The 69512-nt window shown below is 56.5% G+C and overlaps 2 pseudogenes across 2 annotated transcripts; both read left to right on the top strand.

Annotated features, from left to right (window-relative positions):
- Nucleotides 1-20494: 20494 nt before the first annotated feature.
- Nucleotides 20495-27755, top strand: LOC309585607 (olfactory receptor 14J1-like; annotated as a pseudogene). The gene is made up of 3 exons: nucleotides 20495-20896; nucleotides 21086-21179; nucleotides 26774-27755. The product of its transcript is annotated as an olfactory receptor 14J1-like (transcript).
- A 25380-nt stretch (nucleotides 27756-53135) lies between these two features.
- Nucleotides 53136-55100, top strand: LOC309585606 (olfactory receptor 14J1-like; annotated as a pseudogene). Its single transcript has 2 exons — nucleotides 53136-53157; nucleotides 54119-55100. The product of its transcript is annotated as an olfactory receptor 14J1-like (transcript).
- Nucleotides 55101-69512: the final 14412 nt, after the last annotated feature.

Raw genomic sequence — 69512 nt, 5'->3', positions numbered from 1 at the left:
AGTGACCAAAGGACAACGCTTCCCCCTTCACCTCTCCACACCAGCTCTAGGGAGGCTCTGTCCATTGCAAGATCTCCTTTGTGTCTGCATAGACAAGAGCTGGCTGCAGGAGGGGTTTGCATTGGAACTCTCCCCAGACTGGGGAAAAAAAAAGAAGTGATTCCAGAGAAAAGAAAATGTGATTCCCTTTGGGAAGACACCGGCATGAGTTCACTCCAGCTGCAGGCCATTAATCCCTTGCGGAAAGCACCATCCGTCCATGGCGCAGCACTTCAGCTTTGATGACAATGCTGACAAAATTGCTGCCCCTTCCTGCTGCTGCTGCTGCTGCTGCTGCTGCTGACCCCAAATCATGAGAAATGTGCCAAATCTGCCAACAACAGGCAGAGATGGCGAGAACACAACAGCGGGTCTGCTGAAAAGGAGGCAAAACCAATGTTTTCTAATCTCCCTTTTTCATCCTTTCTTTAGCCAACACAGAGCAATGTCCTTTCCCTCTGGCACCGATGCTGACCCAGGCACGGCATGCAGCGTGGGGACACAGCCCGCCGCTGCTCCCAGAGCCCTCGCCAGGGGCTTCCCGTGTCATGCCATGCCGGTCCATGCCGTGCCGGTCCATGCCGTGCCGGTCCGTGCCGTGCCGGTCCGTGCCAGTCTGTGCTGGTCCATGCCGTGCCGGTCTGTGCTGGTCCATGCCGTGCCGGTCCGTGCCGTGCCAGTCCGTGCCATGCCGGTCTGTGCCATGCCGTGCCGGTCCGTGCCGTGCCATGCCAGTCCGTGCCGTGCTGTGCCGGTCCATGCCGTGCCATGCCGGTTCGTGCCGTGCCTTGCCGGTCCGTGCCGTGCCTTGCCGGTTCGTGCCGTGCCTTGCCGGTCCGTGCCGGTCCATGCCGGTCCGTGCCGTGCCGGTCCGTGCCGTGCCGGTCCATGCCGGTCCGTGCCATGCCGGTCCGTGCCATGCCGGTCCATGCCGGTCCATGCCGTGCCGGTCCGTGCCGTGCCGGTCCATGCCGGTCCGTGCCATGCCGGTCCATGCCGGTCCATGCCGGTCCGTGCCGGTCCGTGCCGGTCCGTGCCGGTCCGTGCCATGCCGGTCCGTGCCGGTCCGTGCCGGTCCATGCCATGCCGGTCCGTGCCGGTCCATGCCATGCCGGTCCGTGCCGGTCCATGCCGGTCCGTGCCGGTCCGGTCCATGCCGGTCCGTGCCGGTCCGTGCCGGTCCATGCCGGTCCGTGCCGGTCCGTGCCGGTCCGTGCCGGTCCGGTCCGTGCCGGGCAGCGCCCCGGGACGCCCCGCCCGCGCTGTGCCCGCAGCCCCGGCTTTGTGCCGCTCGTTCCCGCGCGGGGCCGAGCGCAGCGCCCCCCTCAGGCCGCGCGCCGCCGCTGCAGCTGCGGCCGTTGCGCTGCGGCCGTTGCGGCGCCAGTGGGCGACAGGCGCGATGGCCGAGCTGCCGCTGCCCGCCGGGCTCGACGCCCGCACCTTCCCCGCCAAGCTGTGGCGCCTGGCCAACAGCCCCCGCGTCCGCTCCGTGCGCTGGGACACCCAGGGCCGGGGGCTGCTCATCGACCGCGCCCTCTTTGAGCAGGAGCTGCTCAGCCCGGCCGGCATCCAGGGGCCGGCCCCGCGCACCTTCAGAGCCACGCAGTTCCGCAGCGTCGTGCGCCAGCTGAACCGCTACGGCTTCTCCAAGGTGCCGGGCCGGGCTGGCGCGGCTGTGCCGGGCGGTGCCGGAGCCTGGCTCCACTACCGCAACCCCTGCTTTCGCCGCGACCGCCCCCACCTCCTGCTGCGCATCAGGCGCCGGAGCACGGCCAACAAGCACCGCCTGGTGCCCGGGGCGGAGCGGCGCAGGCGCTCGCCCTGCGGCTCCCAGCAGCGCCCCCGGCAGCGGCCGCGGCCGGCGGGGCCGGAGGGGCGCGGGCGGTTCCGGCCGCTGCCTCGGGAGCGGCCGCCGCTGCCGGCGGGGCGGCCGCCCAGCGGCTTCTTGCTCCTGCACAGGGAGCGGACGCTGCCGGACGGGCGGGAGCTGCGCAGCCGGCGGCCCAGCCGCTTCCAGCAGCCCCCCAGGGAGCGGCCGCTCCTGGCCCGGCGCCCGCCCTGTGGCTTCCACCTCCTCCACAGGGACCGGCCGCAGCCGGCCCGGCGGGACGGGCCCAGCCGCTTCCAGGAGCTGTACGGGGAGCGGCCGCTGCCTGCCGAGCGGGAGGTGCCCAGGATCCCGCCCTGCGAGCTCCTCGGGCTCTACGGGGAGCCGCTGCTGCCGGTCAGGCGGGAGGGGCCCAGCCGCCTCCAGGAGCTGTACGGGCTGCAGCCGCCGCCGGCCGGGCTCCCGCCCTGGGCTTTCCAGCAGCCCCACACGGAGCGGCCGCCTCCGGCCGGGCGGGAGCTGCTCAGGATCCCGCCGTGCAGCTTCCAGCAGCTCCAAACGGAGCAGCAGTCCCCAGCCTGCAAGCCATCAGGTAGGAAAAGTGTTCTCCCTTTGCTTTTCCAAAAGGTCGTGAAAAGTGACCGTTTGAAGTATTTCCCCACAATGCTCTGTCATTCTCAGACAGAAATTGTCAAACCTACTAGGAAGGGGGACCTGGAAAGCCAGAAGAATCTCTGTCTGGTTTTCCTGTGTGCTTCCTGTGATGTTTGCTGCAAGGCAGCAGTAGAGCTCTGTGTCCCAAAGCCACATTCTGGAGCCTGACCAATGTGTTTGGATTCTTGCAGCCACACCGGGCAGTTCAGCCTCCAGTGCTCCTCCTGGCAGTGCTGCTTGTGCAGCATGGAAGGCCTCCAGCAAGACACGGAGTGCACCTGGGCAAGAGGAATTGCCTTCAGTGGATCTGGGCCTTCAGGTCGAGGCAATGATTCGGGAGATCAGGAGATCCATGGCTGAAAGGTCTCCCTTTGCTCAGGTAACCCCACTGGATGGGAATGAAGGGGCTGGGCTGAGAGCTTTTGAACGTTGCTGCAAAGGCTTCTTTAGTTGATTTCATGATTATTTAGTGATTGAATTCTTGTTGATCAAGCAAGATTTCTAAAAGAAGAGGGATGACAAAGTCTCCCCCCTTAGTGAGGATGAGAGGTGTGATCCTGTGCTGGCCACGTTTGGGTGCTCCTTTTGCTGGGAAGAATCCCTGGTGCAGGGGCCTTTGTGGTGATGCTGTGTAGGTTCTAAGAGGCTTTGTTTGATGGGAAAGAAGAGAAGAGTGTGGGGAGAATTGCCACTGAAGGCAAAGTGTCCCCTGCAGGGAGGGGCATGCGAGAGGTGCCTCTATTAGAGCAGCAGACGTGGGCTCTGCCTGTTTTGGCTGGGAAGGCCAAGGCAAAGCAAGGGCTGGGCTGCAGCTGCTGCTGCTGCTGCTGTGTGAGCCGTGCCGAGCGTGCAGGCGCTGCCAGAGCCGTGCTTGGGGATGGGCTGGAGCTGCAGCTTTCTGCTCCTTTTGTTTGACAGATGCAGTCTTGGGATTAGGAATCCCATTTCTCTTAACTCTTGCCTCTTCCCAGACTTGCCTGGAGTGTCTGTGTTGGCACAGGCCTTTTTGCAGGTTGTTCTACATGTTGGCCAGAGAATGTCTCTTTCTAGTCATGTGCAGCCCCACTGCCTGCAGTAGATTTCTGGTTGAGGAAGGGCAGACTCAAGGTGGGGAGTGGGGCTTTTTGGATTTACCAATATGTTATTCTCAAGTGTGATGTCTTCTGTCTTCTGTAAACTCCCACACAGCAGTTTTCAAAGGCATTTTATTCCCTAATAAAAGGAAACATTGCAGGCTCTGAACCATCTTTAGAATCTTTAAGATTCTGATGGACAGGCTGTTGCAGAGGAGATGAATATTCTGCAAGTGGTCATAGTGAGAATATCTTTCTGTCTAAAGGTAACTTGCAGGTGGTTAATCTTGGGCATTTCCTTCCTCCGTGGAATTAGGAAACACAACTTGGTCGTCTGGCTTTTCTTGTCTTTTGGGTTGGTTTTTTTTGTACCCTCCAGATTTACAGACTTTTGGCACTGGAAAATTTGATGCTGGAAATACCCTAGGTCCATAAATGTTTGCCCGGATCATCCATATGGGACAGCAGCAGAGGGCTCCAAAAAGCACCGCCTTGTGGTTGATGGTCTGAGCGGCTGGGTGGGGGTGGTGAGAGTGCCAGGCAGAAATGTGTGCTTTGTGTGCAGGTTGGCAGCACCCAGCCCTGGGCAGTGCTGGCAGCGAGCTCTGCCCCTGCCGACGGCCGTGTTGGGAAGCAGGAGGGCCCCTGGCTTCCTGCTGGCTGATTTCTTACAGCTGGTGGGAGAAGCCAGGCTCAGGGTGTGAGGGCACGTCCCCTCCCTTGGTGTCTCCTGGTTTTCTGAGTTCATGGTTTGCCTCCAAGGTCATTTTGTAAGAGCTTCAGTTGCACCTTGGTCACACGAATCCTGAGTTTCAAACAATTGTCACGTGAATGGTTTGGGCAGCGTTCCCCTGCTGTTGGGAGTGGAGAAGAGCTGTTGTATCCCCGATGTGATTCCAAGAAAATATGGAGTGATCTTTGGGTTTCTTTCTTTCTGGTTCTCTTTCAAGGGGAATGCTAATGTTGCGGCCGAGTCTTCAGGAGGAGAGGCTGGGAACAGGGCTGCAGCAGAGGGAGCTTCACCTGGCACCGAGAGCTGCAGGAACAGTTCCCCAGAGCCCGAGGAGCCTGGTAAGGAGAGAGCCCACACTGCTTTAGAGAGCTCTGAGGCGGCTGCTCTGAGCCTGCCTCTGGCAGGAAGGGAGATGAGAAGAGGTGAGTTCTTGTCTGCAGGGTTGGTGCTCCCTGGTGCCTTTAGGTCAAATCCTGCCCTGGCACAGCCTCGCCGAGCCCTGCCCTCCACGCTTCTCCAGAGGCACTGACACCGAGTGCTGTGGCCAGAGAGCAGTGAATAAACCCAACCTGTGGGAGTTGTGTCACCAACCTGGCTGTCCCAATTCTGTCCTGAAGTCCGTGGATGAGTTTGCTGCAGGGTGACAGCACTCTGGAAGCAACACTGAGGGACTCTTGAATCAAGAGAGCAAAACCTCAGCAAGAAGTCAGTGTAGAAGTCTGAGCTTTTTGTCTCAGAGCATTAAATCAATGTAGTACCAGTCTGCTGATGGCTCTAGTGAGACACATTAAAAATACAAGCAGCAGAGGCCAAACAAATAATAAATCACAAGTATTTATGATTTGGAAAGGAAAAACTTAAATTACCCCAGATTAGCGAGAACTAATAGGAGAGAGGGAGCACCTTGGATCTGCATTCTTGAGCAAAGCTGGTGCTGCCTGCAGGCCTCACAGGGAGCTCTTTCCCTCCCAGCTCTTCCTGCCAGAGCTGATGGTTGTGTTGGAGGAGCTGTTGCTCACTGCAGAGGGCAGTTTGTAGATGGCAGGGAACGGTGCTGGTTCGTAACTCAGCTCACAGCACCCGTCAGCTTCAGCCATTTCAGTGAGGACTGAGGTGTCTCTGTCAGCACAGAGAAAGAGCAAGGCTGGGCTTCTGTGTGGGAGTTGGGACTGTCTGTGCTTCAAGCTCTCGTGGGTGCCATTTGCACTGCGGGTGCTGAGACTCTATTGGGATACTTCAAACCTTTGGAGGTTTTGAAAACTTGAAAGGATCCCTGTTCTTTAAAGAGCAACCTTCAAATTCCCAAGTGAATTCCCAAGTGATGGCCCTTTCAGGCCGTCTTTTACAGTCCTTGATAGAAGGACAATTGCTGCCCAAGGGAAACGTGCATGAGGGCCGATATTGACTCAGTGTTCCCTTTGCTTCCCAGATTCCATCTGATCGACCTCTCCAAGAGGGCTGTCCTGCATGGGAGAAAGAGACAGAGGGAGAGCTTGTGACCATCCGGCAGATGCAATCCCTCTGTCTCTAGTTGCATTTGTAGGTATGTAGTTATATTTATAGATTTATGTAGTTGTATTTAAATGTCTAGATAGTTGTAGTTACAGATCTGAGTAGTTAAATATATATTTGTAGTTGTAGATGTATATAGGTTTTTTTATATGTAGTTGTATTTATAGATGTACAGTTGCATTTAAAGATGTGCAGTTACATTTATATATGTATATCGTTATAAATGGGCGTAATTATATTTATATAGCTATAGGTATATGGAGCTTTAGATAGGTTGATATTTGAATAAATATAGGCTGCTTTTTAAGCTCTTTCCCTGCTCTGCTTCCTCTCTCACCTCTTGCTTTTGCCCCTGTGCCCCCTCTGTCCCCTCTTCCTGTGCTGGCTCCGAGCTGGCGGCCGGGCCGGGCGGAGCAGCAGCTGCAGCCCCGGTGTCCCTGGAGCGGTGGGAGCTGCCGGTGGCCGCAGGCACGGTGCCCTGAGGAGCTGCTGGAGGACGGTGAGCCAGAGGGGCTGGGGAGAGGTGACACTGAAGGGACGGTGATGCTGAGGTGCTGGTGGGGCTGAGGGGATGGTGGGGGAGCAGAGGGGAATGGTGGGGGCTGCGGTGACAGAGAAGTGGCACAGGCTAAGGAGGGTGGTGGGAATGAGGGAACTGGGAGAGCTGAGGGGGATGGTGGAGCTGAGGGGTGTGGGTGTGCTGAGGTGACAGGGAAGTGGCACAGGCTGAGGAGGACGGCAGGTCTAAGGGCACTCAGTGGGTCTGAAGGGACTGACAGGGGTGAGAGGACTTTGAGGGGCTGAAGGAACTGGGGGTGCTGTGGGTTTGCCAAGGGGATGGCGGGGCTGAGGGGCTGGAGGGGGCCAGCAGGGAGCACAGTGGGGTCCGGCCCTGTGGCTCTGCCAGCCCTTGGAACCAATTCCAGAGCCTCCACTTTTGCCACAGCTGCCCTGAAGTCCTTGAGAAGACCCAGGACTGACGAGAACCAGCAGGAAGAAGCTGAAGGCCGCCGGCAAGAGCAGCGAACGGGGACCCGGTGCTGCCGCCCGAGACCCTGGGTGAGGCCCCACGGCTGCTGAGGCAGGGTGGGCATGAGGCTGGCGTGGGCTTTGGCCGCGGGCACTGGCCGGCCGGGCAGGAGCGGGCACTGGCCGGCTGGGGCCGCTCAGCGCGGCTGCCCCGGGCGGCACAGGGGCTGTCCTTGGGCACGGCAGCTGTGCCGGCAGGGCCCGGCAGCGGTGCCGGCTGTGCCGCGCTGCCGGGGCTGCGGGACGGTCCCGCCGGGGCTGCGCTCGCCACAGCCTGGCCCACTGGGCCTGGTTTTTCTTTCTAACCCTCCTGGGGAGGCTCTGAGATTTCCTCTTCCCTGATGGAAGCGCAGGTGCTGCCAAGGGAAACGTCCCGATCCGGACTCAGTGTTCCCTTTGCTTGCCAGGTGTCCCATCTGCTGTCCCCGTCCAGGAGAGCTGCTCTGCACGGGAGGAAGCGACCGAGGGAGAGGCTTTGAAGATGGGGCGGCTGGAATCCCTCTGCTTGTAGTTCTGCTTATAGATGTATGGAGTTGCACATAGAGAGTGATAATTGTATGGATATTTACATACATACATATTTTTATAGGTATAATTCTATATGTGTATGATTATATTTATGGATGTACTATGTATAGATGTATGTACAGATATATACATACGTGTTTGTAGTTCCATATTTCTATATATATGTCTTTAGCTTTGTATGTATGTTGTTATATCTGTGTTTAGTTCTATTTCCATATGTATACAGTTTTCTAAGTATCTATTTCTCTTGATGTAGTTGTAGACATATGGCTCTTTAAATAGGTATAGTGCTATTTGTATAGGTATATTATGTCTATTTTTATAGTTTTGTATGTATCTCATTCTATTTCTGTATCTAACTGTATTTACATGTGTCGAGATGTATAGGTGTGTATTTGTATTGATGCAGTTGTATGGATATTTAGATTGGTACAGTTGTCTATTTACAGATAGGTTTGTTTGATGTATCTATTTTTATATGTATTGTATGTAATATGTCATATTTAATCTATATTTACATCTGTATATTGTGGTGTTTAGATATGTATTCATTTCTATTTAAATATGTATGTGGTTGTATAATTCTGTTGATTGAGTTCTTGGCATAGGACTATTTAGAGAGCGATATGATATTTTAGTATTTATATATGGGTGTACAGTTGTAGTATGATGCAATAAATTAAGTTGTTAAACACCTAATTGATCTTTGTATATAGTACGTTGTAGAGGTTTGCAATAAATTAATTTTTGTTAAAGAAGTTGATATTTGATTGTTGTAATAATCAAATAAATTAGTTTTTTTAACTTGAGATTTGTATCATTTTATATTGTCAGCGCAGGTGTAGCAACCGGCAATAAATGACATTTGTCAACTGAGATGAGTGTTCTGTGATTTGTGCTCTCCAAAGCAATGGGCAGATGTAGACGTGAGGACGCTGGAGGATTTTGGCCATGAAAATCCCCAGCCATGCCCAGCAGATCCCCCAGCTGCAGCCAGGCTGGGCAAGGGAACGGCACCTTGGGCATGGCAGCAGAGCCACACGTTGGCTACAGACTCGCTGCAGAGGCCTGCTGAGAAAACGGGACTCCCCTGAGCGTAGAACTGCAGCCAGGAGCCACCCGGCGAGGAGAAATCCACCCCCCTCCCACCGGGAGCTCTTTAGGGAGCGCTCCAAGTGCCCCTCTGAAAGTCATCCTGGAGAGCAGCAGCAACCAGGGATCCTGAGCCAGCTGCGCTGCCTTTGGCAGCACTTTGGCAAAGGGTCTGGAGCAAGGGCGAGGGAACAGTGAGTGTAACTGCTGCAGGGCAGGGATGAGGGAAGGGCCATTGACCCAAGTGCTGAAATGCTCCAAAATCCAGAAGGATGCTGCAGAACTGGGAAGCAACAAGTTCTCACAAGTGCTAAAGTGATGGAAGCCCTTTGAGTGAAGTGCCCTGAAGGAACTCCCAGGGCAGTTGCTGCTGGGATCAGCAGTACCAGGAGACAGCAGGATCTGCTCGTTTTGCTGGATCTGTTTCCAGGACACGGGCTGTGATCGCCCTGCTCACACAAACCCCGTGCCCGTGGAGCCTGCAGGGTAACAGCAATGCCGTTCCAAAGAGAGGCTTTGCAGCTGAAGTCCACTGCCCTCGTGTTTAGGGAATGAATGCCTCCCGTGCCAAAGCACTGGCAGGTCACCAGGGCTCCGTGAGGCAGAGCCTTTAGAGGGAAAGAGAGATGAGGCACTCACACGCCAGAAACTCCTTCAGCTCTCTTGTGGAATGAGAAATAAGAAAGCTGAGGAGAGGGAAATGCAGTCCTCTCAGAAAACATTGGGACAAACAAGTCTTGTGGGAAAAGAGAAGTAGGTAAGAACTTTGCCTTGTTTTCATGGGCTGTGTCTTTGCAGAGGAGACAATGGGATGTACAGCTACCAGGAACAGGAGGCACTGCAGGGAACTGTGCACGTGCTCAGCAACTCAACCCTACTGGTGCACTTTGATGCGCCAAAACTAGGCCAGAAAACAGTACTCCATAGTATAAGGCCTGCAGAGCAGGTATTTGTTTATTCAACGGCGGGAGTGAGGGGGATAACTCCACCACAAACTCACTCGTCCTCACTGGTTCCCATAGTAGTAGCTTTTATACTTTTTTCCTTAATGTGCACATTCTACTTTCCTATCCTTCCTATTGCAACACATTTTCTAATGACATGGTTATGCAAGCCCTTGCAGCACATGCGTGGTTTCTGCATGAGGTGGTCATCAGCCTCCTGGTGGTTGTTTCTGATGAAGGCTCCTAAGTCTTCCTCGGGCTTGAACTTCTCACCCCTGTTCCCTGTGCATGCTCTCTAAGATTGTCTGCTCAAATAGCCAGTGGTTAGCTTTTGCAGTTAGCCTGTTCTGCTGAATGTGCTGATTACTACAAGTGCTTCATGCACATACCCTGTTACAGACCAACTACTTCTTTCTGCATAGCTACAGCTTGTTGCAGAGCTCAAGCAGTATCTTGTTGCCTTGTCTTCAGCTTTGTAAGGACACAGGCTGCAATTGGATCTGTGTATCCACACATTAATCAAGTATTGTTAGCAATAGGATCTACGTATCCGCTCCTTGGGGAAACAGGTATTACCTTTGGCATTTAGAATCCGGACAAGGCCACACCTGGGCCTGTCTGGGGGTGTAGGATCCAAGACAACTCCTTTGCTTCCTCCTTGAGGCCTGGGCAGGCTTGGGGAGAAAACCAAGAGGAGAATGAAATCAGGTGTCCCTGCACTAGAAGTTCTGTCAGATGCTCCTGCAGCACTGTCCAAGCCGGGCTACTCTCACAGCGCCCTCGCAAGCCTCGTGGCCGGCAAAGGTGGAGGCACCGCAGGATGTCCCCGTTCCCAGCCGTGGCTCTGCAGGGCTTTGCTGGGACAGCTTCCCCCAGCTGATGTGCAGATCTGGATGAAGGGGAAAGGATTAGAGTATCTGGTGATGTATCCCTCTTAATCACTAGAGGCAACCTTTTGTAGTAATGATTAGGTCTAGTGCTTAACTTATCCTTTTTGGATCATGTTTTGGCAGTGCTGCATTAGAGTAAATTGCACTATTCCATGCTGGGGTCCGTGCTGGCAGCGGGGCCGGGCCGAGCAGCGCTTTCAGCCCCAGGTCCCGGCTGGCCGCAGCTGACGGGAGCGGCGGGAACCGGCGGTGGCACCGGGCACCGTCCCCCTCAGGGGCCGCGGGGCTCCAGGCACCGGGGAGCCGCTGAAGGGCCGGGAAGGCTGAGGGCACCGGGGCTGCCGCAGGGACAGCGCCGCCCAAGGCCCCGCGCTGCTGAGCTGCTGCTGGTGCCTACGGCACGGAGAGGGTGGGGAGGCGGTGGGGGCTGAGGGGAAGCAGCGGAGCTCTGCGGGAGCTGAGGGCGATGGCGGGGGCTGAGAGGACAGGGAAAAGGCACGGGCTGAGAGGGCTGGCGGGGCTCAGGGCACCCCGGACACTGAGGGCGATGGCAGCACTGGGGGGCCGATGGGCTTGGAGGGTCTGAAGGGACTGGGGGGGCCGCGGGTGTGCTGAGGCTGTGGCGGGGCTGAGGGCACGCTGCAAGTGACTCAGCATTCCCTTTGCTTCCCAGATCTGCGTCTGCTCTGCGTTTCCAGAAGGGCCGCTCTGTGCAGGACAAAGCCACCCCGGGGAGAAATGGGGGCCGGGGGGAAACAGAGCGGGCACGTTCTCTTTGTAGCTTGTCCTACCCCTCTGCTTTCATCCTCCTCTTGGCTTCCTCCTAAGCCTGGCCAGGGCTCAAGGAGGAGCCAAGGCAGCTGACTTTGACCATACAGCCCCAAACAAGGGCTGCCATCCTCTAGGGCACATGAACACCCTGCAGCCAAGGCTCACGGAAGAGCTCTTCCAAGGGCGGCCTGGCCAAGGGCTGCATGGACAAGCACCTCTTCAGAACATCCTGGCACTCTGGGCACAGAAAGCAGAAGCCACCAGGCAGCTGCAGAAGGATCCCGCCCGCTTTGCCCCCCGTTCCCGTGCCCAGGCCATGCTGGCTGTGCCCAGAGCTGTGCCTAAACTTGCCCATGCATTCTGTGCTTTGGAGGGCAGCAGGAGAGCAGGACATGTGCCACCTGCTCAGAGCTGCCACAGCGGGATGCTCCTGAGCCCGCTGCTGCCTCCCAGCACTGCTATTCCCCCCGTGCCACAGAGATGAGGGATCCACACAAAAGGAACCACACCAGGAGCCCACACTTTCAGTGCCTGCCAGAAATGGGTCTCATTTTGCTCTGCATTCCTTTCCTAGCAGGTGTTATCTATTAAAAACAAGAGAAAAAAGAAAAGAACCTGAAGAAGTAGGAGAGATAAAAACAAAAGCCAAATGTGGAGTGAAAAGTCTTCTGCAACTTTGGATTCAGAGGGAATTGATATTTTTTAAAAGAGAACTCAGTTATTTACCTTTGTTTTTTTGGTTTCATTCAGTAATTACATTCTTTTCACTCCTTCCTTCCTTCCTTCCTTCCTTCCTTCCTTCCTTCCTTCCTTCCTTCCTTCCTTCCTTCCTTACTTCCTTCCTTCCGAATTCCTTCCGAATTCCTTCCGAATTCCTTCCGAATTCCTTCCTTCCTTCCGAATTCCTTCCTTCCGCATTCCTTCCTTCCTTCCTTCCCCGATTCTCACCAGCAAAGGGGGAACCTTTGGTGCCCGGCCAGGCCGTGCCATGCCCAGCTCTGGCAGCATCCCCCTGGCTCTGGACTCACCTGCACACTGGCCGTGGAGCGTGTCTTTGGAGAAGGTGCCACAATCAAAGGCCATCATCTTCAGCTGCCGCTGGCCAGCTCCAGGAAGAGGTTGTCGGCCTTGAGCTTGTCCTTGGTGGCTCCAGCAGCAGCAGCCCCACCTGCTACAGCTTCTCCAGGGGCTCCTTCTCCTTCCCTGGGGCCACACCAGGCTCTCAGCGTTCTGCCCAGGGCCCCACAGCCATCAGTGAACCAGACAAGCAAAACCAGGGGGGACGGTGGCCACCAGGGCTTGCCAGAGCAGACCCCAAAACTGCCTCAGGACCGGGACATACCCTGACATCCCTTCAGGAATGTGGGATACCCCAGAACCCACTGAGGAACGGGGTCCCCCCGGCCTCATCATGCGCAGCCTTCAGCTGTCTCAGGCAGAGCCCATCCCGCCCTCAGCAGCCCCAGCCCAGCCCAGCCCAGCCCTCCTGGGCAGGAAGCCCCAATGGCCGAGCCGGCCTGGGACACTTGCAGGGATGCGGGGGCAGCCGCAGCTTCTGGGGCCAGCCTGGGCCAGGCCCTGAGCGCCCTGCCAGGGAACCATTGCTGCCCCACATCCCATCTCAGCCTGCCCTCGGGCAGCGGGAAGCCGTTCCCTGGGGCCCGGCCCCGCAGGCCCTTGGCAAGAGTCTCTCTCAGCCAGCAATTGCTGCTCCTCCCTGCTGCGGGGCCCAAGCTGCAAGTTGATTTTCTGCCGCTGGCCCCGGCCCAGCCCCGAGCCAGGGCCAGGACCTTGCCCTGGAGCTCTGCGGGCGCTGCCTTTGTGCGGCCGCAGCGCAGCGGCCGCAGCTCGGAGCTGCCCTTTGTGTCCCCGCCGGCAGCTGCCAGAGCTGGCGGGGCCGGGCCAGGGCCGGGCCAGCCCCGGCCTTCCCGGCTCTGGGACACAGCGGCGGCAGCCCCAGCCTTCCAGCCCTGCACACGCTCCCACACAAGCCTCCAGAGCCGCGGCCACGCAACGCAACTGACCGGCCGCTGACCCCCCAGCCTGGCCTGATGGCCATTCCTCTGCCCACACCTCGGCCAAGCTCCCCTTGGCCACCTCCTGAGCCACAGTGCCACACACAAGTGGCACATACAGCTACACAGCTCTACCCAGAGCTGGCAGGGAACGTTCCTTCAACAGAAAAACCACCAAGAAAAAGAGAACTGCCCCCAGCAGAGCTGTTCCCTCCTGCAGTAGTTACACCTGCACACCCACAGCGCCTGAGACTGCAAGCAATGAGCATTCCCTGGGCACATGTGCAGCCCAAGCAGCTCGAGGACAGCCTTGCAGCAGGACTGCTCTCAGCTGAGCCAAAAAGGCCCCTCTGGCAGCTGCAGGGCCATTGCAAAGGGCAAGGGCCAGAGCCTGGGCCCACGGCGGAGGAAAGGGCTCACAATTCCCCTGCCCTGGCACCTCAACCCTGTTCCCAGGCTGCTTCCCACACAGGATTGCTCTGCAGGACTACGGAAAGCTGAGAGGCAGCTCTGGCTTCTCCACTTCTCCTGTGCTAAAGCTGCCTGGCAGAAGAAATGGAGGGACAGCTGTGGTGGCACAATCCCTCCCGGCCCAGGGCCCAGCGCTGGGAAGGTCTTTCCGTGCCGAGGCTTTGCTGCGGCCAAGGAAAGCTCCTGGCTCAGGGTCACCTTTCCTGCTGGGCCAGAGCCCCCGAGTGGCCCAGCAGCAGCAGAGAATTCCAGCACAGCCCCGGCATGGGCAGGGCAGCCCTGGGCGGGCTGCGGGAGCCAGCAGCGCCTGAGCTCAGAGCAGCTGAGCCCGGGGGCTCTTGGCCAAGGCCGAGGCCCAGCGAGCATTTCTCAGCTCGCAGGGTGGCCTGGAAAGGTGCTGGGGGGGATCATTCACCCCCCAGGGCGGTCCCAGTGGCTCCCAGGATTTCCATGTCCGTGCTCCCAGCGCTGCTCCCAGCCCTGATCCGTGGGGATGGCAATGTCCCGCTCCCTTCCCGGGGCAGGCTCACACCTGAGCCAGGTGTGCAGGGCAGGACCTTGCCCTGAGCCCAAGCCCTGTCCCCCCTGCAGGATCTGCTTCCCATCGGCCTCTTCCTCCTGCGGCCCCAAGCCCAGCTCGGTGCTGAACGAAGGGCGCTGGGCCGGGGTCATCCCCCGGCGGGGGCTGCGCACCCCCTCTGCCCCCTCCCCAAATTCCCTCCTGGGGCAGCAGGGGCTGGCTCAGGAGCCCTGTGGGCAGGGAAAAGGGGGTGACACCGGGATGGGGGAGGTCACACACGCTCTGGGGGGACACACACGGCCCCTGGGGACCCCCCCTCACCTTCTCCTGCAGCAGCAGGAGGATGAACCGCAACATGGAGCCCCCGACTCCTGGCAGCATCTTGGGGGTGGGGTCTGGGGGCGAGTTTGGCTATCTGGGGAGGAGGTCACATCTGCCCTAAAACCCCCTCCCAGCCCCACAGCCACTCCCAGACCCCTCAAACCACCCCACAGCTCCCAGCCACGACTCCCCCAACCACTCCCTGCAATAGCAATGGCCCCAAAAGCCACAGAATTCCCAACCCATCTCCCCCAACACCCACCCAAATTCTCTCCAAGCCACACAGCCCTGCCAACACCCCAAAACTCCCACACAGACTGCCCCAAAAGCCCCCAAACCCTGTCTCAGCACCTCAAACCGCTCCAAGGGCCATAAAAGCCCATCCCAGTCCCCCAAGGCGCCCCCAGACCCCCTCCCACACCCCATGGCACTGACCAGAACAGGCTGGGGGACAGGAACATCCACAGCCAGGAGCAGCTCGGCACTTCAGCAGCGATTTGGGCACTTTGGAGGCCACACCCCAAAGGGGGAGACTCAGGGCAGGGACTCAGACAGACAACTGGAATTCCTGGAGAACAGATGGGCTCAGGTGGACACGTTCTGCCAGCACAACTGTGAGACTGTGGTCCCAGTCTGCCTGGCTTCGTGGCTCCACAACACTCAGATCCTCCCGAATATTCCCCTGAACCCCAAATTCACCCCCAAATTCCAGTAAAATTAAGCAGCTGTCGACCTCTTTGCTTAATTTCTTTATTTTTACTCCACTTTTGGTTGTTTCAGTGGGATTAACACAGAAATTACTTAGGCTGCAGAAGATCTCCAAGAGGTTTTGAGGGGCTGTGAAGGGCTGTGAGGTGCCTTGAGGGTTTGTTAGGGGCTGTGAAGGGTCATGAGGAGTCGTGAGGGCCCATGAGGGGCCCTGAGGTGCTGTGAGGGGCCATGAGAGATTGTTGGGGGCTGTGAAGGGTCATGAGTGGCCATGAACTGTGAGGGGCTGTGAGGGACTGTGAGCTGCCATGAGGGGCCATGGGGAACTGTGAGGGGCAATGAGGGGTCATGAGGGGCTGTGAGGGGCCTTGAGGGGCCATAAGGGTCTCTTAGAGGCTGTTGGAGGCCAGGCACCTGATGGAACCAAGGGTCAGTTATGACACTGTGCAAGCAAGGAGATCATGGTTGACAGTACAGAACTTCATGGAAGCACAGGCCCATTGTCACACAGCAGGGCCGCAGAACCAAGGAGATCCTTGTGACACTCCACAACCTCATGGAGTCAAGGCGTCCATGTTACGCTACGGAACCTCATGGAGCCAAGGGTCCATTGTGACACTGCAGACCCAAGGAGACTGTTGCTGACAGTACCAAAGTTCATGGAACCAAAAGTCCATTGGGACATTGTGGCGCCTCATGGAACTGTGGAGAGCATTATGACACTTTGTTACTATCTGATTTACACCCAGAAGGGCAAAGAAAACAAAATCTTTGAGTATAAAAGGAAAGAACTTTGAAGGTTCAAAATATTCCCAAAGACCAGATTAAAACCAAACGAGATTAAATGTTGGTGCCAAAAAAATGGGTATCTGTTTATCTAATGGTAAGAGAGGCAAAGAGAAAGAAGGAGAAAAGTAGAGAAAAGTTAGAAAAAGCCAAGGTTACTCTAAAAAGCATAGGATAAGTCAGCACCACACTGTGCTACCTTTGTTGCTGCTGAGACAGGGTGGGGGAAGTGGAGAGGTTTTTGCCTTTTTTTTTCTGCTGTTTGAAGGGTCTTATCTGCCTCTTCTGATGTCTGGAGCAGTTTGGCTGGAAAGCGGCGGCCCATCCTCCGAGATGCAGGCTCGATGCTTGCAGCTGAACCTGGGTCCGCCTGGGACGAAGGAGCAGGGCTAGGGGTTGCACAACTCCCTCGGGATTTCAGTGCAGGGGTGAAGGATTGGGGGGTGCTCCCCAGGCGGGCGGCGTCGGCTCCCGGAGGCCTCAGGGTGTCTGGCAGCAGGCGATGATGGTGGTGGGGGGAAAGGCAAAGGGCGGGGATTCTACCTTTTGCTTTCGCCTCCACATTTTGCACCAGTTTTGCCTTCCTTTTTATGGGCCTCCAGGCGGGCTATGCACGGCCCATACGGCACGTAGTTTCCAGGCGTTCAAAAGTGATTATGATAAGCAGCCATCATGACGAAGCACTTTTGAAGCCTTTCAGGTTTGCGCAGTGATAATGACGAAGTGTTTTTTGGAGCCTTTCTCTTAGTATTCGGCTCTTGCACACTTCAGAACCAAGGGGCCATTGTGACACTGCAGGGCCTTGTATAACCAAGGGGTCATTGTAGCACGGCAGGGCCTGGTGGAATCAAGGGGATCGTAGTGACACTGTGGGGCTCCAGGAGGCCCCGGGGCCATTCTGACTGTGTGGAAGCAAGGATACCATTGTTACGCTACGGGGCACCATGGAACCAAGGAGGCCATTGTGAAGCAGCGGGGGAACCCGCTGAGACTATTATGGCACTCCAAGGCCTTGTGAGACCAAAGGGCCATTGTGGAACTGCAGGGCCTCGTGGAACCAATGAGACCATTGTGACATCACAGGGCCTCATGGGAGCCAGGGGCCATTGTGACACAGCCGGGCCTCAGAGAACCAAGGGGCTGTTGTGACACTGCGTGGCACCATGGAGCCAAGGAGACCACTGTGACACTACAGGGCGTCACGGAACTAAGAACTATGTAACAGTAAGAGGCCCAATGGAATCAAGGGGCCATTGTGACATCACAGGGCCTGATAGAACCAAGGAAACCATTGTGACACTGCAAGGTCTCACGGAAGCAAAGGGCCGGTGTGACACAGCCAGGCCTTGTGGAACCAAGGGGCCATTGTGATCCTGGGAAGCCCAATAGAACCAAGGAGCCACTGTGACGCTGCAGGACCTTATGGAATCATGGAGACCGCTGTGACACTCTGTGACCTCATGGAACCAGTGGGCCATTGTGTTATTTTGCAGCCCCATGGAACCAAGGAAACCGTTTTGACACAGCAAGGCCTTATGGAAGCAAGGGGCCTTTGTGCCGCTGTAGAGCCAAGGAGACCACTGTGATATTGCTGGGCCTCAGGGGAACAAAATTGTGATGCTGCAGGGCCCCAAGGCTGCAAAGAGCGTGGAACAGGTCTGGTTGGCCTGGCTCCTGGGGGCCACCTGCCTGGTCCAGCTGACCTTGGCATGTTGAGGGTTGCTTCTCCTCTGCCCCTGAAACGCTGGAGTTCCGTGCTTTCCTTTCTGTGGGAAAGAGCTGTCCTCCTCCAGGGACCCATGGCTGAAATTAGGATTCTACCTCCAAATTGGATTCTATCCGAGGATTGTTCCCATGTGAAACCTGCCAGGACAGACAGCTCAGGCTGGCCTTGGCCTCTTAGGGGCCACCTCACATCTGCCTTCAAAACACAGGGGGGCTGTGCTTTTCTTCCCATGGAAAAAAACATCTTTCAAGTCCAGCCATCCATGGCCAAAATTGGGAATCCACCTCTGAAATTCCATCTATCCAAGGAATAGCTCCCAGACAAAAGCTGCCAGGAATGTCCCAGCTTCCCTTGGCTTCCTGAGGGCCAGCTCTCATCTGCCTTTTGTAGGAGCAGGGGGGGTGCTCGGTCGGGGACGCTCGGTCGGATGGGTGGTGACGGATGGAGACGGGTGGGTACGGTGAATGGAGACGGGTGACGACGAGAGATCTCTGAAGTCCGGGGGTCTTGGAACATGCGGTTTATTGCGAAGGGCGTGGGTACAGGGGCACTGCTTAGAGCTGCAGCTGGCAGCTCTGAGCAGGCCCAAGAGAGCAAGAGAGTACGCGGGTAAGCAAAGAGAGAATAGTAAGAGTCTACAGTAAGAGTGTATAGTAAGAGTGTAGTAAAAAGAAGTGTAGTAAAAAGTGTGTGAAGTCCTGGTTACAATACAATAAATCATCTTCTGTACTGAATATTCTAATTGTCACTAACCAATCTAATACAAGATACAAATCCTATAGCATTTACATACAGCCTATAAGAGTTCTTATATTACCATAGAGTGTTACATCTTAACTTCTAAAACTACTCTTTGGACCCCTTCTGCTGAGCTAGTAGGGTCTGCTCTGACCCTTGGACCTGCCTGCAAGCAGAGGGTATTGTTCAATCAAGAGGGGATTACATTCAGTCGGCCATACCATTGTTTTCCAGTTGTTCAGTAACTAAGACTTGGTATCTCAAAGGTGGCTTTCATTTCGATGTCGCTTATAGTTTTCATATTCCCAAAATCTTTTGTCAGGCAATCATATTTATAAGGCCTTCCTGTTTCGTCTTTCCCAACATCTCCCCCGTTCCGATGAACAACTAAGATATTAGACACAGTCCTACTCGTCATTTTTTGCACACACTGAAGTATACAAGATACTGCTACTAGAACTATAATTATTACTACTAGAATAATCAAGCCTATTTTACAGAGTTCCCTTAGCCAAGGTGCAAAGCTCCAACCATTAAACAAACTGTCTAGCCAAGACAGGTTATCTGTTGTAATTTGGTTAGCTAGGTCCCTTAGGTTTTGTAACTGTACGAAAACCTTCTGGGAAAGGCACTCTATAAGTTGAGAAAGGTTTGTCAGGGCTTGTGTCAGACAGACAGATGGTATCGGAGCCTGCAGATTTGGCTAAAGCAACCCAGACATTTGTCTTTGGTTGATTTACAGGTAAAGCTTCACTGCAAAAACAAAAACAAAAGGTTAAAAATAACATGCATCTACACAAATAATACTAGAACTCCATTCTTTTCTTGAGCCGTTTCTGGCAGATGATCTTCTCTCAGTGGTTCTGCCTAGTTCACATTTGGGTGACGGCTTCTCGGCTTCCACTCGCAGGGTCACTGGCTGAAGTGGAACCGACAGCAGGCTTTGATGCATGGTACAGCTTCACCTTCTTTGCTGGAATCCACTTGGTTCCTTCACCTGTGGAGAGACATGCAAATCCCTTTCCCCACATTATGAGATTGTATGGTCTTTCTATTTTTCCTGATTCTAGAATCTTAATTAAAACTGGGGGGTGTTTTTTCAGTTTTGCTTTTTTATTGTTCAAGAAATATCTGAAAATGGGGGGATCAGGCTCTTCTGCAGAGCTGTTCAAGAAATTAAAAACATACAAGGCTTTATTCAACCTTCTTTGAGGTGTAGCCTGGGCTTTTCCCCCTTTCTGTTGATTTAAAATGCGTTTTAAAGTTTGATGTGTTCCTTTTAGGGTACTTTTTAGCAGTTGTTTAAGATACGGTGAGCAAATGCCACTGTATCTTACAGCCTTTTTTAGTTTTTTAATTTCGAGAGTGGGGATGGGAGCGCATGTTTTAAGACTGTTAGGCTGTTGGCTAGCTATCACAGGCTTAGCTAATAGACTAAGACTTCCATCTTTATAGATTTGGAGTCTTATTTCATGCCAATCTGTTAATTGAAAATTATTAAAACATTTTTGGGAGTTTTCTACTTTTGGGATTAACGCAGGCGAATTTTCAGGGTTTAGTGTCTCTTTTTGGGTTGAGGAGTCTGTCCCAAACACTGGGGGGACAGTGAACCTGTTTGGGAACAGACTTAATTCTTTTTTGGAATTGTTTTGTATTGGGATTAAGGTGTTGGCATTTGCAGGGGCAAAATAGTTCTCAGTCTGTCCTGTATTTATAAAAGCAGGTGTCATATTCCACCCTCCCCCTCCTCGTTGCACGGCTTGTGTGCCTGGCCGCGGCAGTGCGATCGATTGGTGATACAAAGTAGTCCCATTCGGTGCCAGGAGCGCGGAGGGCGATAGCGCGGCTGGGTGTTCGAGGGAGTGCGGGCGTGATTCGGTGCTGCTTGGGTTGGCTCCGGGATGCGGCGGCGGAGGCAGGGGGGCAGGCGGCGGAGCCGCGGGGTGATGTGCGGCTGGTCCCGGGAGCGGTGCTGCGGTCGGAGGAGTGTGAGCGGAGTGATATCGCTGGTCCGGGAGTTGCAGCGATTGCGCATGCGTGGGTTGCGTCATCAGGGCAACGTGGCAGGCTGTGATGGCGGCAGTCCGTGTGGCGGGCGGTTCGGGGAGAGCGGGAGATGGCAGGACTGCAGAACCAGGGGCTGGGGCTGCGGCCGCGGTCGAGGGAGGGGGCGATGGGACGATCATGGATGCCGGTGGCGGTGGGACTGCACTATTTGGCAGCTGAGAAGCGGGAGGCTGCGGTGGATACAGCAGGGTGCGGTCTGGGGCCACGGAGGCGGGCGGCGGCGGCAGAGCTGCTCTGTCGGCAGGAGATGGTCCCGGGGCGGCGGGAGGCAGGAGGGCCGGCGGCTGGATCGCGGCGGGCAGGAACGACGCTGCCGGAGCGGCGGTGCCGGGAGACGGGGCTGGGACAGCGGCAGGCACGGAGGGGGCTCCAGTCATCCGTGCAGACGCTGCGGCACCAGCAGCAAGTGGCTCGCAGGGCTGGGGCGCTCCGCGTTCCAGCGCGAGCGATGGTTTGCCGGGATCGGGGGATTGCGCAGGGACGCCGGCAGGGACGGGAGTAGACATAGGCGTCTGTGCTGCCGCGGGGCCGGGGGACAGCTCGGGGCGTGCTGTGTGCGCTTGAACGGTAGGGTGAGGGAGCAGGGTTCCCGCGGCAACGTGTACAGGGGGCACCGGGGGCCCCAGCGCGGTCGTGACAGGCGCTGTCGGTACTGGTGGTTCGGGAGCGGCAGGAGACTGTGAAGACGCAGCAGCGACGGACGCGGATGGGCTATCAGCTACCACCGGCGCCGTGTCGGTGGCGGCAAGGGGGACCTGGGGGGCTGGAAGAAGGGTCGCCGCTTGGCTTTGCGGGGGGCCGGCTATAATGGCAGCCACGGCCATAACCGGCGCGGCTGGGGGAGCGGTAGCACCCGTAGCTAGCAGGGGGGTGGCCGCCGCCCCCGCCGGGGTATCGCCGGGGGGCGGGGCCACGAATATGCCAGCAGTGGGGGGTGGGGTAACAATGACGGCAGCAGCGGGGGGGCACGTGGGGGCAGGGGCAAGGGGCGGGGTCGCGGAGACGCTGGCGGACGGGGTGATAGAAGCGAGGGGCGGGGCCGCGAAGACGCTGGAACCGAGGGCGGGAGCCGGGACAGCGGGGACGAGCGGGATGGCGGGGGCGGGGATGGTGGGAGGGGCCGTAGGGTCCGGTGGGGTGGCTGGGGCCGGGGCAACGGGTGCCGGGACCGCGAGCGCGGGGGGCGGGGCGGCGCGAGTCAGCCGGACCGCGGGTACTGGAGCCGCGAGGACCGGCGGAGAGGCGGGGGCCGTGCCCCATTGCAGGCTCGCGGCGGCAAGGGGCGGGCTCGCAGCAGGAGCCGGGCTCGGCGGGGTGACTGCTGCGGGCGGCGCCTTCGCAGCAAACAGCTCCACCAGCGCTCTGCAAGCTGGGAGCAGCTGCGCGGCAGCCATATCCCGGTAGGAGATATTATTAAAGAGCTTAACCCCAACTGTGTCCCAGAAGTCTCTTGTAAAGACGGCTGAACGGTCAGCATTTGGGAAATTAATCAGAGTCCATTCTAAGAGGTTTTTTAGCTCCTGTTTAGGTAATTGTCTTGAACTAGAGCTTAGTAAATGCTTAAGTTGCTTATAGAGATCTCTGTCATGGGCAGAGTGCATTTGTCCCATTATCAGACCAGTATGATACTCACTTAGATGTTGTCGTAGGAGCAGTGTCCTTGCTCAGGGGTCCGTCGTGGGGGGCTGGCCAGGCACGCCACTCGGCGCTCAGGACGCTGCTTTTGGGTCCTCTCTCAGAGCTCCGGTTTTAGGCGTCGCTTGGCAACGGCTTTCCGTGCTCAGGACCTCACGGGTGGGTCACACTAAGAGCTCCAGTGCGGGCGGTGCTGAGCACTACTCGCCTGTGCTCGGGGCGCGCGGCAGGGTCCCTCCTTAGAGCTCCGGTCGGCACTGCTTAGCAGCGTGTCCGTGCTCGAGGGGTGCCACGGCAAACTTCCTCACAGAGCTCCAGGTAGCCGCTGCGCAGCAGTGGCCGCCTATGCTCGAGGACTGCCAGGCAATTCCCTCCAAGAGCTCCAGGTAATCCCCGTGCTCGAGGGCTGCCTCGGCAGAATTATAGAGCTCCGGCTTTTACGATGCTCAGCAACGGTATGCCGTGCTCACGACACGTTCTAGGTGGCTATAACTGGTCTTTTAGTTACCGTCCATGGAGAAGTCTCCCACAGATGGAGAAAGCTGAACCGAGCGTTCAATCACGTTGTGCGCCAGGCTGAAGGTTCTTGGGGGGTTCGGCAATCACGATGGGCGCCAGACTGTAGGAACAGGGGGGACACTCGGTCTGGGTTCGGACGGTCGGATGGTGACGGATGGAGACGGGTGGTGACGGACGGTGAATGGGTGCTGACGAGAGATCTCTGAAGTCCGGGGGTCTTGGAACATGCGGTTTATTGCGAAGGGCGTGGGTACAGGGGCACTGCTTAGAGCTGCAGCTGGCAGCTCTGAGCAGGCCCAAGAGAGCAAGAGAGTACGCGGGTAAGCAAAGAGAGAATAGTAAGAGTCTACAGTAAGAGTGTATAGTAAGAGTGTAGTAAAAAGAAGTGTAGTAAAAAGTGTGTGAAGTCCTGGTTACAATACAATAAATCATCTTCTGTACTGAATATTCTAATTGTCACTAACCAATCTAATACAAGATACAAATCCTATAGCATTTACATACAGCCTATAAGAGTTCTTATATTACCATAGAGTGTTACATCTTAACTTCTAAAACTACTCTTTGGACCCCTTCTGCTGAGCTAGTAGGGTCTGCTCTGACCCTTGGACCTGCCTGCAAGCAGAGGGTATTGTTCAATCAAGAGGGGATTACATTCAGTCGGCCATACCATTGTTTTCCAGTTGTTCAGTAACTAAGACTTGGTATCTCAAAGGTGGCTTTCATTTCGATGTCGCTTATAGTTTTCATATTCCCAAAATCTTTTGTCAGGCAATCATATTTATAAGGCCTTCCTGTTTCGTCTTTCCCAACAGCCTTTGAAACACTGGGGCTCCTCACTTTTCTGCCAGTGGAAAAGAACTGTCCTTATGGGTCAGACGTCCATGGACAAAAGTGGGATTTGGCCGCCCAAGATCCGTCTATCCAAGGATTGCTCCAAGACAAAAGCTGCCAAGACAAACAGGTCTGGCTGGCCTTGGCCTCCTTGAGCCACCACTAATCAGCCTTTGAAACACTGGGGCTCTGCCCTTTCCTTCCTGGCGAGAAGAACTGTCATTCCGGTCCAGGCACCCACAGCTGAAATGGAATTCCACCTCCAAAACTCCCCATATGTCCAAGGGTTGCTTTCAGACAGAAGCTGCAAGGACACACAGGTCTGGCTTGCCTTGGCCTCTGGTGGCTGCCTCTCATCTGCCTTCAAAACACTGGGCTTCTGTGGTTTCCTTCCTGTAGAAAAGAACCGACCTTCTTGTCCAGGTGCCCGTGGCCTCAAGCACATGATCACTACACAGGGACAAAGGAGCTCTGTGCTCAGTGGAGTGGAGACTGAGGACAGCGGAGGAGAGTCCTGGGAGGGCTTGAAGGGTGGTTTCAGAGATGGTGGATCCTTTTGACACAGTAGAGAACAGCCGGCAAAAGAAAGAATTAATGCAAAGGGCAGCTGGGGAGGTCCAAACTGGACACGAGGAGAAAGGAATTTCTCTCCCCGGGCAGTGCAGTGGTGCAACGTGTCCCCCAGAAGGAGTCTGGAGCAGCCCAAGGCTTTGTGTGCCCAGGCAGAGGCAGGCAGGACGCAGAGCTGCCAGCAAAGGAAGGGGCCAGCCAGGTGGGGCAGCCGGGGGGATGAGGACAGCCTGCAGGGACAGAGGCGCAGGGCAGGGACACGGTGGGACAGCCTGGGCTGCAGAGGGCAGAGGGGTGTGCAGAAGCTGCAAGGCCCTGACAGAGGCAACTTCTGGAGCACTTTGGCCAGGGCTGCTGTCCCTGCCCCTGAGGCCAGGAGGGGACAAGTGACCCTTGCAGCCCTGGGGCCTCATTGCCTCTTTTTTCCTGCTCAGCAGCATGGCAGGGGCCACCCCATGGTGCTGCCCTTGGCATTGCACATGCCCACATCCCAGTGCCCCGGGAAGAGTCCCGAGCAATGAGGGAGGGACAGGATCTGCCTTTCCGGCGGCTGGGGCACTGCCTGCAGCCAGCCCGGGCACAGCACAGAGGCACAGAGGGGTTCCATCAGTTAGGGCTGGGAAGATGCTGAGAAGTGACCGGGGGAGAATCATTCCCAGCCCTTGACACAGGAAGCCTCTGGCTGCAGGACAGTGCAGCTGCAGTTCCTGGAGTGATCTCCTCAAGCTGGAACATGCCACTGACTGTGGATTCAGGAAGTGCATTCTCTGAGTATCTCTGGTGTAGAACATGAGGACATGCTCAGGCCTTCAGCTCAGTCCAGTAGTATTTCCAACACAATCCTTTCTATAGGGATGAAATTTCCTGAGACTGTTTTCAGTCTCCTACTCTTGGGGAATGGGAGGGGGGAAGTGATAAAGGCATTCATCATTTTTAAGAGTCCCTAAGGCATCGGAACTGTAACTTGAGTGCTCTGCAGGAGTTTCCTAAAGTGCTTTCAAGACACTCCTCTGCCCATGCACCGCACCGGCATCACCTTTGCTGGACCCACCGGGCTCAGTCTGAGCTGTCCTTTCTCCCAGCTGCAAACAGAACCTGTCCCCAGCCAGTGCCCTGCACACAGGCAGGTTTCTGTAGGGCCAAGGAGAGTGCACAGAGATATGGGGTCTGTGAGTGCTGGCAGGAAGAGGTCAGGCACAGGGAAACAGCTCCAGGAGGAAGATCTTCAGCAAGCAGAGAGAAGATCAGGCAATGAGAGAAAACAAAAGGCAGAAATGTTGTGGCAGGGAGAGCTTAGAGACCTCCACAGGATGCCCTGGAGTGCAGCCCCTCCCTCTGAACAAGCCCCCTCCCCTCCTCTCTCCCTCAGCCAAGCCTCTGCCCTCAGGGCCGGGGGTCCAAGGCGTGAAGCCCCTCCTGGGCAGGCAGAGCTGCAGCAGAGCCGTGGGGCAGCTCTGCAGCCCCGGGCCCAGTTCCCTCTGCAGAGCACAGGGCTGGGAGCAGCTGCCCGGCCCTGGGGGCTCTGGGAGGGGGCACAGCTGGCTCAGGGTGACGCTGGCCCCAGAGCCCGGCTGTGGGCAATGCAGCCAGGGAAGGAGCTCCATCTCCCTACATCCAATGCCATCATTAGGACACTTGGCTTTCTTCTTGAGGATTCCCCCTAAGCTCTGAGCTTGCCTCCAGGGCGCAAACAGGTCGTGTAGCATCTTGGTGTTACCTGAAAGCCCCACAGTGAGACACAAAAGTTTTATGATGGAGAAAGGGCTGTTGGGTTGGTGAAACGAGCCATGTGTGTATTTGGCTACCAGTGTGGGGCTGAGAGCTCGAGAAGGGGATGGACATTTGATGGGCTGTGGTGGATCGATCTGCTCTCAGCAGCATTGGGATGGTTTTTAAGGGAAATATGGGAGGGTGATTATCCTCTGTCTGAGGAGGGTGAAAGGCCAGAGGATCTTGGAACAGGACAGAGTGACAGAGTGACCTCCCCTCACTCTCCACTCACCACCTTGCCTCACAGAACTCGCTCTATTCTCCCCGAGGGCAGCAGAAATGCTGAGTGTCTGACATCCAAAAACAGTCAGCAGGGGAGATGAAGAGGAGCTATAAAAACCTCTAGAACACTTTAACAGCTTTTGCCATTCCTGTTCTTGGGCCCTGGGAGTGCCCTTGTGTTAGCTGGGCTTTCAAAGTGGAACACCAGGACAGGTCCCTGTCCCCCTCCCACTTCTGCACAGCAAGGCTGAATTATAAAAACCCCCGGAGCAACTGCCCTGAAACTCATGTCACACTCAGCCAGCACCAACCAGGGCTGCGGCTGGAGCTGAAGGAAGATCTGCTAGAAAAACAGAAGGGTGTTGTCGGTGATCGAACACGGACTTGGCCGGCTGCATGCAAAGCCAAATTCTATTGCACAAGTCCCATCTTTATATACTGTTCAAACCAGCAGTTCAGCAGCTACAAACTTCAGCTGCTAAGGTTCTATGTTTTACATCTCCAAGGGCTACAGATTACCATCTCCTCGCCCAATCTCCCATTAACTATCCTACTCTTTGTCTCGCCTCTTGCTCTTTGTCTCGCCTCCTGCCAGACACGGCCCCGGCCCGCCCCGTCTCTTGCAAGGCCCCACGCCAGCCAAAGCCCTTCTCTGTGGCCACACTCTGAATCCCCATAAGGTGTCAGTGTGTGACAGGAGAAGGATTTGTGGGGCATGTCTTTGATTTTGCTGAGAGACGTTTCCCTTAAGCTGTCACTGACTTTTCTCCATGAACAGGTCCCCATGGCCAGACACGGCGAGTGTCCAACAGCAGCTCCATCAGCCCCTTCCTCCTGCTGGCATTGGCAGACACGCGGCAGCTGCAGCTCCTGCACTTCTGCCTCTTCCTGGGCATCTCCCTGGCTGCCCTCCTGGGCAGCGGCCTCATCATCAGCGCCGGAGCCTGCGGCCAGCACCTGCACAGCCCCATGTTCTTCTTCCTGCTCAGCCTGGCCCTCACCGACCTGGGCTCCATCTGCACCACTGTCCCCAAGGCCATGCACAATTCCCTCTGGGGACACCAGAACCACCTCCTAGGCAGGAGGTGCTGCACAGCCTCTTTCTCTTTCTCTTTTTCATTTCAGCAGAGTTTTCCCTCCTCGCTGTCGAGTGCTACGAGCGCTACGTGTCCATCTGCAAAGCCCTGCACTACGGGACCCTCCTGGGCAGCAGAGCTTGTGCCCACATGGCAGCAGCTGCCTGGGCCAGTGCCTTTCTCTACGCTCTCCTGCACACGGCCAATACATTTTCCCTGCCCCTGGGCCAGGGCAATGCCCTGGGCCAGTTCTTGGGTGAAATCCCACACATCCTCAAGCTCTCCTGCTCACACTGCCACCTCAGGGAGCTCGGGCTTGTTGTGTTTTCCATCTGTTTAACTTTTGGTTCTTTTGTGTTCATTGTTTTCTCCTATGTGCAGATCTTCAGGGCCGTGCTGAGGATCCCCTCTGAGCAGGGATGGCACAAAGCCTTTTCCACGTGCCTCCCTCACCTGGCCGTGGTCTCCCTGTTCCTCAGCACTGGCTTTGTTGCCTGCCTGAAGCCCCCCTCCATCTCCTCCCCATCCCTGGACCTGGCACTGCCAGTTCTGTACTCGGTGGTGCCTCCAGCCCTGAAGCCCCTCATCTACAGCCTGAGGAACCAGGAGCTCAGGGACGCCCTGAGGAAAGTGATGACTGGATGCATTCCAGAAGCAAAAACCTGCCTGTTTTCAGCTCCATAGGCTAAAGTGTAATCATTAGAGGCCCAGCCTGCCTTCTCAGGTTGTTTTGGTGGTGGTGGTTTTGGTGGCTTTTTTTTCTTCTCATATGTTAAGGTTGTACCCAAAAGATTTTGTTATGCATCTTATTCACTGTTTACAGGCTGAATGTGACTGTTGGCAGGGACTGTGTCAATAAGGAGTCTGCTCTGTGGGTATTCACATTAAATAAAGGACCCATCAGCAAGGTGTCTGTTTGAGATCCTTTGGTTGAGTCCATCCCTGGAGCTGGAGGGCAGGGCCAGTGTTGCAGGCATTGGGGGGGAAGAGTCCCAGCAGAGCAGCACAGCCAGGGAGCAGCAGAGCTTGGTCTTTTCAGAGCTCCTCTCTTATTACTTCCACTCTCTCCTTCGGAGCCGCTGTGATGGTGTAAGGCCAACAGCTCTGTCCGGGTGGTGCGAGTCCTGCTGCGTGTCACAGGCAGGGACAGGCCATGGGCACTGCTGGGACACAGCTGGGCTCCGCCACAGCAGTTCCATCAGCAAAGGACATCTCCTGAAGGCACTGCAGGAAGGCTTTGCTCTCCCTCCACAGTCACTGTCAGGAACAGGCCCAAGGACCAGACTCTAAAGAGGCTGCCTGTGTTCCTTGTTCTCCCAGGGCTCAGTGGGATGAGATCAGGGTCCCAGTGTGGCCTTCAAGAGACTGGGGTGTGCTTCAGGTTTTGCTTGTTGGTGGCCAGTGCCCACCAGATGGTGAATGGTCTGTGATGAACCTTCCTGGGGCTCTGCAGCTTGTGCCAGGGCTGATGGCAGGGGAATGTTCTTCTAGAGGGACTTGGGAGCTGCCAGCAGAACACGGGGGACCTGCAGGGACAGTGTGTGCCAGGGATCAGCAGTGAGTGGAGCTCACTGGGCACAGGCCTGTCCAGGGTGGGCTCACCCACAGATAAAGGACTGAATGTTTCCTGTGACCCATGAGAGCTCTGCAGCCCAGGGGAACACAGCAGGTACAGGGAAAGGAGTCTGAGCAGTGACTCGTCTGACCCTCGGGGAACTTGCAGAGGAGGATCCAGGGCAGCCCCAGCCCATGTGCCCGCCCTGGAACAAGGCAGGCACCTCTGAGCACCCTCCATGGCCACAGCAGAGCCTGTGTGGGAGGGGGTCAGTGCAGGGAGCACCATCAGCTGCAGAGCTCTGTCTCCCAGCTTGAGCAGCAGAGCCCAGCAGAGGCAGCCCATGGCCCTGGGCAGCACAGCCCCCATGCTCTGCAGAGCAGCACCCCCAGCTCGGGGGCTCTGGGCAGCAGGGCAGAGGCTACAGCAATGGCTGCTCAGGCCAGCACAGACGTGTTCCCCTGGGAAAGGCTCTGTGGGGAGCTGGCATGGGCCAGGAGAAGAGCAGGAGCTCGTGTGTGTGCAGAGTGGGAGCCCTGGCAAGAGGCTGCCCTGTGCCTGGGATGGCAGCAGGAGCAGCCTGAGGAGCCCCGGAGCCAACTCTCTGCTGCTGTGCTGGGCAGCGGGGCCCTGGGGCTGCACGAGCTGCCTGAGCTGAGGATCTCCTGAGCATCCCAGACACAGAGTCACTGTCCCGGACCTCCAGTGCCTCCAGTTCCTGCTGCAGGGCCAGACAGGACTGGGCTTCTTTGCAGGGCTGGGGCCGGGGCAGGGAGAGGAAAACAATGGACCCTTGATTGTAGGAGTCCCCACAGTGTCACAATGCTCTCCATGGTTCCACGAGGCCTTGCAGTGTCACGCTGGCCCCTTGGTTCCTTTGGGCCCCACGGTGTCACTATGGCGCCCTTGGTTACACGAGGCCCCGCGGTGTCGCAAGGCCCCTTTGGTTCTCCCAGGGCCCTCAGTGTCTGTTTTGCCAGTGGGCAGGGTCAGCACCAAAGACACAGACACCAAGTTCAGGAATAGTGGAATTTATTATAATGCAAAACTGCAAAGAATCACAAAAGGAGAAGCCCAGCAAAGCACCCAATCATCACTACTCAAGATTGTGTACAGTAATCAAGAAAGAGACAGCACCAGTCACCCTCAGACCTTGCCATCATCCACATCCTCACATCAGCTGGGGGAAGCTGTCACAGCCAAGGACTGGAGAGCCATTCCCAGACCCTGGGAATTCCTGCAGGTACATCCAGCTTTGCGGGCACCGAGGCTTCAACCTCGCTGTGAGAGGGCCCAGCTTTGACAGCGTTGAACAAACAAGCTGACATCACTTCTAGTGTGGGAACATCTGGTTTCATTCTCCTCTTTGGTTTCTCCCAAAGCCTGGCCAGGGCTCAAGGAGGAACCGAGGGAGTTTGATCCTAAACCCCCAAACATGGCCAGATGGGGCCCTGTGCAGTTTCTAAATACAGAAAGGTAAATCCGTGTTTCACCAATGAACATAGAGCATATTGCTAATAATGCTCTGTTAATGAGCAGATAGAAATAGAACATTTGGTTGGAAGGTTCATGTAGATGTCAACTTTAGCTCAGAGCCTGTTGTTCAGGCCTCAGTCAGGGCCTGTTGTTCAGGCCTCAGTACTTCAATCAGTCCTTTGACCTAGAGACGAACTACAACCTTCACAACAATCCTTTTGATACTACAATCTTTTAGATTTAAGCATTTGAATTACTTTGTTGACAAGCCAAAATATCATACGGGAAGTGCTTTAAGGGTATCTTTTCACAATCTTCATAGGAACGCTTAACCCAGCCATGATTAAAGAGCTGTACGTGACTTTGATTCCATTTCCCTTTATACTGGGTGCAACTGAACAGTTCACAGTGTGGGTGCATACAACCTATTCCAGGAGACAACATCCATCCACAGACACTTTTTCCTACATATATTCCTCTTTATCCGATTTAGGCAAGAAATGCCTTTTCTATGAAAATGCAGCGGTCAGGGATTGCCACCCTCGGTCTAGAACCCTGTTTTTATCATGAACTGTGCTCAAGTTTCTAACCCACCATTTGGGTTGGGCCAGATGAGCCAGCCAAGGCCAGTCATCGAATCCTTCTGGACTTCCACGCACCCAGCAATTACTGAGGTTAAATGAGTTCCCTATCTCTGCTCCTACTGTTAGAAATCTGTTTTCCCAACCAGTGCTCTGATTACAATGACAACATTAAACCAACAAGATCAACCATAGTTTCACTGTTAAGCGGTCCCTTTCTGTCTGCAGAAGTCACTCAGTGGCACATCAGTCTTCACATCGAGCGCCGTGGATCAGAGCACTTTGCAAAGGGACCATTGGGGCAAAGAGGGAGATTTGGTCTGGCAGGCTCTGCAAAACAATATCCTGTAACATCTCTTTGTTCTCACATAGAACACTTGGCTGCAGGGACATGTTCCCATCTTTCTCACCCAGGTTTCAGGATTCCAACAGTGTTGTCTTTGCCTACAGCTCTTCCTTCAGCTGGCTCGGGCGGGCCATTTGGCCTCTGGACCCACACTCTGGCTCCATGATTAGGACTGCTGGATCCAAGCCCTTTATCTCCAGGAACAGTAGTGATGTGAGGTGGATGTTCTTTTTTCACGGTTGTTTTAAAAACTGGCAATATCAATAATTGTGCTACCCTGCCGTGGGGTTGAAAAATCCAGTGTTGTTCACTATTGTTTAACAGAACTACTTTAATTTCTCCTTGATAATCTGCACCAAGCACTCCTCCCACCATATGAACACTTGTCAAGGCCAAGCTTGAGTGAGCAGTTATCAAACCAGTGTCCCGGAGGAATCTGAATTCCTGTGCCGGTATTGATAACTCTCATTTGCTTCTGATTTATCCTAATTAATTCTAATGCGTAAAGGTCCAGCCCTGCAGCCTCTGGGATGGCCCTGTCAGGGGCCATCACCCCCAGAACAATTTCCCAGGAAGTCAGAGTGTCACTGTCCGTGGTTGTATTTGCAAATTGGGTGCAGCCACGCGCATCGAGGCGGTTTCCATTTCCCCAGGGGGCCCATTGTTAAGGATATGGAGCACATCTGGGAGGTGGGTTTTTCATTGCAACAGCTTCCCATCTCCTACATTTTTCAACTGCTCTTTTAACAACCCCTTCATCTGTTCAATCAATTCTGCAGCTTGTGGATAGTCTGGTATATGAAAAACCCAGCAGTCTTACTCACTTTATTTTGCACAGGAACAGACAAAGCATTCCACGTCCTGGCATCAGCAAACCCTATCAAAACAGCCAGTTTCATCCCTTCCTCCTTCATCTCTTGTATACAATCTCACACAGTTTCCCAGCAATGTTGGGGTCCTGGCCAATCATTTTCTGTAGAGTACTTAGTCTTATATCCCTGAGCAGCCAAAGCTAACAAATTGGTATTTGGAGCATTATTTCACAATGTCATTATATACATGTGAAAACATAAACATACAATTTTTATTATATTATATACATGTAGATAATTCTTTTTATTTTTATTCTTGTTGTTATTATTATTATTATTTCCTTTGCTCAAACAAATCCAAGCTCAAGATTAAAAACTTCTTCTGTCGCTCCATGTGGGAGCATTTCAACAACAAGCGTTCCTTCTGTTGGTGCTGTTTCCGAGATGCTGTTAACAAAATTCACCCTCATCTTCCCAAACCCACAAGTTCTTTTCCTTTTTCCATATGCAATTTTTGGATGCATTCTAATACATCCAGTGCTTCAGCTTCTTTCAGTTGACGTCCTCATTGCTCGCACGGTGCTCCGACCTCAGCCCACGCCACAGCCAGCAAACCCTCGGGAAGGTCTTCCCATCCGGGAATTTTGGATGGCACTGATTCCTTACACTTTCATTTAAAAAGCAGCATTTTGTTGGGATCCAGCCAGACCATACCAAATTTGTTTTACCAGTGGGCAGGGTCAGCACCAGACACAGACACCAACTCAAGGAATCAGCGTCATTTACTGTAGTTCAAAGCAGCAGAGAATCACAAAAGGAGAAGCTCAGCAATGCACCCAATCATCACAGCCAAAGATTGCCCGTAGTGATTAAGAAAGAGACAGCCCCAGTTCCCCTCAGACTTTACCATCGCCCACATGCACACATCAGCTGGGGGAAGCTGTCCCAGCCAAGGACTGGAGAGCCATTCACGGACACTGGGAATTCCTGCAGCTGCCTCCAGCCACAGCTGAGGCTCCAACCCCGCTGGGAGAGGGCCCGGCTTTGATAGTGTTGAACTGACAAACCAACAGCACTTCTAGTGTGGGAATATCTGGTTTCATTCTCCTGATTGGTTTCTCCCCAAGCCTGGCCAGGGCTCAAGGAGGAAGCAAGGGAGTTGACTTTGACCATACAGCCCCAAACAAGGCCAGATGTCAGATTTCATGGCCTTGTCCAGCTTCCAAATACAGAAAGGTCAATCCATGTTTCACTAATGGGTGGATACATCTATCAGAGCGCTAATGACCATGCACATTTCATTAATGAGCAAGTTCAAAGAGAACCTTTGCTGGGAAGGTTCTGATGGTGCCCCAAGCCCCGGGACTGGAGGGGCCCCTTGGCTGCGGGGCTGGCAGGGAGCTGCCCCTTGTTCTCACTCTGCCTCACGCAAAGCTGGGCCGCTCACAAGTGGGGCAGCACAGCAAACAGGCAGCCTGCGAGTCTCTTCCATCCTCGTCTCTTGGGATTTTTCACCTTTGAGCTTAAGGTCTACAAAGGCAACTGCTTTTGGTCCTGCTGTGTATCGCCACGTTAAGCAATGCTGCTCAATCCGTCTGTAGCACAGCAGCAGGGGAAAGGCCTCAGCCCTTCAGTGTCAGGAGCTGCCGGGCTCTGCCTGAGCAGCTCAGCCAGCAGGAAGGGAGCTGCTCCACACGGGAACGAGGAGCAAAGGACTGCAGCACCTCCTTCTTGGGCAGAGCCCAGATTCGGTGGGGCAATAACAGAGTTATTCTCGTGCACTGGTGCATCAGCACTGCAGCTGCTGTGCCCGCAAGCACATGGTTCGAGATCTGCAAAAGAATTCTGCAACTCTTGACTGGGTCAGGATGTCACCAGTGCTGAACTCCACTTTAGTCCACAGTAACCAGTTTACACCTCTGCTGGTGTCTGCTAGGTTTTTTTCTTCAGGGTATCCAGACAAAAGGAAACAGAGGAGGAGGCTACGTTTTCGTTGTTGAGCAGAAATGTATCTCATTTTGCTGTACAATCCTTTTTTAAGACATGTTATCTCTTTAAAAAAAAAAAGAAAAAAGAAAAAACAGAAAAAATATGAAAGAGGAAAAAACCAAATATGTAGTGAAAAATCTTTTGTAACTTTGGTTTAAGTGGTAACTGATCCTTTTAAAAAGAGAACTAAGTTATTTACTTTGCAAATGTGCTGATGGCATGGATCCATCTCACTGACCTCAGCAGCCTTTTTTTAAAGGTTTTGGGGTTTGTTGCCAATATTAAGTTATTTTAAATTGTGGTTGAAGCAATAGGAAATTGAAATATGGATTGTGCATGACCGTGTCTTGAGTGTAAAAATATTGCAGTTTGAAACTTGGACCTAAAGTATTGCAAAGCAAAGTTATAAATACCAATGGATTGTGTGACAGCAACAATTTCCTATAGGATGTGCAGCATCAGAAAGACTTCATCAGTGTGGCTGTGGGTGCTTTTAGCTTTGTCCTGTGCCACTCTATGATGACATGAAACAGGACTTAACCTGCCACCAGCCCAGGCCACCCTTTGCCACCCCAGCTCCTTGGACCTTGTGTCCGCACAAGCAGACACAAAGTGTTTCTGCTGCTTCCCCCTTTTGCACAAATCCACAGAGAGCTGGGATTTTCCCCGGTCTCGTGTCTCCATTGTGCCATATTCCTAAAGAACCAGCAGCCCCTCCCGATGAATACGGTGAGTTACACAGATGCTTGTCAGCTCCACTGCCTGCCTAGAAATCTTGAAACTGCTTCTAAATGCTGCTCACTTCAGCTCTTGGACACCTACTCACACAGAGCTGGGACAAAAATGCCCCGGATGCCAGCTTACAAGGTGAGTTACGCCAAAGAAGGGCTATGTGGGAAATAGCCCCGGACAGCGGGCGAGATGCGGCTCCGCACCTGCCAGGCCCTGCTAAGGCTCAATGCCGGCTCCTCTGCAACAGCAAAGACCTTCAGCCTTGTCACTGCCCAGAGGGGCAGTGCTGGCCCGGCCGCACAGCTCGTTTTCCCCACAAGCTGCAGGAGGTGAGAAGGCAACACTTGCAAACACTGACTGCGAGCCACAGCGCCGGCTGCGCACCATTAACCTCAGCTCTGGGACCACTGTCTGCCCCAAGCCCCGGGGGATGCACTGGGAGCCCGGCTGGGCTCTGCCCTGGGGCCATCCTCCAGTGACAGCTGCAAACAGGGAGCATTTAGTTGCCACCAAGAGCCCAGCCACGCGTGGAGGGGAGCTGGTGCAGCTGCGGCCTGCGCTGTTGCCTGCTGTGCTCTGGGGCTGCTGCTCCCCGCAGAGGGAACTGCACTGCCGTGCCAGAGGAGACAGAGAAGCTTCAGCTTAAGCCAAACTGAGCTGGGTGGCTGGGCTGGCAGGAGTGGCGAGGGTCAAGGGGATTCCCAGAGCTCATCCTGCTGCAAGGACGAGCAAAAGTGGCAGTGGGAAGCCAACAGTGAGGAGAGCTGAGGCCTGGAGGGCAGCTCTTGAATGACACTCAAATCTCACCGGACCTCTGAGACATTGCTGTTCTTCTGCCAGTGAAAGGATGAGTCCCTAAACCTGGGGCTCGCTCCTCCTCGTGGTCAGGGGCATCAAGGAAGGCTACAGTGCAACAGAGACTGCCCTGAGCTGGCAACTCACTGGGGGAAAAGAGGGAGCACTTGTGAAGTAAAGGCAGGTGGGGCAGAGAACTGTGCAGAGAAGGGCTGAGCTAAAGCTTGAGCAAGCTGAAAAATGTCATTTGGGGTCATCCCAGATTGATTTCATTTCACAAGTTATTGAACAAGTTTATTTTGGGCGGGGGGGTGTCATGTTTTCCCCTGGAGGCGTGCACTCTGCAGGCTTGAGCTGCGTTGCCGAAATGCTCGGGCACGTCTCTGCTGCAGCTCACACCGGTTCTTCTTTGGCTTCTTCCGGCCCGGTGCTGAGCCGCAGCAGAGCCCTGGCGGAGCCCAGAGCAGCCTCAGCATCCACAGAGCCCGGCTGCAAGGAGAGAAAGCAGAAACCGCCCGTCAGCTGAAGGCTCCCGTCCCCCTTGTCCCAGCCGCCCGCGGTGCCCAGGCCGTGCTGGCCGTGCTCAGAGCGGTGCCCGAAGCCGCCCGTCCCTGCTGCCTTTGGCAGGAGAGCAGGAGGGCAGGACACGTGCCCAGCCTGCAGCCGGCCGTGGCACAGCCACCTCCTCAGCAGCTGCCCAGAGCGGGATGCTGCTGCGCTCGCTGCCATCTCCCAAAAGCCCTTATCCCAGCCGTGCCAAGAAGACGGGGACCCACCGCACGCCACCCGCCGCCGGAAGAAAAGCTGCTCCCAAGCCATGTCCTCGGCCTTCTCCAAGGCCACGTCCCATCCACGCCGCAGCTGCTCCCAAGCACTTCCCGATCCAGACTGGACACCACCTACAACGCTTCCTTGAAGAAAAACAAACAAATTAAAGAAAAGGCATTACAGACAAAAAGGAGAAACAAGAAAAAAGCTAAAAAATCTTCTCTCTGTCAGGGGCCTGAGCAAGGCCCAACCTTCCCTACATGCTGGGGAAAAACCCACCCACGGGCGAGGGAAGCCCACGCTTTCTCCCTTCCCCCCTGCACTGCCCCCCAACAGGCACGGCGAGCCCAAAGCAAACAAGGGGAGGGGAGCAGCCCAAGCCCTTCCTTTCCTGCAAAAGAAAGCAGCCCGTGCACAGCTCCTGGAGTGCCACCTCTGCTCCTGCCATGGGGCCTTGTTTGTGTCGGGCTGCCAGCCCCAGCCCCAGCCCCAGCCCAGGGAACAGTGGGTGGTGGGGGCTGTTGGCAGGGCCAGGGGCTGACTCCCATTTCGTAAGCACCCCAGCCCATCCCGCCCACCCTGCCAAAAAGCAGCTTGGCAGCCGGCTGAAGGATTGGTTGCATCCGCCCCAGCAAAGGCAGGAACCTTTGCTTCCTGGCCAGGCCGTGCAATGCCCAAATCTGGCCAAATCTGGGAGCATCCCCCTGGGTGTGGACTCATCTGTAAATTCGCTGTGGAGCCTGGCTTTGAAGAAGGTGCCACAATTGAAGTCCATCATCTTCAGCTTGCCAGGTGGAGGAAGAGCTTGTCATCCTTGATGTCACCCTCCATGTCTCCAGCAGCAGCAGCCGCACCTGGCACAGCTTCTCCAGGGGCTCCTTCTTCCCTGGGGCTGGAGCAGGCTGTCAGTGCTCTGCCCAGGGCCCCGGCTGTTGCTGAAGCAGGACAAGCAAAAGCAGCTGGCACGGGGGCCACCAGAGCTGGGAAGAGCAGCTCAGCTCCAGCAGCAGGGCTGCGCGTGCCCAGCTGAGGAGCCCTGCGCAGCGATTCAGGCAGGACAAAAACTCTGCCTTTCTTTGCTGCTCCTTGCCAAGGCGCGTGTGCAGCTGGAACTCACCGGCTCCCTGGCTCAAAGCGTGCGTGTGGCTCTCTCCCTTCTCCTATGGCACGCGAATATCCTGCATCCAAGGAGCACAGGACAGGTCTTCTAATGAGGGCCTTTCCGAGGAGAGCACGGATAAACACCGTCGGATGAGATCCTGGCACTCTGCGCAGAGAAAGCAGAAAGCACCAGTCAGTTGCAGAAGGCTCCTGTCCGCTTTGCCCCACTCTTGCCATGGCCAGGCCGTGCTGCGTGTGCTCAGGGCTGTGCCTAAACTTTGCCATCAGTTCTTTCTTTTGGAGGAGAGCAGGACATTGCCACCTCCTCAGCAGCTGCCAGTGTGGGATGCTCCTGAGCCCGCTGCTGCCTCCCAGCACTGCTATTCCCCCCGTGCTGCAGAGACGAGGATCCACCTGGAGAGAGCCGTCGTGGGAGCGAGAGCCGGCCCCAGGTGCTGTTCCAGCCCCTCCTGAAAGGGTGCTCCCCGCAGACCATCTGGTGCAGCACGATGCCCAGGGACCAGACGGTCGCTGCCTCGCCGTGGTACCAGCCCAGGTGCGTCCATTCCGGCGGGCTGTAGGACGGTGTTCCTACGGAATAGAGATGGAGTTCTTCAGGGGGACGCTGCCTGCTCCCAGAGCCTCGCCCCAGCATCCCCGGGCATGCGGGGGCTGCACCAGCGGCACGCGGCCTGACCCGCTGCCCTCTCGCCAGCACCTGGGGCTTGTGTACAGACTGGGGGTTGGAAAAGAAGCCGCCGGTGTCGCAAGAGGGCAGCGGAAGCCCTGGCAAGGCCCGAGCATTCCATGCAAAGGAAAAACCCACTTGGTGCTGGGGAAAAACCACGCTTTCATCCTCCCTGCCTGCACTGCCCCAGAAACCATTCTTAAGCCAAGGCAAGCACGGGCAGCAGAGCAGTCTGAGCCCTGTCTCGCCTGCACACCAAACGGGCTGGAGCACAGGTTCTGGCCCCCCCTCTCTGCTACCCCCTCCCACGGGTGTTTCTGTGGCGCTGGCTGCCCCAGCCCCAGCGCCAGTCCTGGGCAGAGGGGCTGGCAAAGGCTGCCAGCAGGGCTGGAAGATGGCCCCTCAGCCAGCGCCGCTCAAAAGCAGCAAGGCTGAAGACTCCGGCTGCCATGACTGGCAGCAAAAGGGAGAATCCCCCCTGCCACAGCCGCCTTGGGCTGTGAGCTGTTGGGCTCTGAGATGCCGCTCCCAGGAGCCTCCCCCTGCGTGGGCTCACCTGCAAAGCTGGTGTAGGCTGCGGCTTGCAGGTAGGTGCCACAGCCAAAGTCGATGAGTTTGGCCTGCCCGGTGGCCAGGTCAACCAGGATGTTCTCTGGTTTGATGTCCCGGTGCAGGACCCCGCAGCTGGTGCAGTGCCGCACGGCCTCCAGCACCTGGCGGAACAGGTGCCGCGCCACCTCCTCGCACAGGAAGCCCCGTGCCCGAATGAAATGAAGGAGGTCCTGAGACCGCTCCGGGCGCTCCAGCACCATCACCACGTTGTTGGGGAGCTCCAGCCACTCGTGGAGCTGGACGATGCCAGGGAAGCCAGCGGACACCTTGGCCAGCAGCACGATCTCCAGTGGTGCTCGGGTGCCGTCGGGCTGCGGGAGGAGCACGATGCCGTCAGCGGGGCCCATGCCGTGCCGGGGCTCGGCAAGCCCTCAGCCAGCCGGGGACGCTCTGCGCGCTCCGCTGGCCCCACGGCCGCTCTCCCTCGAGGCGTTCTGGCGGCTTCCACCCTGCCGGGCCTCGGCTCATCCCCGCCCGTCGCGCCCCGGCTTCTCCCGCTGCCCCTCGCTCACTCACCAGCTGGCCCCAATGGTGGATGCGGTTCCGCGGCACACGTTTGATGGCCACCTGCAAGGCAAGGGGAGCAGCGGGCTGAGCTCGCCGCCCGCCCTGCCGAGCCCCATGCTCCTTCTCCTCCTCCTTTGCCCCCCGCCTCCCGCGACCGCCGCCGGCCCCGCCACTCACGGGGGCTCCGTCCGAGAGCCGCGTCGCCGCCAAGACGCTGCCGAAGCCGCCGCGCCCCAGCAGCGAACCCAGCCGGTAGCGCTCCTTCAGGCCCTGCTGCGCCTTCCGTGCCGGCGAGACGCGGCCGTCAGCGCTCGGCCCGGGGCCAGGAACGGCCCCCGAGCGCCGCTCAACCGCCCCGGGCCGGCCATCCCCACATGTTGCCTCTTTTGAAGCGGACACCGGCGGCTCGGGGCCGGCGGCCGCGCTCAAGAGCGGCGGAGTTCGGAGCGGGGAAGACGCTGCGGAGGCGGCGGGAGCGGCCGCGCCGCCTGTGTCCCCGGCGGGCCCCGGGAGGAGCCGAGGCCGGGGCCGGGGTCGGGGTCGGGGTCGGGGTCGGGCCAGCCGGAGCCAGGGGCTGGCGATGGTGCCCAGGAGCCAGGCACTGATGCCCGCCCAGCAGCGCCACAGCCAGGACGGCGAGAGCCGGGCGGAGGCGGGACCGCGGCGGGACGCCCGGGGGCGGGGATGGGGCAGCCCCGCCCGGGGCCGGGGCCGGGCCGGGGGCATGGCCCGGCCGGGCACGGGGAGAGGGAGGCCGCGGGACGGGGGGGTTGGGGAACGAAAGGGAGAGCGGGAGAGGGTGCGAGACCCTGGGAGAGGGAGAGGAGGAGCAGGAGAAGGGACTTAGCAGAGGGTTCGTGGACTCGCTGCTCTTCTGCTGCTCTTGTGCTGCTGCCGCTGCTGCCGCTGCCGCTGAAGCGCTGGGAGCGTTTGTCCGCGTGTCCGTGTGTCCGGTGCCCGTGTGTCCGTTGCCCCCCGCGCGCCCCACGGCCGAGCCCCGCGCGCCCCGGGGCAGCACGGGCCGCTCCGCTCCGGGGCCGAGGCGGAGTCCCGGAGCATCTCTTCCTCCCGCAGCCACACCAAACCCGCTCGGCCTTTGGGAGCATTTTTGCACACGTTTCCCTTTGAAGGGCTCCTCTCTCCTCCCATTTCCAAGGAGTCTCCCTGGGGTTTTGGCACCTGCAGCGACAGGGTAGCGATTGGGCTTCAAACTGCAAGAAAGACATGGAGGGGCTGGAGCATGTCCAGAGATGGGAATGGAGCTGGGGAAGGGTCTGGAGGACTTCTGAGGGGCAGCTGAGGGATCTGAGGGGGCTGAGCCTGGAGGAAAGGAGGCTCAGGGGGGAGCTGGCTCTCTCCAAGTCCCTGACAGGAGGGGGCAGCCAGGAGGGCTGGAGCTCTGCTGCCAAGGGAAAGGACGAGAGGAAATGGCCTCGGGGGAACCTTTGGGGTGGATGGTGGGGAAATTCTCAATCTCCATGTCTCGACAGAGCGGGAGAGGGGGAGGGGTGGGGCGCGACCTGGGGACACGGGGGTGGTGACGGTGGGCTGGGGACACGGGAAAGGGCACGGGAAAGGGCGCGGGAAGCCAAAGCCCCGCTGAGCGCTGGCACTGCGCTGGCACGGGGTGAGCCGGCAGCAGGGCCCCAGAGCCCTGAGGGACTCGCCCTGACGCCCGGGGAGTATTGATCCTGGTCTCTGAAAAATGAGACTCAATAAAATACCATTAAAAGATGCCTCCTTCTCCTTCTCCTCCTCCCCCATCCCTTCTCCTGCTCCCCCCGGGCCCAGCGCCCACCCTTGGTCCCCCGTTTTCCCAGCGCGGTCGCATCCCTCGGGAGGAGCAGGGATGGAGCCGGGGCAGGTCGGGCTGGGGCAGGGCTGGGCTGTGGGCCCGGCCTGGGAGCCCCCCACGCGCCCCCTCCTCAAATTCCCCTGGCGGGGGGCGCTGGGGGCGAGGGGGGCGCAGGTGGGGTCCGGGGGGGGAGCGCTGGGCGCTGCGGGTCTGCCTGGCAACTGGTGAGTCACCAGCGCCGCGCGCTCTGATTGGCTGAAGGTTGTTCAGCGCCTTCTCTGATTCTCTGACACTCGCGGGGAATTTTGGTTGGTCCTTGGGGGCTGTGGGGCGGCTTGGGGGGGGGTCTCTGCGCCTTTGGGGTTCGCTGGGTGGCGATTTGGGGTTGAGGTGCCTCCCAAGGACCCCCCGGGGGGGGCGACACACGGGTGACACACGGGGGTCCCATTCCCGATCCATCCTGGGGCCGGTTCCGCCCCCTCCACTCTCGGTCCCCGCGCGGGATCCCCCAAAGTCCCTTCCCACTGTTCTCCAATAAACGGGACCGGGGCGAACTGGGAAGCCTTCCTGGGAACACTGGGAGCAGCCGGGCAGGGGCAGAGTGACAGCGGGGCTGGGGGGGACACACGACCCCCCAAAATCAGTTCAGCGCCGCAGCGTGTTGTGCACAATTTCTATGCTGATAAGAGAAGGGGGTGCTTTTGGAACGTTTTCCTTCCTGACACGTCTGTCTGTGGGGGCTTCAGGTGCTTGGGCTCAGGGATAGCGAAGGTGTGTGAAAGTGACTGGGCTGCGAGAATCATGTTGCACAGGGAAGAGGGAAGGTCAGCAAATGTTTCCTGTCCTGGCACATGTCTCAGTCTGAACGGCAGCTGGAGATGCTTCACTTCCACCAAGGACTCTGCCACCTGGAGAGAAGGATGCGCTCGATGGAGTTGAGAAAGAAAGTGCGTATCACGAGCTTGTTTCCTCTAGTTCCTAGAAAGCAAAGGGGCTGTGAAAGGCAGCACTGGCTTTTTGTTCTAGGACTTTTTCTTTCTTTCTTTTTTCTTTCTTTTTTTTTTATTATTTCTTCCTACTTTCTTTCTTTTTTCTCTTTCTTTCTTTCTTTCTTTCTTTCTTTCTTTCTTTCTTTCTTTCTTTCTTTCTTTCTTTCTTTCTTTCTTTCTTTCTTTCTTTCTTTCTTTCTTTTCTTTCTTTCTTTCTTTCTTTCTTTCTTTCTTTCTTTCTTTCTTTCTTTCTTTCTTTCTTTCTTTCTTTCTTTTTCTTTCTTTTCTTTCTTTCTTTCTTCCTTCCGAATTCCTTCCAAATTCCTTCCTTCCTTCCTTCCTTCCTTCCTTCCTTCCTTCCTTCCTTCCTTCCTTCCTTCCTTCCTTCCTTCCTTCCTTCCTTCCTTCCTTCCTTCCTTCCTTCCTTCCTTCCTTCCTTCCTTCCTTCCTTCCTTCCTTCCTTCCTTCCTTCCTTCCTTCCTTCCTTCCTTCCTTCCTTCCTTCCTTCCTTCCTTCCTTCCTTCCTTCCTTCCTTCCTTCCTTCCTTCCTTCCTTCCTTCCTTCCTTCCTTCCTTCCTTCCTTCCTTCCTTCCTTCCTTCCTTCCTTCCTTCCTTCCTTCCTTCCTTCCTTCCTTCCTTCCTTCCTTCCTTCCTTCCTTCCTTCCTTCCTTCCTTCCTTCCTTCCTTCCTTCCGAATTCCTTCCGAATTCCTTCCTTCCTTCCTTCCTTCCGAATTCCTTCCTTCCTTCCTTCCGAATTCCTTCCGAATTCCTTCCTTCCTTCCGAATTCCTTCCTTCCTTCCGAATTCCTTCCTTCCTTCCTTCCTTCCTTCCTTCCGAATTCCTTCCTTCCGAATTCCTTCCTTCCTTCCTTCCTAATTCCTTCCTTCCGAATTCCTTCCTTCCTTCCTTCCTTCCGAATTCCTTCCTTCCGAATTCCTTCCTTCCGAATTCCTTCCTTCCGAATTCCTTCCTTCCTTCCTTCCGAATTCCTTCCGAATTCCTTCCTTCCTTCCGAATTCCTTCCTTCCTTCCTTCCTTCCTTCCTTCCTTCCGAATTCCTTCCTTCCTTCCGAATTCCTTCCGAATTCCTTCCGAATTCCTTCCGAATTCCTTCCTTCCTTCCTTCCTTCCTTCCTTCCTTCCTTCCTTCCTTCCTTCCTTCCTTCCTTCCTTCCTTCCTTCCTTCCTTCCTTCCTTCCGAATTCCTTCCTTCCTTCCTTCCTTCCTTCCTTCCGAATTCCTTCCTTCCTTCCGAATTCCTTCCGAATTCCTTCCTTCCTTCCTTCCTTCCTTCCTTCCTTCCTTCCTTCCTTCCTTCCTTCCTTCCTTCCTTCCTTCCTTCCTTCCTTCCTTCCTTCCTTCCTTCCTTCCTTCCTTCCTTCCTTCCTTCCTTCCTTCCTTCCTTCCTTCCTTCCTTCCTTCCTTCCTTCCTTCCTTCCTTCCTTCCTTCCTTCCTTCCTTCCTTCCTTCCTTCCTTCCTTCCTTCCTTCCGAATTCCTTCCGAATTCCTTCCTTCCTTCCTTCCTTCCTTCCTTCCTTCCTTCCTTCCTTCCTTCCTTCCTTCCTTCCTTCCTTCCTTCCTTCCTTCCTTCCTTCCTTCCTTCCTTCCTTCCTTCCTTCCTTCCTTCCTTCCTTCCTTCCTTCCTTCCTTCCTTCCTTCCTTCCTTCCTTCCTTCCTTCCTTCCTTCCTTCCTTCCTTCCTTCCTTCCTTCCTTCCTTCCTTCCTTCCTTCCTTCCGAATTCCTTCCTTCCTTCCGAATTCCTTCCTTCCGAATTCCTTCCTTCCTTCCGAATTCCTTCCGAATTCCTTCCTTCCTTCCTTCCTTCCGAATTCCTTCCTTCCTTCCTTCCTTCCTTCCTTCCTTCCTTCCTTCCTTCCTTCCTTCCTTCCTTCCTTCCTTCCTTCCTTCCTTCCTTCCTTCCTTCCTTCCTTCCTTCCTTCCTTCCTTCCTTCCTTCCTTCCTTCCTTCCGAATTCCTTCCTTCCTTCCTTCCTTCCTTCCTTCCTTCCTTCCGAATTCCTTCCTTCCGAATTCCTTCCTTCCGAATTCCTTCCTTCCGAATTCCTTCCTTCCTTCCTTCCTTCCGAATTCCTTCCTTCCGAATTCCTTCCTTCCGAATTCCTTCCTTCCGAATTCCTTCCTTCCTTCCTTCCGAATTCCTTCCGAATTCCTTCCTTCCTTCCGAATTCCTTCCTTCCTTCCGAATTCCTTCCTTCCTTCCTTCCGAATTCCTTCCTTCCTTCCTTCCTTCCTTCCTTCCTTCCTTCCTTCCTTCCTTCCTTCCTTCCTTCCTTCCTTCCTTCCTTCCTTCCTTCCTTCCTTCCTTCCTTCCTTCCTTCCTTCCTTCCTTCCTTCCTTCCTTCCTTCCGAATTCCTTCCTTCCGAATTCCTTCCTTCCGAATTCCTTCCGAATTCCTTCCTTCCTTCCTTCCTTCCTTCCTTCCTTCCTTCCTTCCTTCCTTCCTTCCTTCCTTCCTTCCTTCCTTCCTTCCTTCCTTCCTTCCTTCCTTCCTTCCTTCCTTCCGAATTCCTTCCTTCCTTCCTTCCTTCCTTCCTTCCTTCCTTCCTTCCTTCCTTCCTTCCTTCCTTCCTTCCTTCCTTCCTTCCTTCCTTCCTTCCTTCCTTCCTTCCTTCCTTCCTTCCGAATTCCTTCCTTCCTTCCGAATTCCTTCCTTCCTTCCTTCCGAATTCCTTCCTTCCTTCCGAATTCCTTCCTTCCGAATTCCTTCCTTCCTTCCTTCCTTCCTTCCTTCCTTCCTTCCTTCCTTCCTTCCTTCCTTCCTTCCTTCCGAATTCCTTCCTTCCGAATTCCTTCCTTCCTTCCTTCCGAATTCCTTCCTTCCTTCCTTCCTTCCGAATTCCTTCCTTCCGAATTCCTTCCTTCCGAATTCCTTCCTTCCGAATTCCTTCCGAATTCCTTCCTTCCGAATTCCTTCCGAATTCCTTCCTTCCTTCCTTCCGAATTCCTTCCTTCCTTCCGAATTCCTTCCTTCCTTCCTTCCTTCCTTCCTTCCTTCCTTCCTTCCTTCCTTCCTTCCTTCCTTCCTTCCTTCCTTCCTTCCTTCCTTCCTTCCTTCCTTCCTTCCTTCCTTCCTTCCTTCCGAATTCCTTCCTTCCTTCCGAATTCCTTCCTTCCGAATTCCTTCCGAATTCCTTCCTTCCTTCCTTCCTTCCTTCCTTCCTTCCTTCCTTCCTTCCTTCCTTCCTTCCTTCCTTCCTTCCTTCCTTCCTTCCTTCCTTCCTTCCTTCCTTCCTTCCTTCCTTCCGAATTCCTTCCTTCCGAATTCCTTCCTTCCTTCCGAATTCCTTCCTTCCTTCCGAATTCCTTCCGAATTCCTTCCGAATTCCTTCCTTCCTTCCGAATTCTTTCCGAATTCCTTCCGGATTCCTTCCTTCCTTCCGAATTCCTTCCGAATTCCTTCCCTCCCTCACAAGCCGCTTCTCACCCCATTAAAGAGGTGCAAAGCAGAAGAATCCCCTCCCAATTGCGGTCCCTTCACCCTCCCAAAATGTGGGGACTTCTCCTGAGCCCCCCAAATTGCGGGGAGTTTATGGCACCTTCCCCAAATTCACTGCAACCTCCCAGAAGACACTTAGAGGCCCCAGAATTGTCAAAAAGCAGCAGGAGCCTCCCCAAAAGCAGCTCCTGCTTTCCCTCCCTGGAGTGCCCCACTCCAAGTGCCCAAACCACCCCATCAATCCCAAACTTCAACCAACCCCCACGATGCCACCCCCACCAATCCCATCCCATCCCACCCCACCCCTCCTGGACACCAATTCCCCTTCTGTGCTTCCTGACTCCCCACAGCCGGGCCTTGGGGCTGACGGATCGAGCCATTTGGGGCTGCCATCGACACATTGGGGCTGGCATTGAGTTGATTGGAGGCACCCGCTCAATCCCTCCATCCCAAATGGGAGCTTGGAACCTCTCCTCAGGCCTTGCTGTGCCCATGGGCTCACCTCAAGTCCCAAAATGAGAGCCAGGGCCCCACAGCCCATTCAGAACCTCTCAACATTGCCACAAACAGCAGCATCCTTCCCAAAATGGGCTCCCTGCATCCCTGACCATAGGTCCCTCTTCCAAGGAACAGAGCCCCCCTCTCACAACCTCTCCCAAAACATTGGGGGGACCCCAAAACTGCCTCAGGAACGGGACATACCCTGACATCCCTTCAGGAATGTGGGATACCCCAGAACCCACTGAGGAACGGGGTCCCCCCGGCCTCATCATGTGCAGCCTTCAGCTGTCTCAGGCAGAGCCCATCCCGCCCTCAGCAGCCCCAGCCCAGCCCAGCCCAGCCCTCCTGGGCAGGAAGCCCCAATGGCCGAGCCGGCCTGGGACACTTGCAGGGATGCGGGGGCAGCCGCAGCTTCTGGGGCCAGCCTGGGCCAGGCCCTGAGCGCCCTGCCAGGGAACCATTGCTGCCCCACATCCCATCTCAGCCTGCCCTCGGGCAGCGGGAAGCCGTTCCCTGGGGCCCGGCCCCGCAGGCCCTTGGCAAGAGTCTCTCTCAGCCAGCAATTGCTGCTCCTCCCTGCTGCGGGGCCCAAGCTGCAAGTTGATTTTCTGCCGCTGGCCCCGGCCCAGCCCCGAGCCAGGGCCAGGACCTTGCCCTGGAGCTCTGCGGGCGCTGCCTTTGTGCGGCCGCAGCGCAGCGGCCGCAGCTCGGAGCTGCCCTTTGTGTCCCTGCCGGCAGCTGCCAGAGCTGGCGGGGCCGGGCCAGGGCCGGGCCAGCCCCGGCCTTCCCGGCTCTGGGACACAGCGGCGGCAGCCCCAGCCTTCCAGCCCTGCACACGCTCCCACACAAGCCTCCAGAGCCGCGGCCACGCAACGCAACTGACCGGCCGCTGACCCCCCAGCCTGGCCTGATGGCCATTCCTCTGCCCACACCTCGGCCAAGCTCCCCTTGGCCACCTCCTGAGCCACAGTGCCACACACAAGTGGCACATACAGCTACACAGCTCTGCCCACAGCTGGCAGGGAACGTTCCTTCAACAGAAAAACCACCAAGAAAAAGAGAACTGCCCCCAGCAGAGCTGTTCCCTCCTGCAGTAGTTACACCTGCACACCCACAGCGCCTGAGACTGCAAGCAATGAGCATTCCCTGGGCACATGTGCAGCCCAAGCAGCTCGAGGACAGCCTTGCAGCAGGACTGCTCTCAGCTGAGCCAAAAAGGCCCCTCTGGCAGCTGCAGGGCCATTGCAAAGGGCAAGGGCCAGAGCCTGGGCCCACGGCGGAGGAAAGGGCTCACAATTCCCCTGCCCTGGCACCTCAACCCTGTTCCCAGGCTGCTTCCCACACAGGATTGCTCTGCAGGACTGCGGAAAGCTGAGAGGCAGCTCTGGCTTCTCCACTTTTCCTGTGCTAAAGCTGCCTGGCAGAAGAAATGGAGGGACAGCTCTGGTGGCACAATCCCTCCCGGCCCAGGGCCCAGCGCTGGGAAGGTCTTTCCGTGCCGAGGCTTTGCTGCGGCCAAGGAAAGCTCCTGGCTCAGGGTCACCTTTCCTGCTGGGCCAGAGCCCCCGATTGGCCCAGCAGCAGCAGAGAATTCCAGCACAGCCCCGGCACGGGCAGGGCGGCCCTGGGCGGGCTGCGGGAGCCGGCAGCGCCTGAGCTCAGAGCAGCTGAGCCCGGGGGCTCTTGGCCAAGGCCGAGGCCCAGCGAGCATTTCTCAGCTCGCAGGGCGGCCTGGAAAGGTGCTGGGGGGGATCATTCACCCCCCAGGGCGGTCCCAGTGGCTCCCAGGATTTCCATGTCCGTGCTCCCAGCGCTGCTCCCAGCCCTGATCCGTGGGGATGGCAATGTCCCGCTCCCTTCCCGGGGCAGGCTCACACCTGAGCCAGGTGTGCAGGGCAGGACCTTGCCCTGAGCCCAAGCCCTGTCCCCCCTGCAGGATCTGCTTCCCATCGGCCTCTTCCTCCTGCGGCCCCAAGCCCAGCTCGGTGCTGAACGAAGGGCACTGGGCCGGGGTCATCCCCCGGCGGGGGCTGCGCACCCCCTCTGCCCCCTCCCCAAATTCCCTCCCGGGGCAGCAGGGGCTGCCTCAGGAGCCCTGTGGGCAGGGAGAAGGGGGTGACACCGGGATGGGGGGGTCACACACGCTCTGGGGGGACACACACGGCCCCTGGGGACCCCCCCCCCCACCTTCTCCCGCAGCGCCAGGAGGATGAACCCCAACATGGAGCCGCGGCCCTGGCAGCATCTTGGGGGTGGGGTCTGGTGGCAACTTTGGGTATCTGGGGAGGAGGTCACAACTGCCCTAAAACCCCCTCCCAGCCCCAGGACAGGCTCAGGGACAGGAACATCCACAGCCAGGAGCAGCTTGGGCACTTCAGCAGCGATTTGGGCACTTTGGAGGCCACACCTCAAAGGGGGAGACCCAGGGCAGGGACTGGGACAGACAACCGGAATTCCTGGAGAACAGATGGGCTCAGGTGGACACGTTCTCCCAGCACAACTGTGAGACTGTGGTCCCAGTCTGCCTGGCTTCATGGCTCCACAACACTCAGATCCTCCCGAATATTCCCCTGAACCCCAAATTCACCCCCAAATTCCAGTAAAATTAAGCAGCTGTCGACCTCTTTGCTTAATTTCTTTATTTTTACTCCACTTTTGGTTGTTTCAGTGGGATTAACACAGAAATTACTTAGGCTGCAGAAGATCTCCAAGAGGTTTTGAGGGGCTGTGAAGGGCTGTGAGGTGCCTTGAGGGTTTGTTAGGGGCTGTGAAGGGTCATGAGGAGTCGTGAGGGGCCGTGAGGGGCCCTGAGGTGCTGTGAGGGGCCATGAGAGATTGTTGGGGGCTGTGAAGGGTCATGAGTGGCCAGGAACTGTGAGGGGCTATGAGGGACTGTGAGCTGCCATGAGGGGCCATGGGGAGCTGTGAAGGGCAATGAGGGGTCATGAGGGGCTGTGAGGGGCCTTGAGGGGCCATAAGGGTCTCTTAGAGGCTGTTGGAGGCCGGGCACCTGATGGAACCAAGGGTCAGTTATGACACTGTGCAAGCAAGGAGATCATGGTTGACAGTACAGAACTTCATGGAAGCACAGGCCCATTGTCACACAGCAGGGCCGCAGAACCAAGGAGATCCTTGTGACACTCCACAACCTCATGGAGTCAAGGCGTCCATGTTACGCTACGGAACCTCATGGAGCCAAGGGTCCATTGTGACACTGCAGACCCAAGGAGACTGTTGCTGACAGTACCAAAGTTCATGGAACCAAAAGTCCATTGGGACATTGTGGCACCTCATGGAACTGTGGAGACCATTATGACACTTTGTTACTATCTGATTTACACCCAGAAGGGCAAAGAAAACAAAATCTCTGAGTATAAAAGGAAAGAACTTTGAAGCTTCAAAATATTCCCAAAGACGAGATTAAAACCAAACGAGATTAAATGTTGGTGCCAAAAAAATGGGTATCTGTTTATCTAATGGTAAGAGAGGCAAAGAGAAAGAAGGAGAAAAGTGGAGAAAAGTTAGAAAAAGCCAAGGTTACTCTAAAAAGCATAGGATAAGTCAGCACCACACTGTGCTACCTTTGTTGCTGCTGAGACAGGGTGGGGGAAGTGGAGAGGTTTTTGCCTTTTTTTTTCCTGTTTGAAGGGTCTTATCTGCCTCTTCTGATGTCTGGAGCAGTTTGGCTGGAAAGCGGCGGCCCATCCTCCGAGATGCAGGCTCGATGCTTGCAGCTGAACCTGGGTCCGCCTGGGACGAAGGAGCAGGGCTAGGGGTTGCACAACTCCCTCGGGATTTCAGTCCAGGGGTGAAGGATTGGGGGGTGCTCCCCAGGTGGGCGGCGTCGGCTCCCGGAGGCCTCAGGGTGTCTGGCAGCAGGCGATGGTGGTGGTGGGGGGAAAGGCAAAGGGCGGGGATTCTACCTTTTGCTTTCGCTTCCACATTTTGCACCAGTTTTGCCTTCCTTTTTATGGGCCTCCAGGCGGGCTATGCACGGCCCATACGGCACGTAGTTTCCAGGCGTTCAAAAGTGATTATGATAAGCAGCCATAATGACGAAGCACTTTTGAAGCCTTTCAGGTGTTGAGCAGTGATAATGACGAAGCGTTTTTTGGAGCCTTTCTCTTAGTATTCGGCTCTTGCACACTTCAGAACCAAGGGGCCATTGTGACACTGCAGGGCCTTGTATAACCAAGGGGTCATTGTAGCACGGCAGGGCCTGGTGGAATCAAGGGGATCGTAGTGACACTGTGGGGCTCCAGGAGGCCCCGGGGCCATTCTGACTGTGTGGAAGCAAGGATACCATTGTTACGCGCATTGTTACGTGACCTCATGGAACCAGTGGGCCATTGTGTTATTCTGCAGCCCCATGGAACCAAGGAAACCGTTTTGACACAGCAAGGCCTCATGGAAGCAAGGGGCCTTTGTGCCGCTGTAGAGCCAAGGAGACCACTGTGATATTGCTGGGCCTCAGGGGAACAAAATTGTGATGCTGCAGGGCCCCAAGGCTGCAAAGAGCGTGGAACAGGTCTGGTTGGCTCGGCCTCCTGGGGGCCACCTGCCTGGTCCAGCTGACCTTGGCATGTTGAGGGTTGCTTCTCCTCTGCCCCTGAAACGCTGGAGTTCCGTGCTTTCCTTTCTGTGGGAAAGAAATGTCCTCCTCCAGGGACCCATGGCTGAAATTAGGATGCTACCTCCAAATTGGATTCTATCCGAGGATTGTTCCCATGTGAAACCTGCCAGGACAGACAGCTCAGGCTGGCCTTGGCCTCTTAGGGGCCACCTCGCATCTGCCTTCAAAACACAGGGGGGCTGTGCTTCTCTTCCCATGGAAAAAACCATCTTTCAAGTCCAGCCATCCATGGCCAAAATTGGGAATCCACCTCTGAAATTCCATCTATCCAAGGAATAGCTCCCAGACAAAAGCTGCCAGGAATGTCCAGCTTCCCTTGGCTTCCTGAGGGCCAGCTCTCATCTGCCTTTGAAACACTGGGGCTCCTCACTTTTCTGCCAGTGGAAAAGAACTGTCCTTATGGGCCAGACGTCCATGGACAAAAGTGGGATTTGGCCGCCCTAGATCCGTCTATCCAAGGATTGCTCCAAGACAAAAGCTGCCAAGACAAACAGGTCTGGCTGGCCTTGGCCTCCTTGAGCCACCACTAATCAGCCTTTGAAACACTGGGGCTCTGCCCTTTCCTTCCTGGCGAGAAGAACTGTCATTCCGGTCCAGGCACCCACAGCTGAAATGGAATTCCACCTCCAAAACTCCCCATATGTCCAAGGGTTGCTTTCAGGCAGAAGCTGCAAGGACACACAGGTCTGGCTTGCCTTGGCCTCTGGTGGCTGCCTCTCATCTGCCTTCAAAACACTGGGCTTCTGTGGTTTCCTTCCTGTAGAAAAGAACTGACCTTCTTGTCCAGGTGCCCGTGGCCTCAAGCACATGATCACTACACAGGGACAAAGGAGCTCTGTGCTCAGTGGAGTGGAGACTGAGGACAGCGGAGGAGAGTCCTGGGAGGGCTTGAAGGGTGGTTTCAGAGATGGTGGATCCTTTTGACACAGTAGAGAACAGCCAGCAAAAGAAAGAATTAATGCAAAGGGCAGCTGGGGAGGTCCAAACTGGACACGAGGAGAAAGGAATTTCTCTCCCCGGGCAGTGCAGTGGTGCAACGTGTCCCCCAGAAGGAGTCTGGAGCAGCCCAAGGCTTTGTGTGCCCAGGCAGAGGCAGGCAGGACGCAGAGCTGCCAGCAAAGGAAGGGGCCAGCCAGGTGGGGCAGCCGGGGGGATGAGGACAGCCTGCAGGGACAGAGGCGCAGGGCAGGGACACCGTGGGACAGCCTGGGCTGCAGAGGGCAGAGGGGTGTGCAGAAGCTGAAAGGCCCTGACAGAGGCAACTTCTGCAGCACTTTGGCCAGGGCTGCTGTCCCTGGCCCTGAGGCCAGTTGGGAGACAAGTGACCCTTGCAGCCCTGGGGCCTCATTGCCTCTTTTTTCCTGCTCAGCAGCATGGCAGGGGCCACCCCATGGTCCTGCCCTTGGCATTGCACATGCCCACATCCCAGTGCCCCGGGAAGAGTCCCGAGCAATGAGGGAGGGACAGGATCTGCCTTTCCGGCGGCTGGGGCACTGCCTGCAGCCAGCCCGGGCACAGCACAGAGGCACAGAGGGGTTCCATCCGTTAGGGCTGGGAAGATGCTGAGAAGTGACCTGGGGAGAATCATTCCCAGCCCTTGACACAGGAAGCCTCTGGCTGCAGGACAGTGCAGCTGCAGTTCCTGGAGTGATCTCCTCAAGCTGGAACATGCCACTGACTGTGGATTCAGGAAGTGCATTCTCTGAGTATCTCTGGTGTAGAACATGAGGACATGCTCAGGCCTTCAGCTCAGTCCAGTAGTATTTCCAACACAATCCTTTCTATAGGGATGAAATTTCCTGAGACTGTTTTCAGTCTCCTACTCTTGGGGAATGGGAGGGGGGAAGTGATAAAGGCATTCATCATTTTTAAGAGTCCCTAAGGCATCGGAACTGTAACTTGAGTGCTCTGCAGGAGTTTCCTAAAGTGCTTTCAAGACACTCCTCTGCCCATGCACCGCACCGGCATCACCTTTGCTGGACCCACCGGGCTCAGTCTGAGCTGTCCTTTCTCCCAGCTGCAAACAGAACCTGTCCCCAGCCAGTGCCCTGCACACAGGCAGGTTTCTGTAGGGCCAAGGAGAGTGCACAGAGATATGGGGTCTGTGAGTGCTGGCAGGAAGAGGTCAGGCACAGGGAAACAGCTCCAGGAGGAAGATCTTCAGCAAGCAGAGAGAAGATCAGGCAATGAGAGAAAACAAAAGGCAGAAATGTTGTGGCAGGGAGAGCTTAGAGACCTCCACAGGATGCCCTGGAGTGCAGCCCCTCCCTCTGAACAAGCCCCCTCCCCTCCTCTCTCCCTCAGCCAAGCCTCTGCCCTCAGGGCCGGGGGTCCAAGGCGTGAAGCCCCTCCTGGGCAGGCAGAGCTGCAGCAGAGCCGTGGGGCAGCTCTGCAGCCCCGGGCCCAGTTCCCTCTGCAGAGCACAGGGCTGGGAGCAGCTGCCCGGCCCTGGGGGCTCTGGGAGGGGGCACAGCTGGCTCAGGGTGACGCTGGCCCCAGAGCCCGGCTGTGGGCAATGCAGCCAGGGAAGGAGCTCCATCTCCCTACATCCAATGCCATCATTAGGACACTTGGCTTTCTTCTTGAGGATTCCCCCTAAGCTCTGAGCTTGCCTCCAGGGCGCAAACAGGTCGTGTAGCATCTTGGTGTTACCTGAAAGCCCCACAGTGAGACACAAAAGTTTTATGATGGAGAAAGGGCTGTTGGGTTGGTGAAACGAGCCATGTGTGTATTTGGCTACCAGTGTGGGGCTGAGAGCTCGAGAAGGGGATGGACATTTGATGGGCTGTGGTGGATCGATCTGCTCTCAGCAGCATTGGGATGGTTTTTAAGGGAAATATGGGAGGGTGATTATCCTCTGTCTGAGGAGGGTGAAAGGCCAGAGGATCTTGGAACAGGACAGAGTGACAGAGTGACCTCCCCTCACTCTCCACTCACCACCTTGCCTCACAGAACTCGCTCTATTCTCCCCGAGGGCAGCAGAAATGCTGAGTGTCTGACATCCAAAAACAGTCAGCAGGGGAGATGAAGAGGAGCTATAAAAACCTCTAGAACACTTTAACAGCTTTTGCCATTCCTGTTCTTGGGCCCTGGGAGTGCCCTTGTGTTAGCTGGGCTTTCAAAGTGGAACACCAGGACAGGTCCCTGTCCCCCTCCCACTTCTGCACAGCAAGGCTGAATTATAAAAACCCCCGGAGCAACTGCCCTGAAACTCATGTCACACTCAGCCAGCACCAACCAGGGCTGCGGCTGGAGCTGAAGGAAGATCTGCTAGAAAAACAGAAGGGTGTTGTCGGTGATCGAACACGGACTTGGCCGGCTGCATGCAAAGCCAAATTCTATTGCACAAGTCCCATCTTTATATACTGTTCAAACCAGCAGTTCAGCAGCTACAAACTTCAGCTGCTAAGGTTCTATGTTTTACATCTCCAAGGGCTACAGATTACCATCTCCTCGCCCAATCTCCCATTAACTATCCTACTCTTTGTCTCGCCTCTTGCTCTTTGTCTCGCCTCCTGCCAGACACGGCCCCGGCCCGCCCCGTCTCTTGCAAGGCCCCACGCCAGCCAAAGCCCTTCTCTGTGGCCACACTCTGAATCCCCATAAGGTGTCAGTGTGTGACAGGAGAAGGATTTGTGGGGCATGTCTTTGATTTTGCTGAGAGACGTTTCCCTTAAGCTGTCACTGACTTTTCTCCATGAACAGGTCCCCATGGCCAGACACGGCGAGTGTCCAACAGCAGCTCCATCAGCCCCTTCCTCCTGCTGGCATTGGCAGACACGCGGCAGCTGCAGCTCCTGCACTTCTGCCTCTTCCTGGGCATCTCCCTGGCTGCCCTCCTGGGCAGCGGCCTCATCATCAGCGCCGGAGCCTGCGGCCAGCACCTGCACAGCCCCATGTTCTTCTTCCTGCTCAGCCTGGCCCTCACCGACCTGGGCTCCATCTGCACCACTGTCCCCAAGGCCATGCACAATTCCCTCTGGGGACACCAGAACCACCTCCTAGGCAGGAGGTGCTGCACAGCCTCTTTCTCTTTCTCTTTTTCATTTCAGCAGAGTTTTCCCTCCTCGCTGTCGAGTGCTACGAGCGCTACGTGTCCATCTGCAAAGCCCTGCACTACGGGACCCTCCTGGGCAGCAGAGCTTGTGCCCACATGGCAGCAGCTGCCTGGGCCAGTGCCTTTCTCTACGCTCTCCTGCACATGGCCAATACATTTTCCCTGCCCCTGGGCCAGGGCAATGCCCTGGGCCAGTTCTTCTGTGAAATCCCACACATCCTCAAGCTCTCCTGCTCACACTGCCACCTCAGGGAGCTCGGGCTTGTTGTGTTTTCCATCTGTTTAACTTTTGGTTCTTTTGTGTTCATTGTTTTCTCCTATGTGCAGATCTTCAGGGCCGTGCTGAGGATCCCCTCTGAGCAGGGATGGCACAAAGCCTTTTCCACGTGCCTCCCTCACCTGGCCGTGGTCTCCCTGTTCCTCAGCACTGGCTTTGTTGCCTGCCTGAAGCCCCCCTCCATCTCCTCCCCATCCCTGGACCTGGCACTGCCAGTTCTGTACTCGGTGGCGCCTCCAGCCCTGAAGCCCCTCATCTACAGCCTGAGGAACCAGGAGCTCAGGGACGCCCTGAGGAAAGTGATGACTGGATGCTTTCCAGAAGCAAAAACCTGCCTGTTTTCAGCTCCATAGGCTAAAGTGTAATCATTAGAGGCCCAGCCTGCCTTCTCAGGTTGTTTTGGTGGTGGTGGTTTTGGTGGCTTTTTTTTCTTCTCATATGTTAAGGTTGTATCCAAAAGATTTTGTTATGCATCTTATTCACTGTTTACAGGCTGAATGTGACTGTTGGCAGGGACTGTGTCAATAAGGAGTCTGCTCTGTGGGTATTCACATTAAATAAAGGACCCATCAGCAAGGTGTCTGTTTGAGATCCTTTGGTTGAGTCCATCCCTGGAGCTGGAGGGCAGGGCCAGTGTTGCAGGCATTGGGGGGGAAGAGTCCCAGCAGAGCAGCACAGCCAGGGAGCAGCAGAGCTTGGTCTTTTCAGAGCTCCTCTCTTATTACTTCCACTCTCTCCTTTGGAGCCGCTGTGATGGTGTAAGGCCAACAGCTCTGTCCGGGTGGTGCGAGTCCTGCTGCGTGTCACAGGCAGGGACAGGCCATGGGCACTGCTGGGACACAGCTGGGCTCCGCCACAGCAGTTCCATCAGCAAAGGGCATCTCCTGAAGGCACTGCAGGAAGGCTTTGCTCTCCCTCCACAGTCACTGTCAGGAACAGGCCCAAGGACCAGACTCTAAAGAGGCTGCCTGTGTTCCTTGTTCTCCCAGGGCTCAGTGGGATGAGATCAGGGTCCCAGTGTGGCCTTCAAGAGACTCGGGTGTGCTTCAGGTTTTGCTTGTTGGTGGCCAGTGCCCACCAGATGGTGAATGGTCTGTGATGAACCTTCCTGGGGCTCTGCAGCTTGTGCCAGGGCTGATGGCAGGGGAATGTTCTTCTGGAGGGACTTGGGAGCTGCCAGCAGAACACAGGGGACCTGCAGGGACAGTGTGTGCCAGGGATCAGCAGTGAGTGGAGCTCACTGGGCACAGGCCTGTCCAGGGTGGGCTCACCCACAGATAAAGGACTGAATGTTTCCTGTGACCCATGAGAGCTCTGCAGCCCAGGGGACACAGCAGGTACAGGGAAAGGAGTCTGAGCAGTGACTCGTCTGACCCTCGGGGAACTTGCAGAGGAGGATCCAGGGCAGCCCCAGCCCATGTGCCCGCCCTGGAACAAGGCAGGCACCTCTGAGCACCCTCCATGGCCACAGCAGAGCCTGTGTGGGAGGGGGTCAGTGCAGGGAGCACCATCAGCTGCAGAGCTCTGTCTCCCAGCTTGAGCAGCACAGTCCAGCAGAGGCAGCCCATGGCCCCGGGCAGCACAGCCCCCATGCTCTGCAGAGCAGCACCCCCAGCTCGGGGGCTCTGGGCAGCAGGGCAGAGGCTACAGCAATGGCTGCTCAGGCCAGCACAGACGTGTTCCCCTGGGAAAGGCCCTGTGGGGAGCTGGCATGGGCCAGGAGAAGAGCAGGAGCTCGTGTGTGTGCAGAGGAGCCCTGGCAAGAGGCTGCCCTGTGCCTGGGATGGCAGCAGGAGCAGCCTGAGGAGCCCCGGAGCCAACTCTCTGCTGCTGTGCTGGGCAGCGGGGCCCTGGGGCTGCACGAGCTGCCTGAGCTGAGGATCTCCTGAGCATCCCAGACACAGAGTCACTGTCCCGGACCTCCAGTGCCTCCAGTTCCTGCTGCAGGGCCAGACAGGACTGGGCTTCTTTGCAGGGCTGGGGCCGGGGCAGGGAGAGGAAAACAATGGACCCTTGATTGTAGGAGTCCCCACAGTGTCACAATGCTCTCCATGGTTCCACGAGGCCTTGCAGTGTCACGCTGGCCCCTTGGTTCCTTTGGGCCCCACGGTGTCACTATGGCGCCCTTGGTTACACGAGGCCCCGCGGTGTCGCAAGGCCCCTTTGGTTCTCCCAGGGCCCTCAGTGTCTGTTTTGCCAGTGGGCAGGGTCAGCACCAAAGACACAGACACCAAGTTCAGGAATAGTGGAATTTATTATAATGCAAAACTGCAAAGAATCACAAAAGGAGAAGCCCAGCAAAGCACCCAATCATCACTACTCAAGATTGTGTACAGTAATCAAGAAAGAGACAGCACCAGTCACCCTCAGACCTTGCCATCATCCACATCCTCACATCAGCTGGGGGAAGCTGTCCCAGCCAAGGACTGGAGAGCCATTCCCAGACCCTGGGAATTCCTGCAGGTACATCCAGCTTTGCAGGCACCGAGGCTTCAACCTCACTGTGAGAGGCCCCAGCTTTGACAGCATTGAACAAACAAGCTGACATCACTTCTAGTGTGGGAACATCTGGTTTCATTCTCCTCTTTGGTTTCTCCCAAAGCCTGGCCGGGGCTCAAGGAGGAACCGAGGGAGTTTGATCCTAAACCCCCAAACAAGGCCAGATGGGGCCCTGTCCAGTTTCTAAATACAGAAAGGCAAATCCGTGTTTCACCAATGAACATAGAGCATATTGCTAATAATGCTTTGTTACTGAGCAGATAGAAATAGAACATTTGGTTGGAAGGTTCATGTAGATGTCAACTTTAGCTCAGAGCCTGTTGTTCAGGCCTCAGTCAGGGCCTGTTGTTCAGGCCTCAGTACTTCAATCAGTCCTTTGACCTAGAGACGAACTACAACCTTCATAACAATCCTTTTGATACTACAATCTTTTAGATTTAAGCATTTGAATTACTTTGTTGACAAGCCAAAATATCATACGGGAAGTGCTTTAAGGGCATCTTTTCACAATCTTCATAGGAACGCTTAACCCAGCCATGATTAAAGAGCTGTACGTGACTTTGATTCCATCTCCCTTTATACTGGGTGCAACTGAACAGTTCACAGTGTGGGTGCATACAACCTATTCCAGGAGACAACATCCATCCACAGACACTTTTTCCTACATATATTCCTCTTTATCTGATTTAGGCAAGAAATGCCTTTTCTACGAAAATGCAGCGGTCAGGGATCGCCACCCTCGGTCTAGAACCCTGTTTTTATCATGAACTGTGCTCAAGTTTCTAACCCACCATTTGGGTTGGGCCAGATGGGCCAGCCAAGGCCAGTCATCGAATCCTTCTGGACTTCCACGCACCCAGCAATTACTGAGGTTAAATGAGTTCCCTATCTCTGCTCCTACTGTTAGAAATCTGTTTTCCCAACCAGTGCTCTGATTACAATGACAACATTAAACCAACAAGATCAACCATAGTTTCACTGTTAAGCGGTCCCTTTCTGTCTGCAGAAGTCACTCAGTGGCACATCAGTCTTCACATCGAGCGCCGTGGATCAGAGCACTTTGCAAAGGGACCATTGGGGCAAAGAGGGAGATTTGGTCTGGCAGGCTCTGCAAAACAATATCCTGTAACATCTCTTTGTTCTCACATAGAACACTTGGCTGCAGGGACATGTTCCCATCTTTCTCACCCAGGTTTCAGGATTCAAACAGTGTTGTCTTTGCCTACAGCTCTTCCTTCAGCTGGCTCGGGCGGGCCATTTGGCCTCTGGACCCACACTCTGGCTCCATGATTAGGACTGCTGGATCCAAGCCCTTTATCTCCATGAACAGTAGTGATGTGAGGTGGATGTTCTTTTTTCACGGTTGTTTTAAAAACTGGCAGTATCAATAATTGTGCTACCCTGCCGTGGGGTTGAATAATCCAGTGTTGTTCACTATTGTTTAACAGAACTACTTTAATTTCTCCTTGATAATCTGCACCAAGCACTCCTCCCACCATATGAACACTTGTCAAGGCCAAGCTTGAGTGAGCAGTTATCAAACCAGTGTCCCGGAGGAATCTGAATTCCTGTGCCGGTATTGATAACTCTCATTTGCTTCTGATTTATCCTAATTAATTCTAATGCGTAAAGGTCCAGCCCTGCAGCCTCTGGGATGGCCCTGTCAGGGGCCATCACCCCCAGAACAATTTCCCAGGAAGTCAGAGTGTCACTGTCCGTGGTTGTATTTGCAAATTGGGTGCAGCCACGCGCATCGAGGCGGTTTCCATTTCCCCAGGGGGCCCATTGTTAAGGATATGGAGCACATCTGGGAGGTGGGTTTTTCATTGCAACAGCTTCCCATCTCCTACATTTTTCAACTGCTCTTTTAACAACCCCTTCATCTGTTCAATCAATTCTGCAGCTTGTGGATAGTCTGGTATATGAAAAACCCAGCAGTCTTACTCACTTTATTTTGCACAGGAACAGACAAAGCATTCCACGTCCTGGCATCAGCAAACCCTATCAAAACAGCCAGTTTCATCCCTTCCTCCTTCATCTCTTGTATACAATCTCACACAGTTTCCCAGCAATGTTGGGGTCCTGGCCAATCATTTTCTGTAGAGTACTTAGTCTTATATCCCTGAGCAGCCAAAGCTAACAAATTGGTATTTGGAGCATTATTTCACAATGTCATTATATACATGTGAAAACATAAACATACAATTTTTATTATATTATATACATGTAGATAATTCTTTTTATTTTTATTCTTGTTGTTATTATTATTATTATTTCCTTTGCTCAAACAAATCCAAGCTCAAGATTAAAAACTTCTTCTGTCGCTCCATGTGGGAGCATTTCAACAACAAGCGTTCCTTCTGTTGGTGCTGTTTCCGAGATGCTGTTAACAAAATTCACCCTCATCTTCCCAAACCCACAAGTTCTTTTCCTTTTTCCATATGCAATTTTTGGATGCATTCTAATACATCCAGTGCTTCAGCTTCTTTCAGTTGACGTCCTCATTGCTCGCACGGTGCTCCGACCTCAGCCCACGCCACAGCCAGCAAACCCTCGGGAAGGTCTTCCCATCCGGGAATTTTGGATGGCACTGATTCCTTACACTTTCATTTAAAAAGCAGCATTTTGTTGGGATCCAGCCAGACCATACCAAATTTGTTTTACCAGTGGGCAGGGTCAGCACCAGACACAGACACCAACTCAAGGAATCAGCGTCATTTACTGTAGTTCAAAGCAGCAGAGAATCACAAAAGGAGAAGCTCAGCAATGCACCCAATCATCACAGCCAAAGATTGCCCGTAGTGATTAAGAAAGAGACAGCCCCAGTTCCCCTCAGACTTTACCATCGCCCACATGCACACATCAGCTGGGGGAAGCTGTCCCAGCCAAGGACTGGAGAGCCATTCACGGACACTGGGAATTCCTGCAGCTGCCTCCAGCCACAGCTGAGGCTCCAACCCCGCTGGGAGAGGGCCCGGCTTTGATAGTGTTGAACTGACAAACCAACAGCACTTCTAGTGTGGGAATATCTGGTTTCATTCTCCTGATTGGTTTCTCCCCAAGCCTGGCCAGGGCTCAAGGAGGAAGCAAGGGAGTTGACTTTGACCATACAGCCCCAAACAAGGCCAGATGTCAGATTTCATGGCCTTGTCCAGCTTCCAAATACAGAAAGGTCAATCCATGTTTCACTAATGGGTGGATACATCTATCAGAGCGCTAATGACCATGCACATTTCATTAATGAGCAAGTTCAAAGAGAACCTTTGCTGGGAAGGTTCTGATGGTGCCCCAAGCCCCGGGACTGGAGGGGCCCCTTGGCTGCGGGGCTGGCAGGGAGCTGCCCCTTGTTCTCACTCTGCCTCACGCAAAGCTGGGCCGCTCACAAGTGGGGCAGCACAGCAAACAGGCAGCCTGCGAGTCTCTTCCATCCTCGTCTCTTGGGATTTTTCACCTTTGAGCTTAAGGTCTACAAAGGCAACTGCTTTTGGTCCCGCTGTGTATCGCCACGTTAAGCAATGCTGCTCAATCCGTCTGTAGCACAGCAGCAGGGGAAAGGCCTCAGCCCTTCAGTGTCAGGAGCTGCCGGGCTCTGCCTGAGCAGCTCAGCCAGCAGGAAGGGAGCTGCTCCACACGGGAACGAGGAGCAAAGGACTGCAGCACCTCCTCCTTGGGCAGAGCCCAGATTCGGTGGGGCAATAACAGAGTTATTCTCGTGCACTGGTGCATCAGCACTGCAGCTGCTGTGCCCGCAAGCACATGGTTCGAGATCTGCAAAAGAATTCTGCAACTCTTGACTGGGTCAGGATGTCACCAGTGCTGAACTCCACTTTAGTCCACAGTAACCAGTTTACACCTCTGCTGGTGTCTGCTAGGTTTTTTTCTTCAGGGTATCCAGACAAAAGGAAACAGAGGAGGAGGCTACGTTTTCGTTGTTGAGCAGAAATGTATCTCATTTTGCTGTACAATCCTTTTTTAAGACATGTTATCTCTTTAAAAAAAAAAAGAAAAAAGAAAAAACAGAAAAAATATGAAAGAGGAAAAAACCAAATGTGTAGTGAAAAATCTTTTGTAACTTTGGTTTAAGTGGTAACTGATCCTTTTAAAAAGAGAACTAAGTTATTTACTTTGCAAATGTGCTGATGGCATGGATCCATCTCACTGACCTCAGCAGCCTTTTTTTAAAGGTTTTGGGGTTTGTTGCCAATATTAAGTTATTTTAAATTGTGGTTGAAGCAATAGGAAATTGAAATATGGATTGTGCATGACCGTGTCTTGAGTGTAAAAATATTGCAGTTTGAAACTTGGACCTAAAGTATTGCAAAGCAAAGTTATAAATACCAATGGATTGTGTGACAGCAACAATTTCCTATAGGATGTGCAGCATCAGAAAGACTTCATCAGTGTGGCTGTGGGTGCTTTTAGCTTTGTCCTGTGCCACTCTATGATGACATGAAACAGGACTTAACCTGCCACCAGCCCAGGCCACCCTTTGCCACCCCAGCTCCTTGGACCTTGTGTCCGCACAAGCAGACACAAAGTGTTTCTGCTGCTTCCCCCTTTTGCACAAATCCACAGAGAGCTGGGATTTTCCCCGGTCTCGTGTCTCCATTGTGCCATATTCCTAAAGAACCAGCAGCCCCTCCCGATGAATACGGTGAGTTACACAGATGCTTGTCAGCTCCACTGCCTGCCTAGAAATCTTGAAACTGCTTCTAAATGCTGCTCACTTCAGCTCTTGGACACCTACTCACACAGAGCTGGGACAAAAATGCCCCGGATGCCAGCTTACAAGGTGAGTTACGCCAAAGAAGGGCTATGTGGGAAATAGCCCCGGACAGCGGGCGAGATGCGGCTCCGCACCTGCCAGGCCCTGCTAAGGCTCAATGCCGGCTCCTGTGCAACAGCAAAGACCTTCAGCCTTGTCACTGCCCAGAGGGGCAGTGCTGGCCCGGCCACACAGCTCGTTTTCCCCACAAGCTGCAGGAGGTGAGAAGGCAACACTTGCAAACACTGACTGCGAGCCACAGCGCCGGCTGCGCACCATTAACCTCAGCTCTGGGACCACTGTCTGCCCCAAGCCCCGGGGGATGCACTGGGAGCCCGGCTGGGCTCTGCCCTGGGGCCATCCTCCAGTGACAGCTGCAAACAGGGAGCATTTAGTTGCCACCAAGAGCCCAGCCACGCGTGGAGGGGAGCTGGTGCAGCTGCGGCCTGCACTGTTGCCTGCTGTGCTCTGGGGCTGCTGCTCCCCGCAGAGGGAACTGCACTGCTGTGCCAGAGGAGACAGAGAAGCTTCAGCTTAAGCCAAACTGAGCTGGGTGGCTGGGCTGGCAGGAGTGGCGAGGATCAAGGGGATTCCCAGAGCTCATCCTGCTGCAAGGACGAGGAAAAGTGGCAGTGGGAAGCCAACAGTGAGGAGAGCTGAGGCCTGGAGGGCAGCTCTTGAATGACACTCAAATCTCACCGGACCTCTGAGACATTGCTGTTCTTCTGCCAGTGAAAGGATGAGTCCCTAAACCTGGGGCTCGCTCCTCCTCGTGGTCAGGGGCATCAAGGAAGGCTACAGTGCGACAGAGACTGCCCTGAGCTGGCAACTCACTGGGGGAAAAGAGGGAGCACTTGTGAAGTAAAGGCAGGTGGGACAGAGAACTGTGCAGAGAAGGGCTGAGCTAAAGCTTGAGCAAGATGAAAAATGTCATTTGGGGTCATCCCAGATTGATTTCATTTCACAAGTTATTGAACAAGTTTATTTTGGGCGGGGGGGTGTCATGTTTTCCCCTGGAGGCGTGCACTCTGCAGGCTTGAGCTGCGTTGCCGAAATGCTCGGGCACGTCTCTGCTGCAGCTCACACCGGTTCTTCTTTGGCTTCTTCCGGCCCGGTGCTGAGCCGCAGCAGAGCCCTGGCGGAGCCCAGAGCAGCCTCAGCATCCACAGAGCCCGGCTGCAAGGAGAGAAAGCAGAAACCGCCCGTCAGCTGAAGGCTCCCGTCCCCCTTGTCCCAGCCGCCCGCGGTGCCCAGGCCGTGCTGGCCGTGCTCAGAGCGGTGCCCGAAGCCGCCCGTCCCTGCTGCCTTTGGCAGGAGAGCAGGAGGGCAGGACACGTGCCCAGCCTGCAGCCGGCCGTGGCACAGCCACCTCCTCAGCAGCTGCCCAGAGCGGGATGCTGCTGCGCTCGCTGCCATCTCCCAAAAGCCCTTATCCCAGCCGTGCCAAGAAGACGGGGACCCACCGCACGCCACCCGCCGCCGGAAGAAAAGCTGCTCCCAAGCCATGTCCTCGGCCTTCTCCAAGGCCACGTCCCATCCACGCCGCAGCTGCTCCCAAGCACTTCCCGATCCAGACTGGACACCACCTACAACGCTTCCTTGAAGAAAAACAAACAACAAATTAAAGAAAAGGCATTACAGACAAAAAGGAGAAACAAGAAAAAAGCTAAAAAATCTTCTCTCTGTCAGGGGCCTGAGCAAGGCCCAACCTTCCCTACATGCTGGGGAAAAACCCACCCACGGGCGAGGGAAGCCCACGCTTTCTCCCTTCCCCCCTGCACTGCCCCCCAACAGGCACGGCGAGCCCAAAGCAAACAAGGGGAGGGGAGCAGCCCAAGCCCTTCCTTTCCTGCAAAAGAAAGCAGCCCGTGCACAGCTCCTGGAGTGCCACCTCTGCTCCTGCCATGGGGGCTTGTTTGTGTCGGGCTGCCAGCCCCAGCCCCAGCCCCAGCCCAGGGAACAGTGGGTGGTGGGGGCTGTTGGCAGGGCCAGGGGCTGACTCCCATTTCGTAAGCACCCCAGCCCATCCCGCCCACCCTGCCCAAAAGCAGCTTGGCAGCCGGCTGAAGGATTGGTTGCATCTGCCCCAGCAAAGGGGGGAACCTTTGCTTCCTGGCCAGGCCGTGCAATGCCCAAATCTGGGAGCATCCCCCTGGGTGTGGACTCATCTGTAAATTCGCTGTGGAGCCTGGCTTTGAAGAAGGTGCCACAATTGAAGTCCATCATCTTCAGCTTGCCAGGTGGAGGAAGAGCTTGTCATCCTTGATGTCACCCTCCATGTCTCCAGCAGCAGCAGCCGCACCTGGCACAGCTTCTCCAGGGGCTTCTTCTTCCCTGGGGCTGGAGCAGGCTGTCAGTGCTCTGCCCAGGGCCCCGGCTGTTGCTGAAGCAGGACAAGCAAAAGCAGCTGGCACGGGGGCCACCAGAGCTGGGAAGAGCAGCTCAGCTCCAGCAGCAGGGCTGCGCGTGCCCAGCTGAGGAGCCCTGCGCAGCGATTCAGGCAGGACAAAAACTCTGCCTTTCTTTGCTGCTCCTTGCCAAGGCGCGTGTGCAGCTGGAACTCACCGGCTCCCTGGCTCAAAGCGTGCGTGTGGCTCTCTCCCTTCTCCTATGGCACACGAATATCCTGCATCCAAGGAGCACAGGACAGGTCTTCTAATGAGGGCCTTTCCGAGGAGAGCACGGATAAACACCGTCGGATGAGATCCTGGCACTCTGCGCAGAGAAAGCAGAAAGCACCAGTCAGTTGCAGAAGGCTCCTGTCCGCTTTGCCCCACTCTTGCCATGGCCAGGCCGTGCTGCGTGTGCTCAGGGCTGTGCCTAAACTTTGCCATCAGTTCTTTCTTTTGGAGGAGAGCAGGACATTGCCACCTCCTCAGCAGCTGCCAGTGTGGGATGCTCCTGAGCCCGCTGCTGCCTCCCAGCACTGCTATTCCCCCCGTGCTGCAGAGACGAGGATCCACCTGGAGAGAGCCGTCGTGGGAGCGAGAGCCGGCCCCAGGTGCTGTTCCAGCCCCTCCTGAAAGGGTGCTCCCCGCAGACCATCTGGTGCAGCACGATGCCCAGGGACCAGACGGTCGCTGCCTCGCCGTGGTACCAGCCCAGGTGCGTCCATTCCGGGGGGCTGTAGGACGGTGTTCCTACGGAATAGAGATGGAGTTCTTCAGGGGGACGCTGCCTGCTCCCAGAGCCTCGCCCCAGCATCCCCGGGCATGCGGGGGCTGCACCAGCGGCACGCGGCCTGACCCGCTGCCCTCTCGCCAGCACCTGGGGCTTGTGTACAGACTGGGGGTTGGAAAAGAAGCCGCCGGTGTCGCAAGAGGGCAGCGGAAGCCCTGGCAAGGCCCGAGCATTCCATGCAAAGGAAAAACCCACTTGGTGCTGGGGAAAAACCACGCTTTCATCCTCCCTGCCTGCACTGCCCCAGAAACCATTCTTAAGCCAAGGCAAGCACGGGCAGCAGAGCAGTCTGAGCCCTGTCTCGCCTGCACACCAAACGGGCTGGAGCACAGGTTCTGGCCCCCCCTCTCTGCTACCCCCTCCCACGGGTGTTTCTGTGGCGCTGGCTGCCCCAGCCCCAGCGCCAGTCCTGGGCAGAGGGGCTGGCAAAGGCTGCCAGCAGGGCTGGAAGATGGCCCCTCAGCCAGCGCCGCTCAAAAGCAGCAAGGCTGAAGACTCCGGCTGCCATGACTGGCAGCAAAAGGGAGAATCCCCCCTGCCACAGCCGCCTTGGGCTGTGAGCTGTTGGGCTCTGAGATGCCGCTCCCAGGAGCCTCCCCCTGCGTGGGCTCACCTGCAAAGCTGGTGTAGGCTGCGGCTTGCAGGTAGGTGCCACAGCCAAAGTCGATGAGTTTGGCCTGCCCGGTGGCCAGGTCAACCAGGATGTTCTCTGGTTTGATGTCCCGGTGCAGGACCCCGCAGCTGGTGCAGTGCCGCACGGCCTCCAGCACCTGGCGGAACAGGTGCCGCGCCACCTCCTCGCACAGGAAGCCCCGTGCCCGAATGAAATGAAGGAGGTCCTGAGACCGCTCCGGGCGCTCCAGCACCATCACCACGTTGTTGGGGAGCTCCAGCCACTCGTGGAGCTGGACGATGCCAGGGAAGCCAGCGGACACCTTGGCCAGCAGCACGATCTCCAGTGGTGCTCGGGTGCCGTCGGGCTGCGGGAGGAGCACGATGCCGTCAGCGGGGCCCATGCCGTGCCGGGGCTCGGCAAGCCCTCAGCCAGCCGGGGACGCTCTGCGCGCTCCGCTGGCCCCACGGCCGCTCTCCCTCGAGGCGTTCTGGCGGCTTCCACCCTGCCGGGCCTCGGCTCATCCCCGCCCGTCGCGCCCCGGCTTCTCCCGCTGCCCCTCGCTCACTCACCAGCTGGCCCCAATGGTGGATGCGGTTCCGCGGCACACGTTTGATGGCCACCTGCAAGGCAAGGGGAGCAGCGGGCTGAGCTCGCCGCCCGCCCTGCCGAGCCCCATGCTCCTTCTCCTCCTCCTTTGCCCCCCGCCTCCCGCGACCGCCGCCGGCCCCGCCACTCACGGGGGCTCCGTCCGAGAGCCGCGTCGCCGCCAAGACGCTGCCGAAGCCGCCGCGCCCCAGCAGCGAACCCAGCCGGTAGCGCTCCTTCAGGCCCTGCTGCGCCTTCCGTGCCGGCGAGACGCGGCCGTCAGCGCTCGGCCCGGGGCCAGGAACGGCCCCCGAGCGCCGCTCAACCGCCCCGGGCCGGCCATCCCCACATGTTGCCTCTTTTGAAGCGGACACCGGCGGCTCGGGGCCGGCGGCCGCGCTCAAGAGCGGCGGAGTTCGGAGCGGGGAAGACGCTGCGGAGGCGGCGGGAGCGGCCGCGCCGCCTGTGTCCCCGGCGGGCCCCGGGAGGAGCCGAGGCCGGGGCCGGGGCCGGGGTCGGGGTCGGGGTGGGGGTCGGGCTCGGGCCAGCCGGAGCCAGGGGCTGGCGATGGTGCCCAGGAGCCAGGCACTGATGCCCGCCCAGCAGCGCCACAGCCAGGACGGCGAGAGCCGGGCGGAGGCGGGACCGCGGCGGGACGCCCGGGGGCGGGGAGGGGGCAGCCCCGCCCGGGGCCGGGGCCGGGCCGGGGGCATGGCCCGGCCGGGCACGGGGAGAGGGAGGCCGCGGGACGGGGGGGTTGGGGAACGAAAGGGAGAGCGGGAGAGGGTGCGAGACCCTGGGAGAGGGAGAGGAGAGCAGGAGAAGGGACTTAGCAGAGGGTTCGTGGACTCGCTGCTCTTCTGCTGCTCTTGTGCTGCTGCCGCTGCTGCCGCTGCTGCCGCTGCTGCCGCTGCTGCCGCTGCCGCTGAAGCGCTGGGAGCGTTTGTCCGCGTGTCCGTGTGTCCGGTGCCCGTGTGTCCGTTCCCCCCCGCGCGCCCCACGGCCGAGCCCCGCGCGCCCCGGGGCAGCACGGGCCGCTCCGCTCCGGGGCCGAGGCGGAGTCCCGGAGCATCTCTTCCTCCCGCAGCCACACCAAACCCGCTCGGCCTTTGGGAGCATTTTTGCACACGTTTCCCTTTGAAGGGCTCCTCTCTCCTCCCATTTCCAAGGAGTCTCCCTGGGGTTTTGGCACCTGCAGCGACAGGGTAGCGATTGGGCTTCAAACTTCAAGAAAGACATGGAGGGGCTGGAGCATGTCCAGAGATGGGAATGGAGCTGGGGAAGGGTCTGGAGGACTTCTGAGGGGCAGCTGAGGGATCTGAGGGGGCTGAGCCTGGAGGAAAGGAGGCTCAGGGGGGAGCTGGCTCTCTCCAAGTCCCTGACAGGAGGGGGCAGCCAGGAGGGCTGGGGCTCTGCTGCCAAGGGAAAGGACGAGAGGAAATGGCCTCGGGGGAACCTTTGGGGTGGATGGTGGGGAAATTCTCAATCTCCATGTCTCGACAGAGCGGGAGAGGGGGAGGGGCACGAGCTGGGGACACGGGGGTGGTGACGGTGGGCTGGGGACACGGGAAAGGGCACGGGAAAGGGCACGGGAAGCCAAAGCCCCGCTGAGCGCTGGCGCTGCGCTGGCACGGGGTGAGCCGGCAGCAGGACCCCAGAGCCCTGAGGGACTCGCCCTGACGCCCGGGGAGTATTGATCCTGGTCTCTAAAAAATGTGACTCAATAAAATACCATTAAAAGATGCCTCCTTCTCCTCCTCCCCCATCCCTTCTCCTGCTCCCCCTGGGCCCAGCGCCCACCCTTGGTCCCCCGTTTTCCCAGCGCGGTCGCATCCCTCGGGAGGAGCCGGGATGGAGGCGGGGCAGGTCGGGCTGGGGCAGGGCTGGGCTGTGGGCCCGGCCTGGGAGCCCCCCACGCGCCCCCTCCTCAAATTCCCCTGGCGGGGGGCGCTGGGGGCGAGGGGGGGGCGCAGGTGGGGTCCGGGGGGGGAGCGCTGGGCGCTGCGGGTCTGCCTGGCAACTGGTGAGTCACCAGCGCCGCGCGCTCTGATTGGCTGAAGGTTGTTCAGCGCCTTCTCTGATTCTCTGACACTCGCGGGGAATTTTGGTTGGTCCTTGGGGGCTGTGGGGCGGCTTGGGGGGGGGGGGTCTCTGCGCCTTTGGGGTTCGCTGGGTGGCGATTTGGGGTTGAGGTGCCTCCCAAGGACCCCCCGGGGGGGGGCGACACACGGGTGACACACGGGGGTCCCATTCCCGATCCATCCTGGGGCCGGTTCCGCCCCCTCCACTCTCGGTCCCCGCGCGGGATCCCCCAAAGTCCCTTCCCACTGTTCCCCAATAAACGGGACCGGGGCGAACTGGGAAGCCTTCCTGGGAACACTGGGAGCAGCCGGGCAGGGGCAGAGTGACAGCGGGGCTGGGGGGGACACACGACCCCCCAAAATCAGTTCAGTGCCGCAGCGTGTTGTGCACAATTTCTATGCTGCTAAGAGAAGGGGGTGATTTTGGAACGTTTTCCTTCCTGACACGTCTGTCTGTGGGAGCTTCAGGTGCTTGGGCTCAGGGATACGGAAGGTGTGTGAAAGTGACTGGGCTGCGAGAATCATGTTGCACAGGGAAGAGGGAAGGTCAGCAAATGTTTCCTGTCCTGGCACATGTCTCAGTCTGAAGTGCAGCTGGAGATGCTTCACTTCCACCAAGGACTCTGCCACCTGGAGAGAAGGATGCGCTCGATGGAGTTGAGAAAGAAAGTGCGTATCACGAGCTTGTTTCCTCTAATTCCTAGAAAGCAAAGGGGCTATGAAAGGCAGCAGTGGCTTTTTGTTCTAGGACTTTTTCTTGACAAGCAGCTGCTGGATGTTAGGAAGGGGGTTTGGGATATGCAAAAATGAGAGGGTAAGATGGTACACTGAGCTTGAGAGAAAAAGTGTATCTTCAGGGATTTGGATGCATTTCAGAGGCTGTGAGTTCCATGCTGAGCAGCTGATGGCACAGAAAAGGTTCTAAAGAAAGAGGCCGTGCTGGAATTGCCTTTTCTTTTGCAGCCTAGAAACTGCACAGCCAACAGCAAAACGATTCCTCCTCCCTCCCTGCAACATGCAGGATCCCATTCCTTTCTGT

This window comes from Coloeus monedula, assembly GCF_965178545.1.
Source record: "Coloeus monedula genome assembly, contig: HAP1_SCAFFOLD_80, whole genome shotgun sequence".
NCBI lineage: Eukaryota > Metazoa > Chordata > Aves > Passeriformes > Corvidae > Coloeus > Coloeus monedula.
The sequence above is the reverse complement of the archived record's forward strand: the minus strand, read 5'-3'. Positions and strand labels throughout refer to the sequence as shown.